The following is a 67,637-nucleotide window of genomic DNA, read 5'->3' as shown; positions in this document are numbered from 1 at the left end:
CCTCTCAATGCAACCCTAGTGCCAAATGTAAGGACAGATTTTTGGGATGGAGAGGCTTGTATCTAGGTTCAGCTCTGGTAGACAAGTAACTTCGCTGCTGGATGACCTTCTCCTGCTCCTTGGGAGCCTGGCCAGTTCCCGGGGAGGAGGATAAAGGAATGTTTCTGATAAACAGGTGGGCATGCTTCGTGTCTCGGCTCTCTGGCCAAGATCCGGGACCGGACGCACTGCTTGCCTAAAATCTTAGCAATGAGCCACCCGTGTCCTTGGGGGCTTTAAGAGGGAGCCGGAGCAAGCCTCTGCTGCTGCTGCTTCATCCCGGGGGAACACGCAGGCAAGCTGAACGTTAAACGTGTCTGTGATGATTACTGATAATGTCTGATTCTCAGTATGGATCCTTTCCCGGTGCTGTGTGAAGATTGCCTAGTGATGCCCACAGTGCTGTAAATTCTACCAAACATAAGTACAACGTGGACATGGATCAATTGGCTACTGTGGCTGAGGTGTTCTGTGACAGTTCCTTTGATGAGGGATTAGCAAAATGGATTCACTTAAAAACAGGACATTCAGGACCTGCCGCTCTACATGGTATGTCATTATAAAAATAATCAAGGAGGGCTATGCCCAAGAAATGAGGCTGCTATAAATGTGGACAGCAAAAACATGTACAAAAAATTGTCCAAAAGTCAAAAATCAAAATAAGGCTCCTCCTGGGATTTGCCCCCGTGCTAAAGGGGAAGGCATTGGGCCAAAAATGTCACTCCAAAACTGATAAAGAAGGTAATTCATTAAAAAACAGAGTTCGGGAAACTGAAGAGGGGCTCGCCCCAGGCCCCGAACCAGAACACCCAACAAATTTTTGGGGCCATGACATTTGTTCCTCAGCAAAACACCCTAAATCCATCAATTCCCTCCAGAGAGCCACAGAGGGAAGTGCAGGACTGGACCTCAGTGCCACCTCCTATACAGTATTAACCCCTGAGATGGGTCCACAAGCCCTTCCTACTGGAATTTATGGTCCTTTGCCAACCGGTTTTTTTTGGCTTTCTACTGGGCAGAAGTAGTACGACTATGAAAGGATTGCAAGTTTTTCCTGGGGTTATAGATGCTGACTTTACTGGTGAAATAAGAGTTATGGCTCAAGCCAATAATGTAGTTGTAACCTTAACTCCAGGACAGCGTATTGCTCAATTGATTTTGCTCCCCTTATCTCCAATTGGTAAATTCTTTTTAAATAAAAGAGGGAATAAAGGTTTTGGATCTTCTGATGCTTATTGGATACAACCTATAACTAAGGACCGACCAGTATTTTCCTTAAAACTAAATGGAAAATTATCTAAGGGCTTTTTGGATACTGGAGCTGATGTCTCCGTTATTTCAGCAGCAAACTGGCCCACGAATTGGAAAAAGGAAATTACCATGACTCAATTACGAGGTATTGGTCAGAGTCAGGGACTAGAAAAAAGTTCAGAGTTGTTACAATGGGAAGATGAAGCAGGCAATACAGGCACATTTCAACCATATATTTTAGAAGGGCTGCCCGTTAACCTTTGGGGGCGAGATGTTTTAACACAAATGGGGGCTTTAATGTGTAGTCCAAATGAAATTGTTACCGCTAATATGCTTCAACAGGGCCACCTGCCGGGCAGAGGTTTAGGCAAACAACAACAAGGCATCACATCTCCAATTACTTTAACTGTTAATCAGGACCGAAGGGGCTTAGGTTTCCCTTGATGGCCACTGATCAGCCTGTGCCCCATGCGAAAAAAATAAAATGGAAATCAGATGCTCCCGTGTGGGTGGATCAGTGGCCTTTACCGCAGGAAAAGATAAATGCTGCACAGATATTGGTGGAAGAACAATTAACGGCAGGACATATAGTTCCTTCTAGTTCCCCTTGGAATAGTCCTATTTTTGTTATCAAAAAGAAATCTGGGAGATGGCGGCTGCTTCAGGACCCTAGGGCAGTTAATGCTACTATGGAAGTTATGGGGGCCTTACAACCGGGTCTACCATTGCCTGCTGCAATTCCAAAAGACTCTTATATTGCAATAATAGATTTAAAAGATTGTTTTTATACTATACCTTTACATCCAGAAGATTGTCCCCGATTTGCTTTCAGTGTTCCATCGTAAATTTTAAAGAGCCCATGAAAAGATATCAATGGAGAGTTCTGCCCCAAGGGATGGCTAATAGCCCTACGCTGTGTCAACAATTCGTTGCTGCCGCTCTCAAAATAATTCGTGAGATATACAGTAGTTTATATATTATACATTATATGGATGATATTTTGATAGCTGGACCTGAGGAATTTTTGGTGATGCAATGTCTGGCAGAAATGAAAGAGCAGTTATCTGCCTTTGGTCTTATTGTAGCCCCTGAAAAAATGCAATTTCAATATCCTTATCAATATCTAGGCTTCCAATTATACCCACGAAAAATACTTCCACAGAAAGAAACTTTGCGATTGGATTCTTTACGGACTTTAAATGATTTTCAAAAACTTCTAGGAGATATTAATTGGCTTCGTCCTCGTCTCCACCTCACAACAGGAGACCTTAAACCTTTATTTGATATTCTAAAGGGAGAGAGTTCCCCCACCTCCCAACAAGTGCTTACTCCCGCAGCACGGCTGGCTTTAGAGAAAGTACAACCGGCCTTATCTCAGAGATTTGTTTCTTAGATTGACTCTCATCAGCCTTTAATTCTTATTATTTTGGTTACAGACTATTTACCCACCGCTTTGTTGTGGCAAGAGGCTCCTTTACTTTGGATATATTTACAAGCTACTCCTAAAAAGAATGTTGTACCATATTACAATGCAAGTTGAGATTATAGCTAGAGGGAGATTAGAATGTAGAAAACTATTTGGAATAGAGCCAACATGCATATGTCAACCATATACTAACAAACAGCTTATGTGGCTTCTATCTTTCACCGAAGATGGGCCTCTTGCATTAGCTTCTTTTTCAGGACAAGTTCATAATAATTATCCAGCAGATAAAGTATTGCAGTTTTTACGACAACATCCCTGTGTGTTCCCGCAAAATACCAGCTTTCAGCCTTTAGAAAAAGCTGCCTTGATATTTACCGACGGTTCCAACACTGGTCAAGCTTCTGTAATTCGTGACGGTCACCGTACAGTTATTAACACCCCTTTCTCTTCTCCACAGCTAGTGGAATTAGCTGCTGTTGCGTTTGCATTACAGTCTACCTTGAATGTAGCGGTTAACATATACACCGATAGCAAATATGTGTCTTATCAGTACCTCAACTAGAAACGTGTTCATTTGTTCCTGAGTCCTCTGCTGCTTCTCCTTTGTTTTCTCGCACATGCACTATCATTCGACAACGTACCTGCCCTTTTGTTATAGGTCATATCCGAGCACATTCTAACCTCCCTGGGCCTTTAGTAGACGGCAATCGTTTAGCGGATGCTGCTTTGCGCGTATATTCTATTGCGACAGCTACAAAAGATCATGCTTCACATCATTTAAATGCTCATACACTGCGTCTGAAACACAGAATTACTCGAGAACAGGCTCGACAAATTGTAAAATCTTGTTCTACGTGCTCCATCCTGTTACCAGTACCTCCTTATGGCATTAACCCTCGTGGTCTGTTTCCCAATCAACTGTGGCAGATGGATATCACCCATTTCCTGGAATTTGGTAAACAAAAATATATACATGTGTCCATTGATACCTGTTCTGGATTTGTTTTTGCCTCCTTACATACAGGTGAAGCTACAAAACATGTCATCACCCACTGCCTGCAAGCTTTTGCTTCCCTAGGAACTCCAAGACAGATTAAAATGGATAATGGACCTGCTTATATTTCTGCTTCTGTTAAAACTTTTTGTGCAACCTTTTCTACATCTCATGTTACTGGCATTCCCTATGATCCCCAAGGCCAAGGCATTGTTGAACGTGCACCCAACACTTTAAAACAATATTTACATAAAATAAAACAGGGGGAGTATGGAGTTTCTGCCATTCTCCTAATAAATGGCTTTCACATGCTTTATTTATTCTAAATTTTCTTACATTGGACAAAGATGGTCGTTCTGCAGCTGATCGACACTGGCATCCACAAACAGGGGCGAAGAGAGCGATGGTGAAATGGAGAGATCCTATCACCAATCAATGGAATGGACCTGAGCCGGTACTGGTATGGGGACGAGGGCATGTTTCTGTTTTTTCCCAAAAGGATGATGCAGTGCGATGGCTTCCGAGCGGTTGGTGCGACAGGTGGATACCCTCCCAGCGATGCCCCCTGACGGTGCTCCTTGGGACGTTACTAACGATCGGAATTTTCCTGAAGACGAATGAATCCTGTCATTTATCCACAAACCAGGCCAATGTTACTGTCTCTGTGGGCGCTCCAGGGATTTTAAATTGTTCTTGTGTGTATCCTAATGGGACTGGCCAAGCAGGGTTTGTGCAGTGGGTACATAACAATCAAACTGTGTTTCGTGTTGGAAAGTACATAACCCGTGGGTGCTCCAATATGACCGATCAATCAAAGAGAAAAAAATACTGATTTTAGTATAACAAAATTGGCCGTTTTATCAGATGCAGGGGTATATTCTTGTCAATTTTGGAAAAAGAACTCCCCTAATGATGTCCTTAATGGAACTGTCAATGTAACTTTGTTTGTTAATGCTTCGTTTTCTATTGAATCTAGCAATTTTTGGTTGCACTTGGCCGCAACAACTAACACTTCTTCTTTTTGTGTTAATACAGCTGATTCTCCTTCCCGTCTTCTTACCAATAATCTTATAGGGATACCCTCCTCTAGGGAGGAGTTTACTAATATAACAGGCCTTAATATAACTTCCCTTGAAATAGACAATGTTACTCGCTTACTATTTACTGTACCATGGCAACTCAACCGCACTAACTACAGGGAATTTCATTTGTTGAATGGGACACGGGCTCCTAAGGGATGGGTTTTTTATGTAGCCAATATGCCTTTACATAGCTAGCCCCTGATGATTTCCGCAACTGTTCCTTGGCCGTGTAGCCCCGATGTTGACATCTGTATTTCCAAAGACACGACAGCGGCGTGCATTACCTGAGAATTGCAATGGCAACGTCATCCTGATAGGAGAAGACACTGCCCTTGCCATGGCTGTATCCGTAGCCGGTGTTCCTGGACTGGCTTTTGGAAATAACCGTGGACTGCGAAGGCTTGCATGCCTAGTGACTAGAACAATTAATCTTACTGCTACTGCACTGTCCAATACAGCTGAAGAATTGGATCAAGTTCGTTCAGGAGTGCTTTTAAACTGTGCAGCTATCAATTACTTGCTGTTAAAAGATCGTATAAGCTGTGAATCTGTACCTGGGGGATGTGGTTTTAACATTACTAACAACGTGCCATATATAGTCTGTCATTGATAAACTTAAGACTGAAATGCAACATATGTTTATTACTAACCCCCTAACATTTGGAGGGTTTCAATGGATTCATTGGTCATTAATGCTGGCTGGACCACTACTGCTCTTCCTACTTTGTATGGGATGTTTTCCGTGTGTTCTGCATTTTATGCTGACTTCGCTACAGTCTGTATGGACTGACATTCATCATTTAAAACTTCGTACCAAACCTCCTTTGTAATCAAAAATAATTGATATTTGGCTGTATGTTTCATCTCTCACCCAACGTTGGGCTGGAATGGTACTCAGAGACGGGTAAGACGCTCAGCACCCTGTACCAACCTAAGACAGGGCTCTAGGCCAAGCTGCCAGAGTTACCGATGATGGGCAAGGACAGAGATGACTGAGGGCAACCTAAGACAGAGGCATTCTCAATTAAATAAAAAAGGGGAGATGTAGGCAGCCCATAAACAAGTCATAGACAAGTCAAGGTCAGTCTTGGCTTGTGGAATTCCTGGGAGGAGCAAAAGGCACCTGTTCCCATGCTCCAGGAGAATGATCAAACAAGAACACTCCGCCAGAATTATCCATGTTATGACGGTGTTGCAGAAGCCTGATAAGTTGCTTGCCTGTGTTGTTCACTTCTGTGTTGCCTTGAGCTGCAGCTGGTTATGTATAAAATATCGCTGAGACGCTGGAATAAACGAGCCTTGATCAGACTTTTGTCTTGGCTCCATTCTCTGCGCCCTTGTCCCTCTTTTCATTCCCACTCCCTCCTTCAGGTTCCGTTCGACAGGTGCGGCTGGCCCGCATCACAGCACTGAGGAGGGAGCTTCCCGGGGCGGGCGGGGCGGGGGGCTGGGACCACCTGGAAGGCTGTCAGGGTCTGGACAGGACTTGGAAGTGTAGCTGCTGGGCTACTTCCAGGGTGGGCAGCTGCTGTTTTCCTCCGGCCCCTCACACACGCATAGGCTGGGTTCTAACTTCCTGCCTCACCGGTCCGCTGCTCAGCGCTGTCAGACAGGGGAGCCCACCTGGCAGAGGAGCCGCCCCCAGGGTGCCTGCCTTGCAGGACGGATGAGCCGGTTTTATTGCTCAGTGTTACCAGGGCAGATACTCATGTGGTGCTGAGGAGCGAGGACTCTCCCGGAGCACTCTCCTCGCGGGGGGGGCTGAGACCACCGGTAAGGTTATCAGGCTCTGGGCAGGACTGAAGTGTAAGATCCTGGGCTGCCTCCAGGAGGAGCTTCTGGGATGCTTCCTCTTCCACAGGCCCCGCTCACACAGACACAGGCTGACGTCTAAATTCCTGCTAACAGGTTCAAGTTCCAGCTCCACCTCCGACTCCAGATTCCTGTAATGTACATCCTGGGAAGCGGTGACGGCTCAAGTGTTTGGGCTCCTGGCTGCAGCCTGGCCCGGCCCTGGCTGTTGCAGGCATTTAGGGAGTGAACCAGCGGATGGAAGACCTCTCGACCTCTCTCGACCTCTCGACCTCTCTCGACCTCTCTCTCTCCCTTTCAAACAAATACATTTGTAAAACAAACAAAAAAAATTATCAGCAAAAAAAAAAAAAGCCCAACTAAATGTGGCCTAGAAGACACCTGCAGGGGCAGTGCTAGAACTGGCGCAGAGGGCAGCTTTGACACGCACACGCGTGGCGTCCCCACGGGCGCACCCCCAGCTGAGACACACACGCATAATCTCCGTCCATGCCACCGGAGACTCTGGCCCAGACAGCCGGGCTGAGTTCCAGAACCCTCACCTGTGGGATGGAGGGAGGACTGGCTCCTGCATCGGGGGTGCTTGTGGGATTATCCTGGGGTTCAGCTCCCGGGCAGCCGGCACATCTGGGGCCTGACCATGCCCTACGGGCCCTGGGTGCTCCCCCAGCTGGGCGTCAGGGGCTGTGGGTCCCAGAGGCAAAGCTCGTAAGTGCTGGCTTCTCAACACCCTGCAAGACACAGGGTCACAGGGTCACAGGGTCACAGGGTCACAGGGTCACAGGGTCACAGGGTGGGGACAAAGCCTGCAGAGACTCCCAGCAGCCAGGGGCACCTGGGGGTTCTCAGTGGGTCTGGGGACGGTCAGTGGGTCTGGGGACGGTCAGTGGGTCTGGGGGCTGGCGGTGGATCTGGGGATTCTCAGTGGGGTCTGGGGGCTGGCGGTGGATCTGGGGATTCTCAGTGGGTCTGGGGGCTGGCGGTGGATCTGGGGACGGTCAGTGGGGTCTGGGGGTTCTCAGTGGGTCTGGGGATTGTCAGTGGGTCTGGGGGCTGTCAGTTGATCTGGGGATCACGAGTGGGTCTCAGGGCTCTCAGTGGGGTCTAGGGGCTGTTGGTAGGTCTGGGGTCTGGGGACTGTTAGTGGATCTTGGGGCTGTCAGTGGGTCTGGGAGTTCTCAGTGGGGTCTAGGGGCTATCGGTGGGTCTGGGGTCTGGGGTCTGTCAATGGGGTCTGGGGGCTATCAGTGGGTCTGGGGCTCTCAGTGGAGTCTAGGGGCTGTCAGTGGGTCTGGGGTCTGTCAATGGGGTCTGGGGCTGTCAGTGGGTCTGGGGCTCTCAGTGGGGTCTGGGGCTGTCAATTGGTCTAGGGGTTCTCAGTGGGGTCTAGGGGCTGTCAGTGGGTCTGGGGTCTGTCATGGGGTCTGGGGGCTATCAGTGGGTCTGGGGCTCTCAGTGGGGTCTGGGGCTGTCAATTGGTCTGGGGTTCTCAGTGGAGTCTAGGGGCTGTCAGTGGGTCTGGGGTCTGTCAATGGGGTCTGGGGGCTGCCAGTGGATCTGGGAGCTGTCAGTGGGTCTCAGGGCCCTCAGTGGGGTCTGGGGGTTCTCAGTGGGTCTGGGGGCTGTCGGTGGATCTGGGACTGTCAGTGGGTCTGGGGCTGTCAGTGGGGTCTGGGGACTTTCGGTGGATCTGGGGATTGTCAGTGGGTCTGGAGGCTCCCAGTGGGCCTGGGGGCCATCAGCAGGTCTCAGGGCTCTCAGTGGGGTCTAGGGGCTGTCAGTGGGTCTGGGGTCTGTCAATGGGGTCTGGGGGCTGCCAGTGGATCTGGGAGCTGTCAGTGGGTCTCAGGGCTCTCAGTGGGGTCTGGGGGCTCTCAGTGGGCCTGGGGGTTCTCAGTGGGTCTGGGGGCTGTCGGTGGATCTGGGGGACTGTCAGTGGATCTGGGCTGTCAGTGGGGTCTGGGGACTTTCGGTGGATCTGGGATTGTCAGTGGGTCTGGGGGCTCCAGTGGGCCTGGGGGCCATCAGCAGGTCTCAGGGCTCTCAGTGGGGTCTGGGGCTATCGCTGGGTCTGGGGGCTGTCAATGGGGTCTGGGGGCTGTCGGTGGAGGCTGGGTGCAGACCAAGTACTCTGAGACAGAAGGCAGGGTTTGGGCCACAGCCCAGCTAGGGCTCTGGGGGGAGGCTGGGGCCACCTTCCTCACGTGAGGACGCTGTCCTGCTCTAGCCCTTGGCCCCTGGTGGTGGGAGCTCGGCGGCTCAGGCAGCACCGGCCTCCCCCAGCCCGTGAGTGCCCATGGCAGGCAGGGCCAGGGGCAGCTCTGCTGTCCACACAGTGCCCGTCCCCGGGGGCTCTGCTTCGGCAGCCCTAGGACCCTTGCAGAGCCCAGAGCCGTTGATTGAGAGGAGCACAGGGGCCCCAAGACTGCCGTGAGGCCTGAGTGGAGCCCAGGCCACCTTCAAAATAAAGCAGGCATGGAAGGGCCGAATCAGCCTGGCTCCTGGGCCTGCTCCCAAGGCCACACCACAGGCTGGGCCTCTCGTGGGGCAGGGCAGCAGGTGGCAGTTGCACTCTGGCCACCAGAGGGCGCCCCAGGAGCAGAGCTGGCCAGGGCAGGGTCCAGGGAAGGGAGCCTGGGGCCTGGAGGAGGAAGCCAAGAGGCAGAGAGGGGTCTGATGGGGGGGGGGGGGGGGGCTTTTCCCACCCAGCCTCCACCTCAGACGCCCTCCTGGGGGGCTTCGGGTGGGTCTTGACAGGCCAGGAGAGGTCACACTCGTTCCCCCGTGCGTGGGCTCCTCTCCGAGCTCAGCCCGGGCCGCTTGCTGTCCCCAGCCCCCAGCACCTGGCAGCATCCCCTTCCCTAGGACACCCCTGTGGCCGCCCCTCAGGGGCCCAACGAGGGGTGGGGGTGGGGCTGGGCCTGCAGTCTCTGCCTGCTCCCCCCTTGCCTTTCCCACGTGAGCAGGTTCTGGCCACTGCAGTGGGCCCCAGGGGAGAGAGGAAGGGCTCAGGGAGTCTGCCCAGACGTGGCGGGGGGAGGGGGCAGCGGCAGGAGCCATGCGGGGTGAAGCTGAGCCCATCCTCCCCGCTGAGACAAACCCCCCAAGGCTCTGGTCACACACCTGGACCCCTTGAGACCACTTCCTGTGATGCAGCAGGCCCCAGGCCCCCAAGAAGCTGGCCTTCAGAGCCGGCCAGCGGAGCCGCCAGCACCTGGCCAAATCCCAGCCACCGGCCACCACACCTGCACAAGCTCTCCCCGCCCCACCCCTGACACCTGTCTGCCGCCCAGACAGGGATTGCTCCAGGTAACCGGCACCCCTGCATCACAGCACAGCACCAGGAAGCCCTCCCACCCCCAACACCTGTCTGCCGCCCAGACAGGGCTTTGCTCCAGGTAACCGGCACCCCTGCGTCACAGCACAGCACCAGGAGCCCCCCCAGCCCCGCCCCTACAGCATCATCAGGCTTCCCTCCCTCCACGCTGGCGAGAGGAACCCGGGGCAAGTCCCGGCGTGGATGACTGTTCACGAGAGTAGGAGACAGAGAAGCGGGGAGCCACGGGGGGGCGGTGGAGAGAGCACGGTGGCCGCCGGGGGCGGTGCTTGTACGCCTTTGAGGTCTCCCGGAGCCGGAGCCGGTGCAGCGGCTACACAATAGCTCCCAGTCTTGAGGGAGCCTTTTCCAACCTGCTGTTGTCAAAACCCAAACCCTGTCCGCTGAAGAGGATCTGTTAGAGCGGCCTCCACCTGCGGTCGCAGCCTGGCTGCTGGCTGTCCCGGGCCCGCGGGCACTGCTCAGCCACAGCTGCCCCAGGGCCGGCGTCTCGCTCCTGGAGCCCTCGTGCCACCTTCCTCACAGTCAGCGCCGTCCGGAGGCGTGAAGGGGAAGCTTCGGGAGGAAACGATTCAGCTTCTGCTCACTTATTTTAAAAGACGTGCCCTTTAAAAGATCGGTTTGTTTATATGAAAGCCAGTTACAGAGTGGAGGCAGAGGTGGAGAGAGAGGTCTTCCATCTGCTGGTTTGCTCCCCAGATGGCCACAACGATCAGGGCTGAGCCGGGCTGGGCCAGGCTGAAGCCAGGCGCTTCTTCCAGGTCTCCCAGGTGAGCTCAGGGGCCCGAGGACGTGGGCCATCCTCCACTGCTTTCCCAGGCCATAGCAGAGAGCTGGATCGGAAGTGGAGCAGCCAGGACTCGAACCGGCGCCCATACAGGATGTCGGCACTGCACTGCAGTTGGCGGCTTCACCCGCAGCGGCAAGACCTGGCCTGTTTTAAATTGCAGCACTCTGAGAAGTCTCCTGTGCCTGCTCCTCCCCCGCCTGGTGGGCAGGGGCACCGCCTGCCAGTTGGTCCCTGGGTAGCTGTGTCCCTGCTCCGGTCCGGGAGAGGGTGTTGCTGGGACCCCCAGGACAAAGCACTTGTGGGAGAGGGAAGAAGGCCGGGGCCAGCGTGTGCAGACGCCACCGCGGACTCCCGGCACGGGCATCTCGGAGCCTGCCGTTCATCCACAACCATGGGAAGCCAGGTCTAGGGCAGGAGACCCAGGCCAGGTGGGGAAAGACCTGGCCGGAGGGGCTTCCGGAAGACTCACCTGTGGCCGGCTCCTCCACTCCAGGAAGTGCTTAATTACACCTCCCAGGGGGAGCGGCTGCTCCGGGGCAGGCAGACTGGGCGGGCTGGGAGGTTGGGATTGGGACAGCATCCCGAGCAGGCGCAGCTACCGCAGGCAGGTCTGCAGGGCGCCCCTGCCCCGCCCATCCGGTCTGGTCCAGCACTTCCTCAGTCTATGCCTGGGGCCGGGGGAGGGAGAGGCAGCCAGGCAGGGTAAAATGGTTCTGTTTCAACCAGCACAGAGGTTCCCAGCACTGAGAGAGGAAGAGGAACAGGTGGGCTGCCCGAGAGGGTGGGGGCCCCACTGACGGGACCAGACCAGACAGCCTGGCGCAAGAGTGAGGCGGGGAATTCCCGCGGTCGGGGCCAGAGACTGAGCAGGTGCAGGCGCGGCCCACCTTCCCCAGGGACCACACCCCGCCCCGGGCAGAAAGAACAGCACCAGGCACGGATTCCGAGGGCGCCCACACGCAGGGCGGCACAAGAGAGGAAGCCGCAGCCGGAGCCCCCTGACTGAGGCCCCGCTCCCCAGCGACCCAGCCCAACCCCACCTCACCTCTGAAGTCCCTCAAGGTGACCAAGACACCATCATCTTTCCAGCCACCGCATCTTCCCTGGAGAGCCAGGCCACCACAACACCCCGCCCCGGGCGTGAACACGCACCCCGGAACTCCATGGGTGAGAGACAGTGCCGGCCAGGGTGCTAGCCCGCGGACAGCTGCCCCAGCTCCCAAGCTGTGTGGCCTGGGGTGAGGCCGGGCAGACCAGGCCACCCGGCAGGAAGTGGGTGGCGAGGGGATGCCATAGGGGGCTGCCCAGATCCCTGGCCCAGCCGCCACTCAGGGCACCGAGCCTCACTGAGGCCTGCCAGTCACATCACCCTCCCCCCGGAGCCGATTTTCCAACTCACAGTGTTAGGTAGGAAGTCAGGTATGAGCTTATGTGTGTGTGACAAAGGCCTGAAGAGAAGACATCTATGTCCAGCATATGCATCTGCATCTCAAAGTCGTCCCGATAATGTTTCAGGGCAGCCCAGCGTTCCCATCCTGCCCTGCCCCTTCTACCCGATAACCTGCCAGGTGGGGGTCCCCGCCCCTTCTGCCTGGCAATCCTCCACAATCTCCCAGGTGCAGCCCAGTATCTGCATCTCAAACACCCAGCTCAAGATCCCCATCTCTAGGGGGTCCTGCTCACCCTTCCTCCTGCCTGATAACATTTGCATCCATAGACTCCTTTGTTTCAGGAGGAAATATACCTACAAGGGAAAACTCAGAGAGAAGTTTTTCTATTTACATCCAAAAAGCCCTTTGTTCCAAGAGGAGTAGAGGTGGGGGAAGCAAGACCCATCTCCTTAAACACCCACCCCACCCCACCCCTCAACCAGACAGCGTGCTCAGCCCTCTGCCTCTCTGCTGAGCCACCCGCCTGCCTGCCCGCCCAGGTATAATCTCCCCACTCAACCTTGAACCTCGCTCCCCCCCACCCCAGTCTGAGCGACGGCACTCTCTCTCCCAGGTCCTGTCTGGAGAGGTGCCCCTCCGTCCTTGTGGTTGTCCCTTCCTAATAAACCTTGCTATTTTACCTCCCTCTACTCTGTCTCACGCCGGAATTCTTTCTTGCGCGAAGCAAGAACCCTGCAATTTCTCCGGTAACAACAGGACCCTGTGTTGCGTGGAGTGCCCCCCCACCGCGCCCCCTATGTCAGAGGTGGAAGTCCCGGCAAGCCCGAGGACAGCTGTCCCTCTACCTGCCAATCAAAACGCCCCTGCCCCAGGGTGCGCCTGCTCCACCAGGGGCCTGCGCATGTGGATCCTGGATGACCGACGTGTGCCGGGAACTCCCAGGTGGCTTCACGCCTGTGGGTGCCAGGAAAGAGCACAGGAGACAGGAGACAGGGCACTCACAGCCAGCTCGGCTTTCTTGGGGGGGGGGGGGGGGGCTTGCGCCAGGTGGAGACCCAGCAGAGAGCCCCCGCCCCGCCCCTCGCGGCCCAACTGGTGGCTCTGTGCTAAGGCTGAGCTGCTGGCACAGTGGGCACAGCCTGGGCTGGTGGCTGGCATGGCTAGGGACGGTGAGGACCGAGGCTGGGGGACTCAGATAGAACTCAGGACAGTGCAAGGCGGGGGCAGCCTGGACGCCCCACCCGGTGCTGTGTCCCGCGGTGCAGGCGGGGCGGGGCGGGGCGGGGCCGAGCCACAGCAGAGGCCACCTAGGAGGCCTGGATGTACCAGGGCTCTTGTGCCTGCTCCATCCGCCCAGGTGTCACCCCCGCCTCAGAAGAGGCCAGCTTTGGAGCGCTCGCTCCCTGCCCCGCTCCCTCCCCCTTTCGCGGGGCCCAGGGCCCCGGGCAGTCCTCAGGCCCTGTCCCGAGGGGCGGCCCACGCTCACGCGTGAACATACGCTCGCTCTCTCGGTGTTGAGTGAACCCTGATCCTATTTGTGCACCCTATACCCGCCTGCACTCAGAAATCTGACCTTTGTGGGACCTGGAATACAGCCCCTTACACCCAGGGCCACGGCGCCCACCCCCCACAGACGCCTCTCCTGGGCACAGAGGCTGCCACCCCGCAGAGCTGAGGCGCCGGCCGGAGGTGCAGCCGCACATAGACCCCTTGGCAGAGCAAGAGGGACACAGGTCCATGGGGATGAGATGCCCCTGACCGCACCTGGCAGGCGGGCGATGGGCTGGGCTCATGAAGAGGCACCAGAGAAATCTCCAAGGCGCAAGGGGCAAGCCAGCTGCGCCCAGGAGGGGCCCAGGAGGACTGCCCACAGCCCCGACACCAGGACAGCCGGCCATGGCCTAGGCACCTCCTGTCCCTGGGAACAGCTAGGCAGCACCCCCAAAGCTGCAGGACCCCCACCCACAGACAGCACCACACCCGGCAGGGGCAGGAGTGTCCCATCCGGTGAGCTGGCATCAAAGTGGGGGCTCAGGGGGACACCAACGGCGAAGCTCTGAAGACACACACACACCACACCACATACAACACGGCACAGCACACACAGACCACATACAGCACACCACATACAACACACCACAGCACTCAGACCACATACAACACACCACAGCACACACAGGCCACATACAACACGGCACAGCATGCACAAACCACATACAGCACACCACATACAATGCACCACAGCACATACAAACCACATACAACATGCCACAGCACGTACAGACCACATACAACACACCACAGCACACACAGACCACATGCAACACACTATACATACCATAGCATGCACACACCACATACCATACAACACACTACACCCACCACAGCCCACACCACACACAAACCACAAACAACACAATACACACATGCCACAGCACACACTACATACAACATGCTACACACAGCACACACACTTCACCGCGACCCCTCTCCTGCACCGGGGCTCTGAGTCCAGCCGCACCCTTCCTGCTCCAGGAAGAAGCCCCTTGCTGGGCCCTGCCCTGGGCGCCCCTGCCACAGACACCTGCCCTTGGGGGTGAGCGCCCCCCAGCAGCTGGACGCGCTCCGCCCTAGGACTGGAGCCGAGGGGCGGCGACCCAGCCAGGGCCTGTCCACCCGCCCCACCGGAGGCCGCCCAGAAAGGCGCTCAGGACGCTGCCCGCGCCAAACCTGCCCAAATCGGGGCCACCGAAGCCCCCGAACCCCCAGTCCCCGCCCTCCGGCGCCCATCCCTGTCCATCTCTCCACCCGCACCGAGGGGCGGCTGGGAACCCCTGGCCCAGAGGCTGATGACCGCGGCCTCGCCACCCCGCCGCTCCACACAGGGGTCCCTGGCACGGGGCCGGGGGCCTCCGCACGCGCACCGCGCCCACGACCAGGTCTGGCGCAGGCGGGTGTCCCCCGGCCTCGGCCGCCTGTCCCGCTGGGGTGGCGTCCCGGCCCCCTGCGCGCTCCAGGCTTCCCGTCGGTCACGTGGAGCCGGGCGGGGCGCGGACCCCTGCCCCCACCCGCGGAGAGCCCCGCCCCGCCCGGAGGCCCCGCCCCGCCCTCAGCCGGCGCGGCGCTCGGCGAGCCTGGCAGTGCGGGGCAGCGGCGGAGCCGGCGCGAGGTGAGCCCGCGGGGCCGGGGCGGCAGGGGCCGGGCCGGGGCGGGAGGACGCCCTGTGGGGTGCGCGGGAGCGGGCCTGGCGGAGGCGGTGCTGCGGGGGATCGCGGGGCCCGAGCCTCTGCTCCCATCCCCCAGCCCTCCTCCCGCGCGTTCGCCGAGATCTGGGGCAGCGCTGGCCGAGACGCTGCCGGCTCCCTCCGCTGCTGGCGGGCAGCGCCGACTCCGGGAACCGGGACCCGCGCGCAGGCCAGGGCAGCCTTCTCGCCTGGCCTGTGGGCGCGGGGGAGCTGGCGCGGTCCCCCGGAGCCGCGCGCGCTCTTTGTTCGGGCTTAGGTTGCGCAGGTGAGGAACCTGGGAGCCCAGGCTCCTGCGGGGCCACGTGGCCCCTCCCCACCGGGAGCCCTGGAGAGGCGCCCGCCTGTCCAGCTGCCCCCAGGTGCCTGGCTTTCCCGGCCCTTGGGGAGCCAGCCCCTCCGCCCCAGGGGTGGCCTGGCTGGGCCCTGGACCGCCCGGTTGGGTGGCCAGGTGGGGAGCCGGGCCTGGCCTGTTTGTGGCCCTGTGACCAGGGCCTCCTTGGAGCTGGCTCAGGGCTCCACACACCACAGCCTCACTTGAGGCAGGAGGAGGAGGGGGCTGGGGCTGGGGCTGGGGCTCCCTCCTCCCTGCCTGCCTGGAAGCAGGGCCAGGCCCCAGCTGGGCTTGGCACTGTTCTTGGCCATCTGGGGTTCTGCTCGCAGCCCAAGAGGACGGCGGGGAAGCGGGGCTGGGCAGGAGGGGCCCAGGGCCCATTCCGAGGGGCCTGGCCAGCTGCCCCCTCCCAGGTCTGTGCCCCTCCTTCCAGCCAGAGCTGCCCAGCCTTTCCCACCAGCCCCAGCAGAAGGCAAGCACCAGCCGCCTCCCACACCAGGCTGTGCCCAAAATAGGAGAGCGCCCAGCTGGGCCTGGCCCACCTGCTTTCCCCGCCGAGGGCCGTGGGCCCCTGCCCTGGCGGAGCAAGCCCCCCCGCCGCCCCACCTGTGCCTGGTGCTTCTCTGAGCGGTTGACACCGCGCAAATGGGCCCCTCCCCCAGTGCTGCAGGGGGCGGGGCTGGGGTTGCCAGCGATCTAGGCAGGAGGAGCTGGCCCAGGGAGTGGTCACCACTGCCCAACCAGAACTGCTGCCAGAGGCCACCCCCAGGCTCAGCCCTCACCTGGCCTCAGTGCCCCCTAGGCTGGGGCGGGGCTGTCAGCCGCGGTGAGGGGGGCAGGGCCAGCAGTGAAGCTTAAGACCCTGTGTGCCCTGCTCGGCTGCTGGACTCGGGCCGGCCGCAGCGGAGAGCAGGGCCCTGCCTGAGCCGGGACCCCTGGCTAAGGAGCCGCATCTCTGCCCCAGGACAGCTGCTTGGTCGTGTGAGCCCTGTGGACACCTGCTCCCTCCAGCATGAAGGTCCTGCTGCCCGTGCTGCTGGCCGCCCTGCTGGGCGCGGAGCCAGGTGAGGCGCCCTGGGCCCCAGACCTGGTCCCGCTGCTGGTTCCTCTCCCCGGCCCAGCCGCCCGGTGGGGTCCAGTCTGCGGTCATTTGTCCCTGCTCAGTGCCCTGCCCAGGGGAGAGACGTCTGGAAGCAGTGGGGTTGGAGTGGCGGCCCCGGGCGTGACAGGTGCCTCCTCCCGCAGCCCAGCCCCTCATGTGCTTCACGTGCGCCAATCAGAAGAGCAACCTCTACTGCTTGAAGCCCACCACCTGCTCCGACTCAGACCAGTACTGCGTGACCGTGTCTGCCGCCGCCGGCATCGGTGAGTGCCGGCCGGGGTGGGGGGCCGCCGCCGCCGCCGCCCTCTTCCCCTCACCAGCTCCTTTTCCCTCGCAGGGAACGTGGACCTGGGCTACACCCTCAACAAGTACTGCTCCCCCCATCTGCCCCGGCCCGAGCATCAACCTCGGGGTGGCCTCCGTGGGCACCCAGTGCTGCCAGAGCTCCCTGTGCAACATCAGCGCCGCGCCCGGCGGGCTGCGGGCCAGCACCCCACTGCTGGGCCTCGGGCTCCTGCTCAGCCTGCTCTCTGCCCTGCTGCGTCTGGGCCCCTGACCCCTCGGCCCACCCCCTCCCCAGCTCAGAAGAAGAACCCAGCCCCACCCCTGCCCCAGGGCCCCACAGGGTCTCCCCTTCCCCTGGGCCCACCCCACCACCAGCAGCATTCCGCCGCCTGCCCCGGCCTCCAGGTGGGTCAGCTGCTGGCCTCTGGCTCAGTGACGGGAGCTTCCCGCAGGACCAAGGAGGGGATGAGGGGCCCCGGGTCGTGACCCTGTTCCCTGGACACACTGGGGGACACGCGTGCCAGGTGTGGGAGAGGCGTGTCTGGCTGTGCCCCAGTGCAGGGCTCCAGCCCCACCCCACCCCACCCCCCAGCCTGCCCTGGAGCCATGCTGCAGCTTCCAAGCCTCAAATAAACCAATGTTCTCACCCCTCCCCTCCCCGGAGTGGCTGCCTCTGTAGGGCCTGGGGCTCTCTGTGCTACAGGCCAGCCTGGGACCCCTGCACCCAGGACGGGTGTGTCGCGCTGCCCTGCCCCGGCCGGCCGCGCCAAGTGAAGGCTGGGCGGTCCGGGGTTCCTGCGGGACAGGGGTGCCGTGGCCAGCAGGGGCGCGGCAGTGGAGTGGGGCGTCCGCCCTCGGGCCTGGACACGGCCAGCACCTTCCCAGCCGTGTCCACACGGGCGGGCACTGCAGTGGGGCAGCTGAGGCCACTTCGTCTGCACACCACGCCCTGCAGCCACTGTCCTCTCCCTGGCCCCAGCTGGGAGCGAGGCAGCTCTGAGCCTGCTGGTACCACTGGCCGGAGCCTCTGGGGTGCATGCTGGGGTCCTCTGCACCGAAGGAGCCGGGCCAGGACTGCGGCCGCCCCACCCCTGTGGTCCCGAGTGGAAATCCTGGAGGCCCGAGAGAGGAGTCTTCTCCCAGACGCCCCCGGGGAAGGCGGGTGGTCAGGCTTCCGAGCGTCTCCACCGCTCTCCCTGAAGTCGTCTACACAGCAAGGTGCAGGCGCCTTGGTGGAGACTGAGCCGCATGAGCCCTGTGCGAGGAGGCTGCACCCAGAGGCCTGGCTCGGAGCGTGGAGTCCCCTCCAGGGACACGAGGTGGGGGGAGGGGGGGCGCGGCGCCTGGCCCAGTGGTGACTCGGGGCATGGTTAGACCAATGGTATATCAGAGGCCTGCGGGGGTGAAGCCATTCTCGCTCCTGGAGTCCCTCTGCCCGGGGTTAGAGGACAAAGTGCCTTTGGGACAGAGATCAGAGGCGGTGCTGACCTCCCTGGGCCCGCAGGAGGTGGGCGGGGCAGAGGTGCCCCAGGAGGGGGAGTGGAGGGGAGGAAGAGGTGGGCCTGGGAGAGGCTGAGTTTTGATTTCCTGAAGCCTGGGGGAGGGGCTTCCCTGCACCAGCGCTGCCTGGGCCCTGGGCCTCCCCCTTGGCTCCCCAGGAACTTCAGAGCTAGGACCTCTGCCCTACCCCTGCCCCGGCTGTGACATCCCGGGTGCCCAGGCCCCTCCCTCAGAGCAGCCCCAACTCCTGGCGTCTTCCCCATCTCTTCCTGGAAGGTGGGAGACCCTTCTCGTCCCTCCTCCCTGCTCAGCCCCCACAGCAAGTGCCCCTGGGAGGGGGTGGAGCCCCGCCCCGTGTGCAGAGACCACGGGAGGGGGCACCCAGGACCCGGTGGCTGAGGCCTCTCCAGGGCCAGCAGGGGACGCAGAGGCTGCTGGGGCGGGTGGTTGGGGGGCACAGCAGCACCGGGGGACTAGCAGATAAGGCTTGGGCAGAAAGCAGCTGCCTGGGGGGGCCACGGGCTGCGTGCTACAGCTGTGCCCACGGTGGCGTGGGGGCCGTGGTGAGCTGGGGGCACCAGCCTGGTGGGAGGCCCACCCTCCCTCTCTGATCTGTGGCCCAGGGAGGGCTGGGGGCACCAGCCTGGGCAGGAGGGGTCCTGAGGCAGGGGAAGGGCCCCCCGGGGAGCGCCTGGAGGGGAGAATTTGCCCCTGACCTGGGGGCCCCTGCAGGGCCATCCCTGGTTTCCTCTTGGAGGAGGACCGGGAGTCTGCAGGAAGTGGGGGGGGTGAGGGGTGAGGGGCCGCGCGCCTGTGGGGGAGGAATTCTCCCGCTGACTCACAGCTGAGGCGCCTGGACTCTGAGTTTCGTTTTCCCGGTGCCCAGGGGTGGAGGAGAGGAATCAGGCAGCCGTGCCTGGGAGGGGCGGTCCCAGTGCCACCGCCGACACACCAGGCGAGCCACGGCTGCTCGGCCCACAGGTGCTGTCGGTGAGTGGGCACCTGGAGCCCCCTAGGCCCCCCATGCAGGACAGAGTCAGAATTGGGCCCCACCCCAGGCAGACTCCGCGGCTTCCAGGCGATGGACCCAGAGGGACGGAGGCCCCAGCAGCTGAGCTGGAGGCTTGGAGCTCAGGAGGCCCCAGGCACCTGCTGGGCGCGGCCAGGGCCTGGATGAGTGTGGCCAGGTTGCAACCACATTCCTCAGGAGTTGGCTGTCTCCACACCTGTCCCACACCCCAGGGATGGCTGCTCCTGCAGCCGAGGCCTTGCCAACCTTTAAACGTGGTTCTGTTGGGCAGGGAGGCAGATGTGAGCTTGTGTGTGTGTGTGACAGGCCTAAGTGTTGGTAGGGAGTCGATGTGAGCTTGTGTGTGTGTGACAGGCCTAAGTGTTGGGTAGGGAGTCGATGTGAGCTTGTGTGTGTGTGACAGGCCTAAGTGTTGGGTAGGGAGTCAGATGTGAGCTTGTGTGTGTGTGTGTGTGACAGGCCTAAGTGTTGGGTAGGGAGTCAGATGTGAGCTTGTGTGTGTGTGACAGGCCTAAGTGTTGGGTAGGGAGTCGATGTGAGCTTGTGTGTGTGTGACAGGCCTAAGTGTTGGGTAGGGAGTCGATGTGAGCTTGTGTGTGTGTGACAGGCCTAAGTGTTGGGTAGGGAGTCAGATGTGAGCTTGCGTGTGTGTGACAGGCCTAAGTGTTGGGTAGGGAGTCAGATGTGAGCTTGTGTGTGTGTGACAGGCCTATGTGTTGGGTAGGGAGTCAGATGTGAGCTTGTGTGTGTGTGTGTGACAGGCCTAAGTGTTGGGTAGGGAGTCGATGTGAGCTTGTGTGTGTGTGTGTGACAGGCCTAAGTGTTGGGTAGGAAGGCAGATGTGAGCTTGTGTGTGTGTGACAGGCCTAAGTGTTGGGTAGGGAGTCGATGTGAGCTTGTGTGTGTGTGACAGGCCTAAGTGTTGGGTAGGGAGGCAGATGTGAGCTTGTGTGTGTGTGTGTGTGACAGGCCTAAGTGTTGGGTAGGGAGTCAGATGTGAGCTTGTGTGTGTGTGACAGGCCTAAGTGTTGGGTAGGGAGTCAGATGTGAGCTTGTGTGTGTGTGACAGGCCTAAGTGTTGGGTAGGGAGTCAGATGTGAGCTTGCGTGTGTGTGACAGGCCTAAGTGTTGGGTAGGGAGTCGATGTGAGCTTGTGTGTGTGTGTGTGACAGGCCTAAGTGTTGGGTAGGGAGTCAGATGTGAGCTTGTGTGTGTGTGTGTGTGACAGGCCTAAGTGTTGGGTAGTGAGTCAGATGTGAGCTTGCGTGTGTGTGACAGGCCTAAGTGTTGGGTAGGGAGTCGATGTGAGCTTGTGTGTGTGTGACAGGCCTAAGTGTTGGGTAGGGAGTCAGATGTGAGCTTGTGTGTGTGTGACAGGCCTAAGAGACACGTCTATGTCCAGCATCTGCGTCTCTGTCATCCCAGTGTTCCCATCCTGCCCTGCCCCTCCTACCCGGTAACCTGCCCTTCGGCCTGCCAATCTCCCAGGTGCAGCCCAGTATCTGCATTTCAAATACCCTGCTTGGATCCTGCTTCCCCAGGTAACAGTTTTACCCAGAGCCCTCAGCACACCCGTCTCCCTGTGTGGCAGCAGGAGCATCCCAAACGGGCGGGCGGCGTGGGCAGAGGGCTGAGCCGCTGCTGCATTCCCGGCATCTCCGGAAGACTGCTGGTGTCAGCCTCTGCTGCTCTTGGAACAAAGGACTTCTTGGATGCAAATAGAGAAACTCCGATCTGAGTTTTCCCCCTGAAGTTACCAGACTGGGGGAAGCCTGGAAGGATGGGCAGGACCCCCTGGAGTCCTCCCGAGCAGGATATTTGAAGTGCAGATAGCAGGCAGAAGGGGCGGGGACCCCCACCTGGCAGGTTACCGGGTAGGAGGGGGCAGGGCAGGATGGGAACACTGGGCTGCCCCCCCCCCAAACGGTACCGGGATGACTTTGAGATGCAGATGCTGGACCCAAAAGTCTCCTTAGGCCTTTGTCACACACACACAACACTACCTAACGGGCCATTTGGGAGTGACCAACAGCTGGAAGATCTCTGTCCCTCTCCCTCTCTCTGTAAGTCTTTCAAATGAATAAATAAATCTTTAAAAAAAAGAAAAGTACACACAGTAGGTCTTTAAAAACAAAACCACTTGGCATCCAGCCACCAGACCCAGAATGTTCTGGATCTGTTCGGGAGGGGTGGGTGTTGGCACAGCTGTCCGGGTGTGGTTAGGACGCTGCGTCCTGTATTCGAGCTCCACTCCCAATTCCAGTTTCCTCTCACTGCGAACCCGGGAACACTGGGAACACTGGCTGTGGTGGCTGAGCCCCTGCCCCCCTGGGGAGACCTGGATGGAGTTCCCGGGTCCTGGCTGTGGCCTGGCCCAGCCCTGGCTGTTGTGGGCACTGGGGAGTCAGCTTATAGGAGAGCTCGCTCGCGCTCTCTCTCTCTCCCCCTCCCCCCCCCCCTCTCTCCTCGTTTCTCTCTCTTTCTGCCAAGCATCTTTAAAGAGACACCCTTTGGGAGAACCCGAGTCTGCCGCGGCGAGCCCCAGGCCTGCCCTCTTGGGCAGAAGAGGGGTCTGTGGAGGTTGGCACTGCGGCTCCTGCCCTCCGGGCCCCAGGCTCAGCTCAGACCCTGGTTCCCGACAGGAGACACCAGGGACACCTGCCATCGGGGCTCCGCCCACAGCTCCACCTGCCGGTGAAACCCTGGTGCTGCAGGAAGACGCTCAGCTTGTCCTCCGAGGAGAAGCTGGGACCCCCGACAGGCAGGAAGCACGGGAGGAGGGGGTGGTGAGGGCTCTGAGGGGCTCGCACCCCGGCAAGACCCAGAGACCCCTTAGACTCTGGTGCCCCGAGCCCGGAGATCCCCATTCCTCGGGAAATCTGTCCACAATTAGGAAAAGAAAGTCCGCTTCCGACCAGCACGGGGGGAGGGGGAGCTGGGCTGAGAAACGGGGGCAGCCAAGCAGCGAGAGCCCGTGAGAACTCCCAGCCACAGGGAAGACCACCCGCGGGCGCCCTGAAGCCCCAGGAGACGCAGCGCGCCCGCAGCTCTAGGTCAAGGACAGCACTTGTCTGCCTAGGTTTCAAAACACCCAACACACGGGGGAGGGCGGTGCAGCCATGAAGACCCCACCCCCACCCCCGGCCTTGGGAAGCCCCCGTCCCACACCGGAGAGCCTGGCTTCAAGTCCTGGCTCTGCTCCCAGTCCCAGTCCCAGGCTAATTGGCACCCTGGGAGGCTGTGGGTGTGACTCAAGTGCTTGGGCCCCTGGCACTCATGTGGGAGACCCGGATGGAGTTCCCAGCTCCTGGCTTCAGCCTAGCTGTTGTGGCCATTGGAGAGTGAACCAACAGACGATCTCTCTCTCTCTCTCTCTCTCTCTCTCTCCATCTCCATCTCCATCTCCATCTCCATCAAAAACAAATATATGAGCAAAGCACAATTTGAGTGAACCAAAAGGAGAAAGTTCCCGGTGGCACCGAGGGCGAGCGTCACCTCCTGTAACAGAACACCAGGACACCAGGCCGAGGGGCAGGAGAGAGGCCGGGAGGCGGGAGCCCAGCCGGCGGAACGGGCAGCCCCCGGGAGCGGCACCCCGACCAGGTCCCGGCCGGGCCCACGTCGCCGCTGAGGAGCGTCTCACACAGAGACGTGGGTCCTGCTGGGGAGGAAGTGCGCTCCTACAGGGCACAGCCCACGGGAGAAAGCGGAAGTGGACATCGGACACGGCCCGGGGCTGCGCAGACTCCTGTGTGTGGACACCAGCAGGGGTCCAGCGGGGCTGAAGGGAGCCCCTCCCCACCTCGGGAAGCTGAAGGGGGCGGTAAAGTGACCCGAGAAAAGCAGAGGCCAGAAGATGACAGCGCGCACGGGCCACATGGAGGTCTTGGCCCCAGGGACAGGTTCCCGAAGCGGCCTCGAGACACAGGGCTGCTCCGTCCCGTCTCGCTCCCTGGGGCTGCAGCTGCGTCCTGCCGAGAGGCCTGGTGGGACCCACAGGATGCCCCGTCCACGCAGCACCCTGCGAACCCTCCCGGTCAGCTCTGCTCGTGCGCGGGGCGTCACGGGAGCAGCAGTCACGTGGTTGTGTCCGTGGACCTGAGGCTGCTCCAGCATCCAGCTGTCAAGGACGACCCCAGCCCCACTGCGTCAGCCTTGCTCTTGTGTGGTTGATCTGATGACCCGGTGTGTAACCCTCCTGTGTGTGCCCATGGTGTGCATGCGTGCCTGTGTACATGTGTGTATCCGGGAGAGCTTCCATGCATGTGTGTGCATGAGTGTGCATGTGTGTGCAGGAGTGTGCATGCATGTGCGTGTGCATGGGTGCTTGCGTGTGCAGGAGTCATGTGTGTATCCAGGAGTCCTTTCATGCATGTGTGTGCAGAATTGCATGTATGACAGGAGTGTGCATGTATGTGTGTGTGCAGGAGTGTATGCATGCCTGTGTGGGTACATGTGCGTGTGCATGTGTGTGCAGGAGTGCATGTGTGTACATGCATGTGTGTGCAGGGTGCATGTGTGTACATGTATTGTGCGTGCAGGGGTGCATGTGTGTGCAGGATTGTGTGTACATGTGTGTGCTTGTGCATGTGTGTGCAGGGTGCGTGTCTGTGCAGGAGTGCATGTGTGTGCATGCATGTGTGTGCAGGGGTGCGTGCATGTGTGTGGACCAGGGGAACACATGACTACAGTGCCTCGTCCTCAGACCAGCAAGGTCCCTGCTCCCCGCCCCCCACCCCAGAGCAGGGTGGCAGAGGAAGGGGATCCCGGTCCCGCCCAGGCCTCTCCCAAGAGCCCTCAGTCAGCCGTCTCCCTCTCTGCCTCCCGGCAGCCACCCTGGTCCTTGTGTGGACGGGGGAGATAAGACAGGGCTGCCAGCCAGGACAGGTCTATTCAGAAGCCTGGGAGGGAGGGGCTGAGAGAGCCCCCTGCGCACAGCAGGGAGCCCCTCCTCCACCAACGGGGCTTACACAGCACAAAGTGGCGTGAGCTTGGGCTGGCCCTGGACTCCTGCACTGGGCAGGGCTGATCCAGTGGATGAAGAACGCGGCGACCTGGGGGCCTGCTCCCAGGCACCAGGGCAGAAGCCAGACTGGACCTAAGGCTCTCAGCCTTGCTGCCTCGGCCTGACCCTGACAGTCACCCCAGCCCTCTGGGGCAAACACACAGGGTAACTGCTGCTCTTGCTGGGGCCTGGTGACCCCCGGGGGCGTGGCCGGAGCCCACCCTCATCTTGCAAAACCCTCTGGGATCCAGCGGCCCGGGAGCCGCCCAGACCCGCTGCCGTGGGGAAGTGCCCACTCCGCCGCCTTGGCCGGAGCCTGGATTTGTCTGCCTCATTCTTCAGTGTCACAGCCGATCCTGCCACCCCCGGCTTTGCCACGACGTCGCCGCGCCCACCCCAGCTCGGCTGCCGGAGCCACCCCAGGGTTAGGAGCTGGGAGGTTCTGCAGCTGGCTGAGGCAAACAGTATTGCAAACGGGAAAGCAGAGAAAAGGGGCAGGGCCCGAGCAGAGGCTCGGCCCGCCAGCGGGCGTGGGCAGCCAGGCCTGTTCCTGCTGTGTTCCGGCTGTGTGTGGGAGGTGGGTGAGGACACGGGCGGGCGGCGGCCCTGCTCTCCCACGCCGGGGCTTGTCAGTTGGTGTGCCCAGGCCCGTGGGCAGCCCGAGACCCAGAGCCAGCAGATTCTTGGGCCAGGAAATGCCGTCCTGAGACCCTCAGGGTCCTTCTCGGAGCCCTAATAGCGGGCTTCGCCCCATGCACATTTTGCTACAACCACCACTGGTGCTGTGCATGGGAACAGAGTCGTCCACGCGAGGATTTCAGGAGCCCTCCGGGGGTGGGCTCTGGAGGGGGAACCTCGCCCTAGCTGATGCTGAGCCCCACGGTCGCGGGGCCTCCACCCGCAGGCCCCTGACACCCCCAGGAGCCCAGGGGACCCTCAGTAGCACAGACCTGAACATCCACACCACTAGTAAGCAAAAGACACACAGTCTGCTGTGTGCGTGCCAGTCTGCTTCTGAGGCCCTATTCCTTCCCGCACTCAGTCACACACAAAACCACTTATGTCGGCCCCTCGTGCACTTGGAAGCTGCCTTAAACAGCCTCAGTGGCACAGTCGCCGAGTGCATGCCCTGTGCACCCACAGCTACAGTCGCCGTGTGCATGCCCTGTGCACCTGCACCCACAGCTACAGTCACCATGTGCACGCCCTGTGTGATCACAGCTACAGTCGCCGTGTGCACGCTCTGTGTGATCACAGCTACAGTCGCCGAGTGCATGCCCTGTGCACCCACAGCTACAGTCACTGTGTGCGTGCCCTGTGCACCCACAGCTACAGTCGCCATGTGCATGCCCTGTGCACCCACAGCTACAGTCGCCGTGTGCATGCCCTGTGTGATCACAGCTACAGTCACCGTGTGCATGCCCAGTGAACCCACAGCTACAGTCGCCGAGTGTATGCCCTGTGCACCCACTGCTACAGTCACCATGTGCACGCCCTGTGTGATCACAGCTACAGTCGCCGTGTGCACGCTCTGTGTGATCACAGCTACAGTCGCCGTGTGCATGCCCTGTGCACCCACTGCTACAGTCGCCGTGTGCATGCCCTGTGCACCTGCACCCACAGCTACAGTCGCCGAGTGCATGCCCTGTGCACCCACAGCTACAGTCGCCGTGTGCATGCCCTGTGCACCTGCACCCACTGCTACAGTCACCATGTGCACGCCCTGTGTGATCACAGCTACAGTCGCCGTGTGCACGCTCTGTGTGATCACAGCTACAGTCGCCGTGTGCATGCCCTGTGCACCCACTGCTACAGTCGCCGTGTGCACGCTCTGTGTGATCACAGCTACAGTCACTGTGTGCGTGCCCTGTGCACCCACAGCTACAGTCACCGTGTGCATGCCCTGTGCACCTGCACCCACAGCTACAGTCACTGTGTGCGTGCCCTGTGCACTCACAGCTACAGTCACCGTGTGCATGCCCAGTGAACCCACAGCTACAGCCGCCGTGTGCATGCCCAGTGAACCCACAGCTACAGTCGCCGTGTGCATGCCCTGTGCACCCACTGCTACAGTCACCGTGTGCACGCCCTGTGCACCTGCACCCACAGCTACAGTCGCCGTGTGCATGCCCTGTGCACCCACAGCTACAGTCGCCGAGTGTATGCCCTGTGCACCCACAGCTACAGTCACCGTGTGCATGCCCTGTGCACCCACAGCTACAGCCGCCGTGTGCACGCTCTGTGTGATCACAGCTACAGTCACTGTGTGCGTGCCCTGTGCACCCACAGCTACAGTCACCGTGTGCATGCCCTGTGCACCTGCACCCACAGCTACAGTCACTGTGTGCGTGCCCTGTGCACTCACAGCTACAGTCACCGTGTGCACGCTCTGTGTGATCACAGCTACAGTCACTGTGTGTGTGCCCTGTGCACCCACAGCTACAGTCACCGTGTGCATGCCCTGTGCACTCACAGCTACAGTCACCGTGTGCATGCCCAGTGAACCCACAGCTACAGCCGCCGTGTGCATGCCCAGTGAACCCACAGCTACAGTCGCCGTGTGCATGCCCTGTGCACCCACTGCTACAGTCACCGTGTGCATGCCCAGTGAACCCACAGCTACAGTCGCTGTGTGCGTGCCCTGTGCACTCACAGCTACAGTCACCGTGTGCGTGCCCTGTGCACCCACAGCTACAGTCGCCATGTGCATGCCCTGTGCACCCACTGCTACAGCCGCCATGTGCATGCCCTGTGCACCCACAGCTACAGTCGCCGTGTGCGTGCCCTGTGCACCCACAGCTACAGCCGCCGTGTGCACGCTCTGTGTGATCACAGCTACAGTCGCCGTGTGCACGCTCTGTGTGATCACAGCTACAGTCACTGTGTGCGTGCCCTGTGCACCCACAGCTACAGTCACCGTGTGCATGCCCTGTGCACCCACAGCTACAGTCGCCATGTGCATGCCCTGTGCACCCACAGCTACAGTCGCCGTGTGCATGCCTTGTGCACCTGCACCCACAGCTACAGTCACCATGTGCACGCCCTGTGTGATCACAGCTTCAGTCGCCGTGTGCACACTCTGTGTGATCACAGCTACAGTCGCCGTGTGCACGCTCTGTGTGATCACAGCTACAGTCACTGTGTGCGTGCCCTGTGCACCCACAGCTACAGTCACCGTGTGCATGCCCAGTGAACCCACAGCTACAGCCGCCGTGTGCATGCCCAGTGAACCCACAGCTACAGTCGCCGTGTGCATGCCCTGTGCACCCACTGCTACAGTCGCCGTGTGCACGCTCTGTGTGATCACAGCTACAGTCACTGTGTGCGTGCCCTGTGCACCCACAGCTACAGTTGCCATGTGCATGCCCTGTGCACCCACAGCTACAGTCGCCATGTGCACGCTCTGTGTGATCACAGCTACAGTCACTGTGTGCATGCCCTGTGCACCCACAGCTACAGCCGCCGTGTGCATGCCCAGTGAACCCATAGCTACAGTCGCCATGTGCGTGCCCTGTGCACCCACAGTTACAGCCGCCGTGTGCGTGCCCTGTGCACCCACAGCTACAGTCACCGTGTGCGTGCCCAGTGAACCCACAGCTACAGCCACCGTGTGCATGCCCTGTGCACCCACAGCTACAGCCGCCGTGTGCGTGCCCTGTGCACCCACAGCTACAGCCGCCGTGTGCGTGCCCTGTGCACCCACAGCTACAGCCGCCGTGTGCGTGCCCTGTGCACCCACAGCTACAGCCGCCGTGTGCGTGCCCTGTGCACCCACAGCTACAGCCGCCGTGTGCGTGCCCTGTGCACCCACAGCTACAGCCGCCGTGTGCGTGCCCTGTGCACCCACAGCTACAGCCGCCGTGTGCGTGCCCTGTGCACCCACAGCTACAGCCGCCGTGTGCGTGCCCTGTGCACCCACAGCTACAGCCGCCGTGTGCGTGCCCTGTGCACCCACAGCTACAGCCGCCGTGTGCGTGCCCTGTGCACCCACAGCTACAGTCGCCATGTGCATGCCCTGTGCACCCACAGCTACAGCTGCCATGTGCATGCCCAGTGAACCCACAGCTACAGCCGCCGTGTGCACACCCTGTGTGCTCACAGCTACAGCCTCCATGTGCATGCCCTGTGCACTCACAGCTACAGTCACCGTGTGCGTGCCCTGTGCACCCACAGCTACAGCCGCCATGTGCGTGCCCAGTGAACCCACGGCTACAGCCACCGTGTGCGTGCCCTGTGCCCACACAGCTACAGCCTCCATGTGCATGCCCTGTGCACTCACAGCTACAGTCACCGTGTGCGTGCCCTGTGCACTCACAGCTACAGTCACCGTGTGCGTGCCCTGTGCACCCACAGCTACAGTCACCGTGTGCGTGCCCTGTGCACTCACAGCTACAGCCGCTGTGTGCGTGCCCAGTGAACCCACGGCTACAGCCACCGTGTGCATGCCCTGTGCACTCACAGCTACAGCCGCCGTGTGCGTGCCCTGTGCACCCACAGCTACAGTCGCCATGTGCATGTCCTGTGCACTCACAGCTACAGTCGCCATGTGCATGCCCTGTGCACCCACAGCTACAGCCTCCATGTGCATGCCCTGTGCACCCACAGCTACAGTCACCGTGTGCATGCCCTGTGCACTCACAGCTACAGTCACTGTGTGCATGCCCTGTGCCCACACAGGAAGCCCTGTGCCCAGGGACACCCCAGACAGGGGAGGAAGACCCCTTGGGCCCATGCCCATGCCAACACCATGCAGGCTGGGCTCCCCGTGCTTTGCCGAGATGCTTTGCCCAGCAGGGAGAGGCTAGGGCTCAACCCTGCATGGGCAGCAGACAGTGGGTCCTCTGCGCAGTTGCTGGGAGGGGAGGGCTGGGCGGCCATCCGGGGCTCGGGCAGCACCACGTCCGACCTCTCCTGGCTGGGAAAGGTTTGCAACTTTGACAGGAGTAATCAGTCCTTGCCCTCTGTTCTTTTAAATCTACGTTTTTGTTGATATTTCTGTATTTATTTATTTATTTGAAAGGCAGAGAGAGAGCGATCTTCCATCCAGTGGTTCACTCTCCAAACGGCCGCACCAGCTGGGGCTGGGCCAGGCCGAAGCCAGGATCCAGGAGCTTCGGCCAGGTCTCCTTCATGGGTGGCAGGGGCCCAAGCCCCTGGGCCATCCATCGCTGCCTCCCAGGGTGCGTGTCAGCAGGGAGCTGGATCGGAACCAGAGCCGCGTGCCCCGACACAGGCCGCAGGCAGCCCCAGCAGAGCCGCCCTTCTGTTTGGAGCTCAAGTGGACGCCCTCAGTGAGGGAAGAGGCTGGGGGGGCCCAGGGAGTCGGGAGAGGGACAGCCCTTGTGGGGCGGGCAGTGGTGTGCACGGTGCTGACCCCCCTTAGCCAGCGAAGCCCTGGAGCCCCTAGCCCCGGCTGCAGTCCTGTCCAGGGACCCTCCCTGGACACAGCAGGGCCCCTTCCCGAGGGGTCCTGCTGAGACACCCCCCCCCCCACAGGCACTGCGCAGTGACGCCTGCTCCTGTGTGCCTTGCACAGTCGTGTGTGTCCACCCGGGTCCGGCTGCTCAGTCCAGGACCGAGACAAGCTCCATGGTGAGCGGGCCTCTGCCCTAGGGTTTCCCACTTTCCTGGCCCCGCTGGCCCGCAGATGCATGTGCGGACCCCTGTGGCGCGCAGGCAGATGGAGACCCAGACGGGCGGCCCGCACCTCAAGTGCGGACTGGGAGCCTCCAGGGCATTGCTGGTCCCCACTTTGAGAGAGGTGTGGCCTGGGCCAGAGCGAGCCGGAGGAGGCTGGCTTCCCGGCTGCAGGCGCCCAGCTCGGGGCAGGCGGCGTGCGGTGCTAGGACAGCAGCTGCGGGGGGGGGGGGGGGGGGCCTGGGCGTGGCAACGCACCTGCCTGCCCAGCCCCAGCGCCCTCCCTTCCCAGGGGGCGGACCTCAGAACCCAGAAACAAAACTGAGCGCCCAGCACTTCAGGAAGCCGGGTTTATTGGCCTTGGGGAGGAGCTGGGGGGAGGGGTGTCCAGGTGTAGACAGAGGTGGCCCACAGCAGGGGAGGAGGGGGTTCTGGCCCACTGTGGGCTGGCTTCCACCCCGCCCCGTGGTCTCACTAGGATCCTGTGGGTGGGAAGGAAGGTCCCCTGGGTGAGAAAGCGGGGGGAGGGGTCTGAGCAGAGACTCCCCAGCCATGCCCCCTCCCCAGGCCCTGGACTGAGCGCCCCCTCCCCAGGCTCAGAGCCCATCCTCTCGTGGCTGCAGGCTAAGGGCAGAGGGCCGAAAGAAGGAAGGGGACAGGCAGGGCCATCAGAACAGGGCCCAGAGGACAGACCCCAGGCTGCACAGGAGCCCCCAGGGCAGGGCCCAGGCGCTGTCCGCGGCCCGGGGCGCTGCGTTGCACAGGTCCCCCTTGCAGCAGGTCAGCCGGGAGGTGAAGCCCAGGATCCGCACAGGGACGCTGCTGTTCCTGGGGCATTGGGGAAGGCAGAACTTGATCTCTTCTCTCACCGGCTGAAGATCTGCAAGACAAGGGTTGGAGGTGGGCACAGGGGAGCTGGGAGCCCCAGGGCAGGGCCTGGACAGTCGAGGGAGAGCCTGGCTGGGGACGCTGAGGGCCCCCAGGAAACCGGCGGCGCAGCAGGAAGGGCAGTCAGGCCCTCGGGCTGAGGTCTCGCCACACAGCCCCAGCCAGCCAGCGAGCCCGGAGGACAGCTGGGACACAGCTTGGGGAAGCATCTGCCGCTCGTGTCCCCAGGCCCTCTCTGTGGCCTGACTGCTAACTGCACCGTGCCGGGGTCTTTCCTTTAGCAGGCAGTTCTGGCCGCCAGAGGCAGTAACGTGGTCGTGGCACACAGCCGGTCCCCTCCATCATCGAGCAGGGAAGACCCTGGGGCTCTGGGACGGGAGCCACGGGGGCTGCCGGGAAGTGGGCACCAGCAAGGCGCTCAGAGGGTTTCCTGCCACAAAGGCCACGCGGGGCACCCAGCGGTCTGCTCTGGACGCTGCAGCCCCCTGCCCCGCCCCACCTGCCGCACTCCAGCCCCCTCCCTGGGACTCGCCAGGCGCACAGCTTCCTCCCAGCCCTGGGCCTGCCCGCGGACTCACCCACAGTGGTGACTACTTCCTGGGTGACGCAGACCCCATCAGGATAGAGGCACAAAGCCGGGCCACAGGAGCTCGAGACAGAGGTCCCCAGGCACTGGTAGCAGCGCAGACCACAAGCTGAGAGAGAGAGGTCAAGGTCTGGTCAGGCCACCAGGCGCCTCGGTTCCACACAGCATGTGCGTGAGCCCAGCATGCCCACAGGTGCGGGGCCCCCACCTGCCCTCCCAGCATCCCCTCCACGGGCCCCAGGAGAGACAGCAGGGGCCCAGCACCCAGGGTCACCCTGTAGCAAGAGCTGGACACTGCCCCCACGGTCCAGTTCAGCCCCAGAGCACCTGCTCACTACCCATGGGCCACAGAGAGGTAACTGAGCGCTTGTCCAGTCGCCAGCTGGGCAGTGGGCACCAAGATGCACTTGTTGAATGGATGAGGAATGTGTGGATGGACGGCGGATGGGTAAATGGATGGAGGGTGGATCATGGGTGGGTGGGTGGATGGATGGATCGATGGGTGGGTAGATGGATGGATAGATGGATGATCATGGATGGGTGGATGGATGGTCGGGTGGCTCATGAGTGGGTGGGTGGATGGCTGCGTGATGGATCGATGGGTGGGTGGATGGATGGATGGACGGTGGATGGGTAAATGGATGGAGGGTGGATCATGGGTGGGTGGGTGGATGGCTGCGTGATGGATCGATGGGTGGGTGGATGGATGGATGGACGGTGGATGGGTAAATGGATGGAGGGTGGATCATGGGTGGGTAGGCGGATGGCTGCGTGATGGATCGATGGGTGGGTGGATGGATGGATGGACGGTGGATGGGTAAATGGATGGAGGGTGGATCATGGGTGGGTGGGTGGATGGATGGATCGATGGGTGGGTAGATGGATGGATAGATGGATGATCATGGATGGGTGGATGGATGGTCGGGTGGATCATGAGTGGGTGGGTGGATGGCTGCGTGATGGATCGATGGGTGGGTGGATGGATGGATGGACGGTGGATGGGTAAATGGATGGAGGGTGGATCATGGGTGGGTGGGTGGATGGCTGCGTGATGGATCGATGGGTGGGTGGATGGATGGATGGACGGTGGATGGGTAAATGGATGGAGGGTGGATCATGGGTGGGTGGGTGGATGGCTGCGTGATGGATCGATGGGTGGGTGGATGGATGGATGGACGGTGGATGGGTAAATGGATGGAGGGTGGATCATGGGTGGGTGGGTGGATGGATGGATGGATGATCATGGATGGACGGTGGATGGGTGGATGGAGGGTGGATGGATGGATAGATGGGTGATCATGGTCGGGTGGCTCATGAGTGGGTGGGTAGATGGCTGCGTGATGGATCGATGGGTGGGTGGATGGATGGATGGACGGTGGATGGGTAAATGGATGGAGGGTGGATCATGGGGTGGGTGGGTGGATGGCTGCGTGATGGATCGATGGGTGGGTGGATGGATGGATGGACGGTGGATGGGTAAATGGATGGAGGGTGGATCATGGGTGGGTGGGTGGATGGCTGCGTGATGGATCGATGGGTGGGTGGATGGATGGATGGACGGTGGATGGGTAAATGGATGGAGGGTGGATCATGGGTGGGTGGGTGGATGGATGGATGGATGGATGATCATGGATGGACGGTGGATGGGTGGATGGAGGGTGGATGGATGGATAGATGGGTGATCATGGACGGGTGGATCATGGGTGGATGGGTGGATGGCTGCGTGATGGATCGATGGGTGGGTGGGATGGATGGATGGACGGTGGATGGGTAAATGGATGGAGGGTGGATCATGGGTGGGGTGGGTGGATGGATGGATGGATGATCATGGATGGACGGTGGATGGGTGGATGGAGGGTGGATGGATGGATAGATGGGTGATCATGGACGGGTGGATCATGGGTGGATGGGTGGATGGCTGCGTGATGGATCAATGGGTGGGTAGATGGATGGATAGATGGATGATCATGGATGGGTAAATGGATGGAGGGTGGATCACGGGTGGGTGGGTGGATGGATGGATCGATGGGTAATCATGGACGGGTGGATCACGGGTGGGTGGGTGGATGGCTGCGTGATGGATCGATGGGTGGGTGGATGGATGGATGGACGGTGGATGGGTAAATGGATGGAGGGTGGATCATGGGTGGGTGGGTGGATGGCTGTGTGATGGATCGATAGGTGGGTGGATGGATGGATGGGTGGATGGATGGACGGGTGGATCATGGGTGGATGGGTGGATGGCTGCGTGATGGATCGATGGGTGGGTGGATGGATGGATGGACGGTGGATGGGTAAATGGATGGAGGGTGGATCATGGGTGGGTGGGTGGATGGCTGTGTGATGGATCGATAGGTGGGTGGATGGATGGGTGGATGGATGGACGGGTGGATCATGGGTGGATGGGTGGATGGCTGCGTGATGGATCGATGGGTGGGTAGATGGATGGATGGGTGGGTGGATAGATGATGGGTGGATGGATGGGTGACAGATGACTGGGTGAGTGAATGAGTGTGGGGGGTAGGGAGGGCCTCTGTGAGGCACGACCCTCTAGAACAGAATAGACGCTGTGACCCTCCCGCCATGCCCTGCCTCCCTAAGTGGAGCCCGCCCAGGGGCTTTGTCTCAACTCCTCTGGCCTCTGGTTGTAGCAGGACAGCCAGTCTGACTCAGTGCGTGCCCAGAGAGAGCTGGAGCAGGTGGGCTTCCGGTGCCACTGGGGAAGGGGCTCCGTGGCACGGGCAGTTGCGTATTTGGGTCCTCAGGGCAAGGGAGGGTGTGAGGCCGAGGCAGCTGTGCTGTGCACAGACAGCATGGGGGCTGAGCCGGGCAGCCAGGGGAGACCAGAAGACAACGAAGGCCCAAGGAGGAGGGTGGGCAGACCGTCCAGAGAGAAGGGGGGGGTGGGCAGAGTGCCCAGAGAGGAGGGGGAGGTGGGCAGACCGACCAGAGAGGAGAGGGGGGTGGGCAGAGTGTCCAGAGAGAAGGGGGGTGGGCAGAGTGTCCAGAGAGGAGGGGGGGTGGGCAGAGTGCCTAGAGGGGGGGTGGGCAGAGTGTCCACAGAGGAGGGGGGGGGTGGGCAGAGTGTCCAGAGAGGAGAGGGGGGTGGGCAGAGTGCCTAGAGGGGGGGTGGGCAGAGTGTCCAGAGAGGAGGGGGGTGGGCAGAGTGTCCAGAGAGGAGGGGGGTGGGCAGAGTGTCCACAGAGGAGGGGGGGTGGGCAGAGTGTCCATAGAGGAGGGGGGGTGGGCAGAGTGTACACAGAGGAGGGGGGTGGGCAGAGTGTCCAGAGAGGAGAGGGGGGTGGGCAGAGTGCCTAGAGGGAGGGTGGGCAGAGTGTCCAGAGAGGAGGGGGGTGGGCAGAGTGTCCAGAGAGGAGGGGGGTGGGCAGAGTGTCCACAGAGGAGGGGGGGTGGGCAGAGTGTCCATAGAGGAGGGGGGGTGGGCAGAGTGTACACAGAGGAGGGGGTGGGCAGAGTGTCCACAGAGGAGGGGGGGTGGGCAGAGTGTCCATAGAGGAGGGGGGGTGGGCAGAGTGTCCAGAGAGGAGGGGGGAGGGCAGAGTGTCCACAGAGGAGGGGGGTGGGCAGAGTGTCCAGAGAGAAGGGGTGGGCAGAGTGTCCAGAGAGGAGGGGGGTGGGCAGAGTGCCTAGAGGGGGGGTGGGCAGAGTGTCCACAGAGGAGGGGGGGGTGGGCAGAGTGTCCACAGAGGAGAGGGGGGGTGGGCAGAGTGCCTAGAGGGGGGGTGGGCAAAGTGTCCACAGAGGAGAGGGGGTGGGCAGAGTGTCCACAGAGGAGGGGGGTGGGCAGAGTGTCCAGAGAGGAGGGGGGGTGGGCAGAGTGTCCAGAGAGAGGGGGGTGGGCAGAGTGTCCACAGAGGAGGGGGGGTGGGCAGAGTGTCCACAGAGGAGGGGGGTGGGCAGAGTATCCAGAGAGGAGGGGGGTGGGCAGAGTGTCCAGAGAGGAGGGGGGTGGGCAGAGTGTCCACAGAGGAGGGGGGAGGGCAGAGTGTCCAGAGAGGAGGGGGGTGGGCAGAGTGTCCACAGAGGAGGGGGGGGTGGGCAGAGTGTCCTGAGAGGAGGGGGGTGGGCAGAGTGTCCAGAGAGGAGGGGGGGTGGGCAGAGTGTCCAGAGAGGAGGGGGGTGGGCAGAGTGTCCACAGAGGAGGGGGGTGGGCAGAGTGTCCACAGAGGAGGGGGGTGGGCAGAGTGTCCAGAGAGGAGGGGGGTGGGCAGAGTGTCCACAGAGGAGGGGGGTGGGCAGAGTGTCCACAGAGGAGGGGGGGGTGGGCAGAGTGTCCAGAGAGGAGGCGGGGGTGGGCAGAGTGTCGGAGAGGAGGGGGGTGGGCAGAGTGTCCAGAGAGGAGGGGGGTGGGCAGAGTGTCCGGAGAGGAGAGGGGTGGGCAGAGTGTCCACAGAGGAGAGGGGGGTGGGCAGAGTGTCCACAGAGGAGGGGGGGGTGGGCAGAGTGTCCACAGAGGAGGGGGGGTGGGCAGAGTGTCCACAAAGGGGGGGTGTGGGCAGAATGTCCAGAGAGAGGGGGGGTGGGCAGAGTGTCCAGAGAGGAGAGGGGGGTGGGCAGAGTGTCCGGAGAGGAGGGGGGGTGGGCAGAGTGTCCAGAGAGGAGGGGGGTGGGCAGAGTGTCCAGAGAGGAGAGGGGGGTGGGCAGAGTGTCCAGAGAGGAGAGGGGGGTGGGCAGAGTGTCCGGAGAGGAGGGGGGTGGGCAGAGTGTCCATAGTGGGGAGGGTGGGCAGAGTGTCCACAGAGGAGAGGGGGGTGGGCAGAGTGTCCAGAGAGGAGGGGGGTGGGCAGAGTGTCCAGAGAGGAGGGGGGTGGGCAGAGTGTCCACAGAGGAGGGGGGTGGGCAGAGTGTCTAGGGGAGGGGTGGGCAGAGGTCCAGAGGGGGGGTGGGCAGAGTGTCCACAGAGGAGGGGGGGTGGGCAGAGTGTCCACAGAGGAGGGGGGTGGGCAGAGTGTCCACAGAGGAGGGGGGGGTGGGCAGAGTGTCCATAGAGGAGGGGGGGTGGGCAGAGTGTCCAGAGAGGAGGGGGGTGGGCAGAGTGTCCACAGAGGGGGGGCGGTGGGCAGAGTGTCCGGAGAGGAGGGGGGTGGGCAGAGTGTCCACAGAGGAGGGGGGTGGGCAGAGTGTCCACAGAGGAGGGGGGGGTGGGCAGAGTGTCCAGAGAGGAGGGGGGTGGGCAGAGTGTCCACAGAGGAGGGGGGGTGGGCAGAGTGTCCACAGAGGAGGGGGGAGGGCAGAGTATCCAGAGAGGAGGGGGGTGGGCAGAGTGTCCAGAGAGGAGGGGGGTGGGCAGAGTGTCCACAGAGGGGGGGGGGTGGGGCAGAGTGTCCAGAGAGGAGGGGGGTGGGCAGAGTGTCCACAGAGGAGGGGGGGTGGGCAGAGTGTCCAGAGAGGAGGGGGGTGGGCAGAGTGTCCACAGAGGAGGGGGGGTGGGCAGAGTGTCCACAGAGGAGGGGGGAGGGCAGAGTATCCAGAGAGGAGGGGGGTGGGCAGAGTGTCCAGAGAGGAGGGGGGTGGGCAGAGTGTCCACAGAGGGGGGGGGGTGGGCAGAGTGTCCGGAGAGGAGGGGGGTGGGCAGAGTGTCCACAGAGGAGGGGGGTGGGCAGAGTGTCCACAGAGGAGGGGGGGTGGGCAGAGTGTCCATAGAGGAGGGGGGGTGGGCAGAGTGTCCAGAGAGGAGGGGGGTGGGCAGAGTGTCCACAGAGGAGGGGGGGTGGGCAGAGTGTCCAGAGAGGAGGGGGTGGCAGAGTGTCCACAGAGGAGGGGGGGTGGGCAGAGTGTCCACAGAGGAGGGGGGAGGGCAGAGTATCCAGAGAGGAGGGGGGTGGGCAGAGTGTCCAGAGAGGAGGGGGGTGGGCAGAGTGTCCACAGAGGAGGGGGGTGGGCAGAGTGTCCACAGAGGAGGGGGGGTGGGCAGAGTGTCCAGAGAGGAGGGGGGTGGGCAGCGTGTCCACAGAGGAGGGGGGGTGGGCAGAGTGTCCGGAGAGGAGGGGGGTGGGCAGAGTGTCAGAGAGGAGGGGGGTGGGCAGAGTGTCCGGAGAGGAGAGGGGTGGGCAGAGTGTCCACAGAGGAGAGGGGGGTGGGCAGAGTGTCCACAGAGGAGGGGGGGGTGGGCAGAGTGTCCACAGAGGAGGGGGGGTGGGCAGAGTGTCCACAAAGGGGGGGGTGTGGGCAGAATGTCCAGAGAGGAGGGGGGTGGGCAGAGTGTCCAGAGAGGAGAGGGGGGTGGGCAGAGTGTCCGGAGAGGAGGGGGGTGGGCAGAGTGTCCAGAGAGGAGGGGGGTGGGCAGAGTGTCTAGGGGAGGGGTGGGCAGAGGTCCAGAGGGGGGGTGGGCAGAGTGTCCACAGAGGAGGGGGGTGGGCAGAGTGTCCACAGAGGAGAGGGGGGGTGGGCAGAGTGTCCAGAAAGGAGAGGGGGGTGGGCAGAGTGTCCAGAGAGGAGAGGGGGGTGGGCAGAGTGTCCGGAGAGGAGGGGGGTGGGCAGAGTGTCCATAGTGGGGAGGGTGGGCAGAGTGTCCACAGAGGAGAGGGGGGTGGGCAGAGTGTCCACAGAGGAGGGGGGTGGGCAGAGTGTCCAGAGAGGAGGGGGGTGGGCAGAGTGTCCACAGAGGAGGGGGGTGGGCAGAGTGTCTAGGGGAGGGGTGGGCATAGGTCCAGAGGGGGGGTGGGCAGAGTGTCCACAGAGGAGGGGGGTGGGCAGAGTGTCCACAGAGGAGAGGGGGGGTGGGCAGAGTGTCCACAGAGGAGGGGGGTGGGCAGAGTGTCCAGAGAGGAGAGGGGGGTGGGCAGAGTGTCCATAGTGGGGAGGGTGGGCAGAGTGTCCACAGAGGAGAGGGGGGTGGGCAGAGTGTCCACAGAGGAGGGGGGCTGGGCAGAGTGTCCAGAGAGTAGAGGGGGGTGGGCAGAGTGTCCAGAGAGGAGAGGGGGGTGGGCAGAGTGTCCATAGTGGGGAGGGTGGGCAGAGTGTCCACAGAGGAGAGGGGGGTGGGCAGAGTGTCCACAGAGGAGGGGGGTGGGCAGAGTGTCCACAGAGGAGGGGGGTGGGCAGAGTGTCCAGAGAGGAGGGGGGTGGGCAGAGTGTCCACAGAGGAGGGGGGTGGGCAGAGTGTCCAGAGAGGAGGGGGGTGGGCAGAGTGTCCAGAGAGGAGGGGGGTGGGCAGAGTGTCCATAGTGGGGAGGGTGGGCAGAGTGTCCAGAGAGGAGGGGGGTGGGCAGAGTGTCCACAGAGGAGGGGGGTGGGCAGAGTGTCCATAGTGGGGAGGGTGGGCAGAGTGTCCAGAGAGGAGGGGGGTGGGCAGAGTGTCCGGAGAGGAGGGGGGTGGGCAGAGTGTCTGGAGGGGACGCAGAAGTGCAGGGGGAGGCCAGGGCCACTGGAAAGGGCTCAGGGCTGCAGGGCAGGTGAAAGCTCTGGAAGTTCCTGTGCCCACTGCGCACAGCCCAGCAAACCCAGGCTGGCGGAGAGGCCGGCACAGCTGATCTCACAACTGCCGCAGCCCAGGTGCCTCCTTCCTGCCCTCGTGGCTCGGGACGCAGCGGCACGTGGCCGCGGTCACACACACAGCGGCACAGCCGACGCAGATGAGCACCACGTGCAACCCAAGCCCGGGAGGCGGCCCCGGCCCAGCCCTCCATGGGGCCGCAGCACCAGCGAGCCCCGGGAGCTACAATTTCCCAGAAGCCTCTCCCTCAGGCAGACCCCTCACCTCTCTGCACGCACAGCAGGGCCAGCAGCAGGACCACAGCAGACGGCTTCATGGCGGACTGCTCCTTCTAGGGGGCGGGGGGCACACACCCCTGAGGCCCGCAGCAGCCCCCAGCCCACCCCTCCCTTCTGGGGGCTCCGTGGGTCCCAGACACAAGAACCCAGGCGTCTAGCTCCCTCCTCCAGCGCCACCCCTCGGGCCCTTCCCCACCCCCACCCTGGTCCTGCGTCCCTCCCTGGGCACCCTTCCCCCAGCCACCCGCTCTCACATCCTCTCTCCAGCCGCGTTGCCGGGTGAGTGGCCCAGAAGAAACACCTACAGGAAGCAAGTGTGGGCGTGGGAAGACGGCCCCACCCCTGACCCCTCGTTGGCACCCACACAGCCCTGGCTGCTAAGTTCTCATTTCCCAGAAGTGACCTCTCTTCCCTCCACACAGGGGCTGGCCGTGTTTCCTGCCCTGTTGTCAGCCAAGACCAGCCATGCACTCACTTCTGGTTCTCTCCTCACAGCTGGGCACGGAGGCTGAGAGGCAGCAGGTGCCAGTGCCGGGGGGGAGGGCGGGATGCCTCTCCGGTCATCCAGAAAGCAAGATTTGAGACAGAGAGCGCCAGGTTGTCCATGTGCTGCTGCACTCCACACATGGCCACAACGGCCAGCGCTGGGCCGGGCTGCAGCCAGGAGCCAGGAGCCTCATCAGGGTCTCCCACGTGGGTGCAGTGGCCCAAGCACTCGAGCCATCTTCCGCAGCTTTCCTGGGCCATGAGCAGGGAGCTGGAGAGCAGGGAGCTGGACCAGATGTGGCGCGGTGGGGCACCAGCCGGTACCCACATGGGATGCTCAATTCCCTCGCCACAGTGAGCCCCCAGCTTCTCAGCTGGTGCCACAGGGATGTGAAGCCAGCAGTTGCAGCCCCTCCCCCGGCCCTGGAGTCCCCGGAGACCTGGTGACAAGGAAAGCTGGAGGAGCAACAGCTGAGACACCCTCCCCCGCCGCCCTGCGACTGTGTCCCTGGGATTTCTGCCCCTTGCAGAGCAGGGATTCTGAGCTAGGGCAGGGCAGGCTCACAGCTGGCGCCGGGGACAGAGCATGGTCCCCCGGCCCCGGGCTACAGACCAGCTGCAGGAGCCCCTCTGGGGCAGGGCAGAGTTACCCTCCCTTGGCCTCAGCAGGGGACACTGGACTGGGTCAAGGACTTGGACGCTGCAGGCCCAGGTGCCAGCCAGCGACAGAGTGTCCCCAGCCCTCCTGTCATCACAGGATGACGCGGTACTTTTACATTGACCAAAACAGGGGGTCAGCGGGAACCCGGCAGTGCAGTGGTGTGAGGCGGGGGCACCCCAGGGGACGAGTTTGTGCCCCCACCTGCCTCTCCAATGAACGGAAGGAAAGAGGGCCCCGGGGGGCTGGCCAGCGAGGTCAGGAAGCCAAAGGCAGGGCAGCACTGGCCCCTCCGCCGCCAGCTGCCCAGGGCCAGCCCCTGCTTGCGGCCCTGGACGGACTCAGTCCTCTCCCAGACCTGCGCAGGTCAGGGGCAAAAGCGCCGGGCAGCAAACTTCTCAGCAAGAACCCCGCAGGGAGGGGGCGACGCCCCGGGTGCTAAGGGGGAAAACTTCCGGCCGGGGCTGCCCAGAAGTGAGGCCGAGCAAGGGCGAAGGCTGGGGGACTTGGTCACCGGTCACCACAGACCCACCAGACCCACCCTCCAAGACGCAAGACCGGCTGAAGCAGCGCCCGGCTGGAGGTGAGAGGGTGGCGACCCGCCCGGCGGCCAGGAACCGCGCGCTGCCTGCATCTGCGCTTGGGACGTTGGGAAACTCACACGTGAACTAAGGGGCCTGGAGAGGAGAAGTCTAGAATATTCTTACGTAACCAAGGGTAAGTGGGAGCCGCTCGTGACGGTCTGTTGCAACTCAAAGACTGTGTGTGTGAGCCCCAGGGTAACCAGAACGGAAGAAATCACAGTGCAAACTAGAGGGGGGAGAAAGTCGAGCACCCAGGGCGCACAGAGGGGTGGGCAGAGGTAAACAGGGGGGGGCGGCCGGGACCACGAGCTGAGCAGGCCCAGGAGCCCCAGGAGCGAGTCCCCGCCTGTCGGCCTTGTGCTGCCTGGGGCCGGTGGACCGAGAGCGAGCCTGCTGCCCGCCGGCACCCGCGCGGAGCCCGAGCTGGGGGTGCAGAGAGGCGTCCCCAAGGCGGCTGGCCTTGTAGACAGTCGTGGCTTCTACAGGTGTCAATCTCACTTCTGCAGGTCACCTTTAGGAGCTCTGTGAGTGACGCAGGTCAGGGGGAGACGTGGCGTTTGTCCCTTCGGCACCGGCTTGTTTCTCCCAGGTTTTCCAGCTTCCTCCATGTTGTTGCCCATGACCGGATTTCGTGGTGTACATATCCCATCGTCTCGTTATCCAGTCTTCAGCTGAGTTAACCGTGTATGTATAAAGTTAATTGAAAATTGACCTTAGTAAGAATAAGAAAGGGCGGGGGGGGGGAGTGCGGGTGGGAGGCGGGCACGGTGGGAAGTCACCAAGATGCCAAAGTTGTGACTGTGGAATGTAGCAAGTTTGTAACTGCAAAGCTGTGCAGTTCTGCATGTATTCCTATAGACTTCCTTCTAAGGGCACAGTTTAAAAACTTGCCATGGAACCCCAAATCCTCTTAAACTGAAGTGGTAAAAATAGCAGCTCAAGTGTTATAGAGATCATATGGATAGGATTAAGGGTCTGCTAATAACAATAGATAGAATTAAGAAGGAGGGAATGTCCAACACCGGGAGCAGGCCACACAGCCGACTCATAGAATGACAATCACTTTAACACTCTGACCTCAGAATCAGCCGTTAAGGCTTCCTGGTCTGGCTGAAAACCCATGAGAGCATTTCAGCCATGGAAAGCCAAGACACTGTGAGTGAGACCCCAGCAGAATGAAGTGGCCATCAAAGAAAGAGGTACCTTCCTCTGATGCCCGAACTGCCCTGCTAGGCAGGGTGGCCATCACCCTGAGCTGCCTTGCTGGGCAGGGTGGCCGTCGCCAGCTGGGCTAGGAGAGGGGAGTGATGGTGCCCCACAGAGAGCCGTGGGCCTTGGAGGAGAGGGCCATGCTAATGACCCTGCCCCAGGAGTTCCATAACGCATCCCGGCATCCCTGTATTGAACTGTACACAGCGATCCTGTACCAGCTGGAAAGTAGAGGGGAATATTAAAGACAGAGCCACTTACCTTATTCCCAAGAGGAACAGAACATTTTTAAAGGATTATTTATTTATTTATCTATTTATTTAAAAGGGAGAGTTATGGGGCAGGAGAAGGGGGGGGGAGAGAGCGAGCGAGAGGGAAGGAGAGAGGAGGACGGGAGGGGAGGGGAAGATGGAGAGTGAGGGAGAGAGGGAGAGAGAGAGGGAGAGAGGGAAGGGGAAAGGGAGGGGGAGAGGGAGAGAATCTTCATTTGCTGGTGGATTCTAATGGCCACAACAGCCAGGGTTAGGTCGGCCTGAATCCAGTAAAGGAGACATTTCTGTGTTTTAAGCTGTTATTAAAAAGAGCCCAAAAAGTTATTAAAAATTAAAAATTTGGCTACACCAGGAGGTGGCCGAAGTTTGCAGGAGCAGAGCCGGCTCAGCCAGGAGAGCGCAGAGCCCGCGCCGCCGGCAGGGGGCGCGCGGCGACCGCGGCCGGGGAGCCGGGGAAGACAACGCGTGGGGATTTCCGCGCAGAACACGCCGCGCCCGGAAGCGTCCTCGAGGAAACGTGGACACGGGGCTCACTGGAAAGCGGTCCTCAACATGTTCGAAGATCTGGCCGGCTGTCTGCGCCCGTTGGCAAAACAGACGCCCGCGGCTGGCGCTTAATACAGAGGAGGGGTCCTGGGCTCTGCCTTGGGCTTCCTGGAGGCGAGAGCACCTGCGAGGGGGGTCACAGGTCAGGGCAGGGTCCAGGCCCACTGTCCCATAACACCCGCTCTCATGGGAACCACCCGGGTTCTGCCAGGGTACCTTAACCCGGCTCAGGGCCCTTGCCCTCAGCCCCGCCTCTTCCAGGGGCCACCACCTCCCCCCACGGCGCTGCCACCAGGCTCCCAGCACCTGGACCATAGCGGAAATCATGGACGCTAACTAAAGGAAGACTGAAGGGTCAGCGCTGGCATGGCAGGCAAAACCACCGCTTGCAACGCCAGCTTTCCATATGGGCGCTGGTTCGAGTCCCGGCTGCTCCACCTCCCATCCAGCTCCCTGCTAATGGCCTGGGAGAGCAGTGGGGGATGGACCAAGTGCTAGGGCCCCTGCACCCGTGTAGGAGACCCGGAAGAAGCTCCTGACTCCTGGTTTCAGCCTGGCCCAGCCCTGGCCATTGCAGTCATCTGGGGAGTGAACCAGCAAAATGGAAGATTCTCTCTCTCTCTCTCCCTTTCAAGTAAATAAAAAGTAAATCTTTTACAAAGGGAATCTTGAAGACGGGAGGGCATCCCCATGCCCCAGGCTGGCTGGGACAGTGCCGGGCACCCTGGTCTTCCGGGGCCGGGAGACCAGGACCCAGCCTCTGGGGGCTGCCACCCCCCTCCCCCATCTTGATGTCCCTGTTGCAGTGACCTAGACAACACGGTGCCCGCCTGTGGGACGGTTTCTGGGGACTTGGGACGGGCAGTCCTCGGAGACGCCTTCCCTTTGTCCACAGACAGGGCTCCCTGCGGCCAGCACACAGCAGGGAGGGCGGGCGGCCTGGGCGCCACCTGGGAGTGAACCAGGGCGGCCCGGGTGCTGCGTGTGCAGCTCAGGGCTGGTGGGGGAGTGAGCTCAATGCTGTGCACGTGGAAGAGGGCAGGCGTGCCTCCCCCAGAGCCAGGGTTTGCAGTGATTCGTGGAGGGGCAGGCGCCACATTGTCAGGGAGCCGGTGGTGTCGCCACGTGGTGTGGCTGCATCCCATGGCAGGCGGGAGGTCAAATGGTGGCCCGTGGCGCAGACCAAAGAGATACAGCTACTGCCGGCTGGCATTGCAGGGAGGAGCTGAGGCGTCACACCAGGCTGAGCAGGCCACACCCCTTCCCTGCACCCCTAACTCCATCCCCTTCCGGGGTGGGAACTGAAGCTTCAGCCACGTCGCCCAGGAAGAACCAGCGCCAGCAGGGAATGCCAGCATCGCCACAGCTGCCTCCCCTCCCCTCCCCCGGCACTCCAGGTCACTATGATAAAGTTTCCGTTTCGATAATCAAATTGCCCCATCTGGCACCTGAAGGAGAGCGAGGAGATGGGCGGCACCCCAGCCCTGTGAGCGCTCAGCAAAGCCCTGCCCGGACACCGCCCCACGCCTGCAGGTGCTGGAGCAGCCCTGGGCCCCAGCGACGGCAGCGCACTCCCCGCTGGCTTTGCTCTGCACGGATCTCGCTTCTCTGCTACGTCCTTGAGTGCTTTCGCACACGCACACAAGCACTCGGACCCAGCCCAGCCGGCCAGCCCACGGCACCCGCTACAAGCGAGAAAGGAGCAAAACCAGATTCTGAAGCAGGACCCGCAGGAGGGGGAAGCTGGACGTTCCAGGCCTGGGATTCAGAGCAGCCGTGACGACCACGGAGGGAGCAGGCGCCAGGGCTCTGCAGCGAGAAGGGACCCAGGGCAGAAATGAAGGCCACCTTGAAACTTATTTATTTATTTGGAAGGGAGAGTGACAGATAGACGTGGAAGAGAGAGAGAGAGAGAGAGAGAGAGAGAGAGAGAGGTCGCCCGTCCCCGGGTCCACTCCCTAAATAACTACAACAGCCGGTCGGAGCCAGGCCGAAGCCAGGAGCCAGGGGCCTCCCCCAGGTCTCCCCCGCGGGCAGAGGGCCCCAGCACTTGGAGCATCTTCCACTGCCTTCCCAGGCCACAGCAGGGAATGGATCAGAGGCAAATCAACCTGACTCGAACCAGCACGCTGCTGCGGGGTGCTGGTGTCAGAGCGATCGCTTAACCAGCAGGACCACAAAGGGCGCCTTGGAGTGCACACAGGCGCTGGGCGCTGGGTGTGGACAGGGAAGAGCAAATCAGCGGAGATTCGCTCACAGGAGCTTCCCAGGCACACGGCACACAGACACAGGCGTGAAAGAAAGGGACGGACGTGCAACTGCTGTGCGCCGAGCTCCCGTGGTACCCGTGTGCTGTGTGCCGAGCTCCCGCGGTACCTGTGTGCTGAGCTCCCGTGGTACCCGTGTGCCGAGCTCCCGTGGTACCCGTGTGCTGTGTGCCGAGCTCCCGTGGTACCCGTGTGCCGTGTGCCGAGCTCCCGTGGTACCCGTGTGCCGTGTGCCGAGCTCCCGTGGTACCCGTGTGCCGTGTGCCGAGCTCCTGTGGTACCCGTGTGCCGTGTGCCGAGCTCCCGTGGTACCCGTGTGCCGTGTGCCGAGCTCCCGTGGTACCCGTGTGCCGTGTGCCGAGCTCCCATGGTACCCGTGTGCTGTGTGCCGAGCTCCCGTGGTACCCGTGTGCTGTGTGCCGAGCTCCCGTGGTACCCGTGTGCTGTGTGCCGAGCTCCCGTGGTACCCGTGTGCTGTGGGCTGAGCTCCCGTGGTACCTGTGTGCCGTGGGCTGAGCTCCCGTGGTACCCGTGTGCTGTGTGCTGAGCTCCCATGGTACCTGTGTGCTGTGCGCTGAGCTCCTGTGATACCCGTGTGCTGTGTGCCGAGCTCCGTGGTACCTGTGCGCTGAGCTCCTGTGATACCCGTGTGCTGTGTGCCGAGCTCCCGTGGTACCTGTGTGCCGTGCGCTGAGCTCCTGTGATACCCGTGTGCTGTGTGCCGAGCTCCCGTGGTACCCGTGTGCTGTGGGCTGAGCTCCCGTGGTACCCGTGTGCTGTATACTGTAGTACCCATGTTCTGTGAGCTCCCATGGTACCCGTGTGCTGTATACTGAGCTCCCGTGGTACCTGTGTGCTACGTGCCGAGCTCCTGTGGTTCCTGTGTGCTGTGTGCTGAGTTCCCGTAGTACCCATGTGCCAATGTGCCAAGCTCCTGTGGTACCCGTGTGCTGTGTGCTGAGCTCCCATGGTACCCGTGTGCCGTGGGCTGAGCTCCCGTGGTACCTGTGTGCTATGGGCTGAGCTCCTGTGGACAACAGGCTGATGGAGCTGTGGCCAGCAGACAGCCGCACCACACAGCTCAAAAGAAGGCCTCCAGGGCCCCCGCTGTGGCGGGTTGAGCCTCTGCCTGCGGCGCCAGCATCCCACAGGGGCGCTGGTTCAAGTCCCGGCTGCCCTACTTCCGGTCCATCTCCCTGCTGATGGCCTAGGGGGGCAGCCTAGGGAAGATGGCCCAGGTGTTTGGGCCCCCGCCACCCACGTGGGAGACCCCAGTTGAATTCCAGGCTCCCAGCTTTGGCCTGGCCCAGTCCCAGCCGTTGCATCCATTTGGGGAATGAACCAGGATGGAAGATCTGTCTGTCTCTTCCTCTCTGCGTAACTCTGCCTTTCCAATAAACACTTAGGTCTTGCTGGGGCCAGGCTCCCCAGACCAGAGCGGGCACAGCTGCGGCGGATGCCGGTCGCCGACCAGGAGTCTCCAGCAGATGGCGCAGGACCACTGGACAGAGGGCAGTCACAGCTGGATGCCTCGCGGAATTACGGCCACACGGGCCACACCGCGCAGGACCGCGGGAGAAGACGCGGACCAGCCTGGTTCTCTCCCTGTGCGGGCGGCCGGCGCCCGGCCGAGCCCGCTGTGGACCCCGCGTCTGGCCGCCCACACCGCCGCGGGAAGCCTGCGTGACTCCTGTGTGGCTCCTGCTTCCCTCGGTCCCCGGAAAGGAGCCGCGAGGAGGCGGCCCTCGGACGGCTGCGGGCCCCGCCGCCCCGACACCGGAGCCGTCCGCCCGCTCCGGGTCCGGTGCTCGGGCTCCCAGGCCCGGCGTGCTGCGCCGTGGCCTTAGCATGGCCGCTGAGCTGAAGGAGGCCGAGGGGCTTCCTCGGAGGGCTTCCGGCTGGGCACTCCCAGGGCCCCCTCTCCACCAAGCCGTGGGGAGCTGGCTCCCAGCCCCGCCCCCCAGGGAAAGAGCACGCCGCCTCCGGTTTGCTTTAAGATTTATTTTTGTTTATTTGAAAGGCAGAGGGCAAGAGAGGTCATCATCCGCTGGTCCACTTCCCAAAGACCAGGGCTGGGCCTGGGCCCCCTCTGCTGCCGCCCCCACCCCTTCATAACGCAGACACTGCCCCACGGGAGGTGGGAGTCACAAGCCAAACGCCCACCGGGTGAAGTGCCCGAGGATCGACTACCCCCAAGCATCAGAGTCCACCGGAGTCCAGAGTCGAAGCAAATTGCAGGGGTCATTTGTTGCGAGTTCGAACTCGGACTCTCCTCGCTTTCCCAGGAACGGCGGTGCGGCAAAGGAGAGCCCCCAGCCCAGTTCACGCAGAGCTGCTAGAATCCAGTACAAACAGTGCGTGCCTGAGCACTTCCTTTCCCTCTACGGCTGTCTTTAGGAACCTGTGCATTTCAGTGGTGCCTGTGAATGCAAAGGCTACCGTCCAAGAAGGGGCAAGGGAAGAAATGGCTTCAAACAACAGCAACAACACTGTGGTATGCAAGTGCGGCCCCTGATTCACAGCTCCAGGAATTGTTTGCCGCTTCTCGGTTCTGGGAACTCGGCCTGCTCTGTTCCTCTGAGGTGAAACAGGGGGCAAGCAAACAAGCAGTGTGCAGAAGCCGAAACCCCAACGAGCACAGGTGCAGGCTGAGGGTGAGGGCCTCGTCTCATTCCCCCCTTCCACTGAGGCTTGGGTAGAGCCAATCTTGGGTCACTAATAGGCTTACAATTCCCGCTCATCCATGAGCCGGTGTTGGGTCTGTAATGCCAGGAGTTGAGTAGTGCTGACTCTCTTCTTAACAAATGCAATGAGTCTATTAACTACGCAGGGGCCTATGGTCAAGACTAATAGCAGAAGTAGGGGGCCTGCCAGAGCCGACAATAGGGCCGTCAGCCAGGGAGAGACATTACACCGGGATTCAAACCACCCCTTTTTTGCTCCCGGTCCCTTTTTCGCTTTTCTAAGCCTTCTCGGACTTTGGCCATAGAGTCTTTTGCTACTCCTGTGTGATCAGTGTAAAAACAACATTCCTCTTTTAAGGCCGCACACAGGCCCCCATGTTGTAAAAACAACAGGTCCAGTCCCAGCCTGTTGTGGAGAACAACCTCCGAAAGTGAGTTGAGAGGTTTTGTTAGACTAGAGATGGATCGGTCAGTCCGATCCAGGTCTTCGTCTATAGCGACCCGGAGAGCTGAGGAGTGGCTACCCTGCTGTGCTACTGCGGTCACCCAGCCCGGTCCCTGCTAGTCCTGCTAGTCCTAGCTACCGTTAACAAAGCGGCAGCTGCTTCCCGGGGCCTCCTAACAGGCGAGGTCGTGGGCCCTAGGCTAGTCAGGAGCTCGTCATAGGGGGGATGCATGGTTCGGGGTTCAGCCTTCTAGCATACACCATTCTCTGTTATGCTGCAACACCATCCCTGAGACGCATGGGGCTACTCCCGAGGCGGTACAGGCCCAAGTGTCTCCTGGCGCTGCGTAGAAGTGGGGGGCATTGTTATTAATGGTGTGGTTACACATTGGTTTGGCAAGTCTTGTGGTGATGCATGTCCCGAACCCTTGCACAGCCTGTAGGGTGGTGCCAAACTCTGTCTTCGCCACTGACAGCCTCCGTGGGATGTGCCCGAGGGTAAAGCTAATCACTGCCGTAGCCTCAGAGCAGGGCGGGGAAGCATGTAACATAACCAGCAGGCCGTGGTCATTGGGGAAAGAAGCGTTTAAGGCTGTAAAGGTGCTAGTTAGGATCCCCACAGGGGGCCGGGAGACGTCACCTTAGTCCTCACGGGGATCTGCGTGCTCGGAGGCGGCAGTTGGAAGCAGTAACTCTTTGGGCGCTGAGGCCACAGTCGGAGGTCCAAGGAAGTGATTTGGTCCTACCCCCGTCGAGGGGCCCTGGAGAGCCCCCCACTGAATGGTAAACAGGACACCAGGGTCAGTCCCCGAGACATACAGCCTCAATCCCCACGTTTTTCCTCTGACCCATTGGGAATTTTGCACCACTTGCCAGGTTTTGACTTTAATCTGAATTTTGCCCCCCCTAGTCCTACCTCCCTTCCCTGGGCTGTTAACTCTGGTTATCTCTAGTTCTGTATCTCTGGTAGTCCAAGGCGCTATTGTCTCACATCCCCATCGACCGCAATAGTAGTCTTCGGCCCCCCCACAATCCGGAGAAGCCTCGGCGGGGCAGACGTACCATCCGGTCTGGTATAAGTTGGCCTCTATACCGGGTTGCCCGCATCCCACCATCCTTACCCCGGGAGTCCAATGCCAAGTAGCCTGAGAGATAAACGTCTGAACTCCATACGTCCCAAGTCCCGTGTCCGCCTCTCGTAACATGTCGCAGAAGTCGACAGTGAACACCGGCTGTCCTGTGCCGTTATAGTGGCTAATTATCCCGCCTTGCACCCGCAGTGTCCAGTATCCGGGCGGGGGTTGATGAGGGAGGGTGCTCGAAGCCACCGCTCTTCCGACAGCTAGGATGAAGAGGATTGCAAGGTTTTGCTTCATTTTCCGGACGATCTGCAGCCTGAGGGCTGCGATGCAGTCTAAGCTTAAAGGGGTTGTTCTCGTTTGGGGTTCTGTCGACCCTCCAGCCTGACTTGGCCGCAAGAGGCTCTATGATGTCCGGGAACGGGCCCACCAGTTTGGCGTGGGTGTGATGGACCCAGGAGGACACTCCGTCTACCTTGAGAGCGGTGGGGGTCGTCAAGATGACCTGGAAAGGTCCTTTCCACCTGGGTTCCAAGTTTTCCCGTCGGTGGCGTTTTACGAGCACCCAGTCGCCTGGCCGGTAGCCGTGGGGCACGGGAGGTGGCCCTGTCTCGTACAGGTCTCTCAGTTTTGGCCACACCTCTTCATGGATCCTCTGCAGGGTTTGGAGCAAAAACAGAAGTTCAAAATTGTCATTGCTTTTCTGAATTAAATTTTCTTTAAGATCAGGTATTATGGGAGGTGGTCTGCCAAACAGGATTTCATAGGGAGTGAGCCTCAACTTAAATGGGGAATTGCGGACCCTGTACAGAGCGTAGGGAAGGACGGCTACCCAGTTTGCGCCAGTCTCCATGGTCAATTTGGTGAAGGTCTCCTTTAATGTTCTATTCATTCTTTCTACCTGTCCTGAACTTTGGGGCCTGTATGCACAATGTAATTTTCAATTTGCCCCGAGAATGGAAGCCACCCTCTGACTTACCTTAGAGACAAACGCTGGTCCATTATCCGAGCCTAGCATCACTGGGAATCCATACCTGGTAAGATGTCCTCCAGGATCTCCTTAGCCACCACCTGGGCCATTTCACTCTTAGTGGGAACGGCTTCTACCCGTCCTGAGAAGGTCTCTACAAAAGCTAATAAGTATTTATACCCGTACTTTGCTGGCTTCACCTCAGTGAAATCGACCTCCCAGTAAGTTCCCGGTTTTTCTCCTCGCTGTCTTGTTGCAGAACTTTGGGAATTTCTTCCCGCGTTGGTGAGCTGGCAGACCTTGCGTCCGGCTACTATTAGCTCGTTCTCGCTGGCAGCCTCTTTTATCCTCAGTGCAGCCTGCCGTGTTAAGTCCTGCAGCCTTCTGGCGCCTGGGTGAGTGCCACCGTGGACTCTTTGCAACACCTCCTCTCCTAGTTTCTCCGGGAGTACTATTCGGCACTTGGAGTCTCTCCACCATTCCTCGAGGAGTTGCGCCATAGGGAGTTTCTCCACCCACTGCAAGTCTTCCTCTGCATACTCCGCTACCGGAGGTAGGTCCCTGGGTCCCGGGTCGGGGAGCTGTACAGCCATAGCCTGGACCGGGGACAACGCTATCCTCTTAGCAGTCTGGTCGGCAAAGTGATTGCCTCTCGACACAGGGTCCACCGGTTTTTGATGGCCTGGGCAGTGCACTATTGCCAGTCTTTTTGGTTTCCACAAGGCAGCTAGAAGTGCCAAAATCTCTTCCTTATTTTTAATAGTCTTTCCCTCTGCTATGAGGAGGCCTCTTTCCCGGTATATAGCACCGTGTATATGGGCGGTGGCAAAAGCTTACCGGCTATCCGTGTAGACAGTTAACTTCTTCCCCCTCCCAGCCTTAGGGCCTGAGTTAAGGCTATTAACTCGGCCTTCTGCGCCGACGTGTCTACCGGCGAAGACTCGGCCCACATTATCTCAGTCTCATACCGCATACCTCTGTCCTTGGTGTACGAAGCTGCTCCCGTCGGTATACTGTGTGACCTCAGCGCTGGGTAGTGGCTGGTCTTGTAGGTCTTCCCTTACCCCGTGTTCTTGGGCCAGTACCTCGGCACAGTCATGGAGCGGGGCCTCCAAGTCCGGGTCAGGCAGCAGGGAGGCAGGGTAGAGAGTGGTTGGTGGCTGGAAGAAAATCCTGAGACGGGTTAGCGACAGCGCTTGGGAGTGGGTTAGCCGTGCGCTGCTGACGCTGCCGAGCCGTCAGTCCGGAGGCTGCTTCAGGAGGCCTTCAGTCGCGGGGGTGGGTGACCTGCAGTTCTTGCCCCATGGTTAGTTTGTCTGCGTCTTTCGCCATCAGGGCTGTGGCTGCTGTCATCCTGAGGCAGGGGGCCAGCCGGCGGCCACAGAGGCGAGTTTCTGTGATAAGCACGCCACAGGCCTGTGCGTGGAGTCAGGACTCCCTTAGCTTTCACCCACAAATGGCTGAAAAGTCTTGGAGGCATCGGGAGCCCCAGTGCCGGGCCAAGAGCAGCGCTGCTTTTATCTGCTGCAAGGCGTGCTCAGCCTCCTCTGTCCACTGGCAGGGCTGCTGGTCTTTTGTCGCCAGGTACAGGGGTTCGGCCCGTTCAGCGAACCCAGGAATCCCCAATCGGCAGAACCCGGCTGACCCTAAGAACTCCCGTCCTTGCTGGTGCGACTGCGGCCGTGGGATTCGAGGCACAGTCTCCTTGCGCTCCGGGGTCAGCCACCGTTGCCCCCTTCCATTAGGTACCCCAGATAGGTTACCTCAGCCTTGCAGAATTGGGCCTTTTTGGCTGCCGCTCTGTAGCCCAGGCCCCCCAGGGTGTGCAAGAGGTCCTCCGCTCCCCGGGTGCATTCCCCAGGGGTCTGTGCCGCAACTGGCAGCACGTACTGCGAGAGGGTCAGATCTGGGTGAGCCCGTCTGTGCTCACTCGGGTCTCCATGGAGAGCCTCATCGAATAATGTGGGCGAGTTCTTGAATCCTTGTGGTAGCCGGGTCCAAGTTGATAGTCCGTTGGTGCCCCTCTCCGGGTCCGCCCACTCAAAGACGAAAAGTTCTTGGCTCTTAGGTGTTAGGGGTAAACTGAAAAAAGTGTCTTTTAGACCTAGGACGGTGTACCAGTGTCTCCCAGGGCTGAGAGTGCTGAGCAGGGTCTAGGGGTTGGCACCATTGGATGAAGATCCGCGACTCTTTTATTTACTTCCCTTAGGTCCTGCACAGGCCGAAAACCTCCTGTACTGGGCTTACGTACCGGCAATAGGGGTGTGTTCCGGGCTGGCCGGCACGGTCGCAGGACCCCTTGGTCCAACAGGTGCCGAATATGGGGCGTGACTCCCACCCTCGCCTCTAGGGACATAAGGTACTGCCGAACTCTGACTGGGTCCGCCCCTGGTTTAGTTTCTATGTATATGGCCAGTGGATGGGCGGCCAGACCCCCACCCCACCCCACCCCCCAGTTTCTGCCCAAGCTTTTGGGAAACGTTCAAGCCGTCGGTCGGCCGATTCCTGTTCGGGTGTCTCGGGTTGCTGATAAAGTCGCTATTCATCTTCCAGAGTCAGAGTCAAAATGGATATGGGCCCACCTGGAGAGTCTGTCACTTTGACCCTCCTGGTAGAAAGCAGATGTTGGCCCCGATCTTAGTCAATAAGGCTCTTCCCAGGAGGGGGATGGGCTCTCGGGGATGACTAGCAAACAATGAGATGCTCTGCCGGTCCCCCGGTCCACAGTTCTTTTAGTCGCTCACGGGTGTTTCTTGATTCCTGTAGCCCCTTGTACCCATGAAGAATTGACTGCTAGTTTCCCTTGGGGTTTAGTGAGAACCGAGTGTGGGGCTCCCGTGTCCACCAGAACTGGACCGGGCTCCCCTGCACTTGCAGGGTTGCCCTGGGTTCGGGGAGGGGACCCGAACCCCGTCTCCCCTAATCCTCAGAATCTTGGGTTACCAGCATGGCAGATGTGTTCTGCCATTGGCCTGTCTTGTCCCTTCTTTTCTAGGGCATTCCTTGGCCCAGTGGCCAATCTCCTTGCAGTAGGCACACTGGTCTTCGCCTAGCTTCCTGCCAGGTGCCCTGGGCGCGGCGCCCTTTCCTGCGGTTGTCTTCCCTGTGGAACTGCAGCCGCCAGCACCCTTGTCATCGTTCCTGTTGCCCTCAGCTGTCTTCCTTCGGGAGCATCCCTGTTGTTAAAGCCTTTCTAAGAGGTCCTAAGTAGGTCCTGGATGTTTTTTCCTTCTAAGTCCTCCAATTTCTGCAGGTTTTTTTTTTCTTAATATCGGAGGCTGCCTGGTTTACAAATGACATGACTACAGCTGCCTGGTTCTCAGGGGCTTCTGGGTCCACGGGCGTGAGCTGCCTAAAGGCTTCCATTAACCCCTCTAAATACCCCGAAGGGACTCTGCTTTCCCTTGAGTAACTGCGTATGCCTTGGCCACATTGGTGGGCTTGCGTGCCGCCGCCCAGAGACCCGCCATTAGAGTCTGGCGATAAACCCGTAGCCGTCCCCTACCTTCCAGCGTGCTGTAGTCCCAGTCCTCCTGTGGGGGCCTGGTCAAGGGAAAGCATCATTAATCAGATCCGGGTTGACGGTGGGCTGGCCGTCGTCACCAGGAACCAGTTTCCTGGCTTCCATTTGGATCCGTCCTCGTTCCTCCGTGGTGAACAGGATGCGGAGGAGCTGTTGGCAATCATCCCAGGTGGGCTGGTGGGTCAACATAACACTGTCTAAAAGAGAAATGAGGTCTTTGGGATTGTCAGAAAAGCGGGCATTTGAGCTTTCCAGTTACAGAGATCTCTAGTGGAGAAGGGCCAGTATTGGAGCCTAGGATTTCCGGTGTCATCGGGAGCTCCGATTTCCCGCAGTGGCAGGGCCACCGTGGTGTCAGGGCGAGTTGGACTCGCCGCGCGCTTGTGCGACCCCTTGTCCTTCCTGCTGGCCCCCCAGAGTCGGTTTCAGTTTCCCTCTCCCTCGGTGCTGTTTGAGCCTCTCTGTCCACAGGTTCTGCCGGCCTAGGGTTTAGGGGAGGGGGTAAGTATGGAGGGGGGTCGAGGGATAGGAGGGCCAAAGACTCAGGCAGGACTGGGTAGAGGGGCCGAGAATTTGGTCGGTTCACCAGCGTCTGTGCGGCACAGGGCTAGGATTTTAGTAGGAAGGAAGGCAGTCAGCCAGGCCGGCGGGTTCTCCATCAGGTCCTGCCAGACAAGAATATAGGGGATCTGATCTGGGTGTCCCACCTGTCCTGGGAGAAAGGTCTTTCCCTTGACTTTCTGCAGACAGAATGGTCACAGGTTCCCTCTGGTGGCCATCCAGCATCGAAGGCTGGCCACGCCGACCTGCAAAAAGGGATGCGTCTGCCCTTTCGGACTTCCACACGCAGATTGGAGCGCCTAGTCTTCAGATCCTTGAAGTGGCCCAGTAGGATGGTGAGGGGTGGCCTGTGTCTATCCCATATGGCCAGAAAGAGTTATTAACGGAAGAAGTCCCGTCAAATAGAGAGATGAAACGGGACGATGGGACGGGAGTTCCCTTCCCGTAGTTAGCAGCCTTGCAGCCTCTAACCGAAAGCTTCAGTGAAACGTGTAAATACACTCACATACACAAATACGAATCGCACGCGCTGTTGGGCTATTCCGGCCCGAGCAGACGGACTGTAATGTATACAGACAGTCCCAGATGGGGTCCAAGCAACGTCTACCCATGGCCCCGACGACAGTCCTATAGCGCGTCCGCCAGGACCATTCGTCGGCCCAGATACAGAACCTATAAGTAATTCAAACGAAACGGCAGACAACACAGAGACAAGGCCGGCAGACTTACCCAGCCCAGTCCTTCTGTTCGGTAGGAAGTCAGGTACGAGCTTATGTGAGTGTGACACAAAGGCCTAAAGAGAAGACATCTGTGTCCAGCATATGCTGCATCTCAAGGTCATCCCGATAATGTTTCAGGGGCAGCCTGGCCCTCACATCCTGCCCTGCCCCTTCTACCCGATAACCTGCCAGGTGGGGGTCCCCGCCCCTTCTGCCTGCCAATCTTCCACAATCTCCCAGGTGCAGCCTAGTATCTGCATCTCAAACACCCTGCTCCCTTCCTCTAGTCTGATCACATTTGCATCCATAAAGTCCTTTGTGTCAGACCTTAAAGAGAAGTTTTTCTATTTACATCCAAAAAGCCCTTTGTTCCAAGAGGAGCAGAGGTGGGGAAGCAAGACCCATCTCCTTAAAGACCCCCAAGCCTCAACTGGACTGCGCGCTCAGCTCTCTGCCTCTATGCTGAGCCGCCCGCGTGGTCTGGCCAGGTGTACTCTCCACTCAACATGTAACCTCACTCCTGCCCCCTCCCCAGTCTGAGCGACTGGGCACTGTCTCCCGGGTCCTGTCTGGAGAGGTGCCCCTCCGTCCTTACGGATGTCCCTGCCCTAATAAACCTTGCTGTTTTACCTCCCACTACTCTGTCTCACGCCGGAATTCTTTCTTGCGCAAAGAAAAGAACCCTGCAATTTCTCCGGTAACACTTCCGCGACCCCTCGACACGGAGTCTTGGTGGGCTCTGGGGGCAATCCTGGACTAGCTCCCAAATGAAGTGCCCGAGGATCGACTACCCCAAGCATCAGAGACCACCAGAGTCCAGAGTCAAAGCAAATTGCAGGGATCATTTGTTGCAAGTTCGAACTCGGACTCTCCTCGCTTTCCCAGGAACGGCAGTGCGGCAAAGGAGAGTCCCCAGCCCAGTTCACGCAGAGCTGATAGAATCCAGTACAAACAGTGCGTGCCTGAGCACTTCCTTTCCCTCTACGGCTGTCTTTAGGAACCTGTGCATTTCAGTGGTGCCTGTGAATGCAAAGGCTACCGTCCAAGAAGGGGCAAGGGAAGAAATGGCTTCAAACAGCAACAACACTGTGGTATGCAAGTGCGGTCCCTGATTCACAGCTCCAGGAATTGTTTGCCGCTTCTCGGTTCTGGGAACTCGGCCTGCTCTGTTCCTCTGAGGTGAAACAGGGGGCAAGCAAACAAGCAGTGTGCAGAAGCCGAAACCCCAACGAGCACAGGTGCAGGCTGAGGGTGAGGGCCCCTTCTCACTGGCACCAGCGTCCTCTGGGTGGGCACCGAGTCACTGCCCACCCCTGGGCCCCTCCTGCTTCAGAGAGGAGTGGGCACCCCCACGGGGCAGCTGGTTCTGGCCACCGGGGAGGCGGGGCCCAGCGCTGTGTCTGGGCAGGAACCCTGGACGCTCAGCCCTGCCGCGCAGGACAGGGCCCTTCCTGGGGACGAAGGGACAGGGACTGCAGCGGGGGCAGGGCGGCTCCCACAGCAGCAGCCCGGGCCTCCCAGTGTGCCCTCGATGCCGGCCCCTCTCTCTGGGTCCTCGCACGCCCCCCACGCCGTGTGCCTGAGTCTCAGTGGCCCCTGGGGACACACGGACACACTGGGGCAGACACACGTGTGTGTCCCTTCCCCTTCATTGTGTCTCTGCAGACCCGCCCCCCCACACACACAGCCAAGTTCCGGGGTGCACGGACGCTCACAGGTAGCCCTGGGGCCCCGCCCATCGCCATTGTCCGCCTGTGCCATTCACCTGCTCCCTCCCCACCCCCACCCTTACTTACTCCTGCCCTCCAGGACTGATGCTGGACACATGTGGGCCTCAGGGGCGGGCTGGGTCCCGGGCTGCTGGCGAGAGGGACTGACGGCCAATGAGGGACCTGTGTCAGCGACCGTGTCCTCGCTGCTAGTCCCTTCAGCCCCGCCTGACGCCAGGACACAGGCACGGCGGAGGGGCGGGGCAGGGGCGGGGCAGGGGGCGTAGCCAAGGTCTGGGCCTCTGCCAGCACTGGGCTGTCCCGGAGAGCGAAGCCCGTTAATAAAACACACAAATGAGCAAAGGCTTTCCTGGCAGCGCTGGAGCCCCAGGGTCCCCGCACGGCCCAGGGCCCTCAGCAGCGCAGGGGCCCCTGGCACTCTGGGGGAGACCTGGGTGTGGTCCCGCGGTGGTGCCACTGGGGCTGGCGTTTCTGGTGGCTTCTGCCGCTCCTGTGTGACGGCATTCCTGCCCCACTTTGGTTCTCCTCGCTGGCGGCTGAGCGGACATTGTTGGTGGGGCCTGAATGCTGAGGGCAGAGGGGGTGCTGGGATAGAGGGGTGCAGGGCAGAGGGGGTGCTGGGATAGAGGGGTGCAGGGCAGAGGGGGTGCTGGGATAGAGGGGTGCCGGGCAGAGGGGATGCTGGGACAGAGGGGTGCCGGGGGCAGAGGGGGTGCTGGGGCAGAGGGGTGCCGGGGCAGAGAGGGTGCTGGGTAGAGGGGTGCTGGGGCAGAGGGGGTGCTGGGGCAGAGGGGTGCCGGGGCAGAGAGGGTGCTGGGATAGAGGGGTGCTGGGGCAGAGGGGGTGCTGGGATAGAGGGGTGCGGGGCAGAGGGGGTGCTGGGATAGAGGGGTGCGGGGCAGAGGGGATGCTGGGATAGAGGGGTGCCGGGCAGAGGGGATGCTGGGACAGAGGGGTGCTGGGGCAGAGGGGGTGCTGGGATAGAGGGGTGCGGGGCAGAGGGGGTGCTGGGATAGAGGGGTGCGGGGCAGAGGGGATGCTGGGATAGAGGGGTGCCGGGCAGAGGGGATGCTGGGATAGAGGGGTGCCGGGCAGAGGGGATGCTGGGACAGAGGGGTGCTGGGGCAGAGGGGATGCTGGGATAGAGGGGTGCCGGGCAGAGGGGGTGCTGGGGCAGAGGGGGTGCTGGGGCAGAGAGGGTGCTGGGATAGAGGGGTGCTGGGGCAGAGGGGGTGCTGGGATAGAGGGGTGCGGGGCAGAGGGGGTGCTGGGATAGAGGGGTGCTGGGATAGAGGGGTGCGGGGCAGAGGGGGTGCTGGGATAGAGGGGTGCGGGGCAGAGGGGATGCTGGGATAGAGGGGTGCTGGGGCATAGGGGTGCCAGGCAGAGGGGGTGCTGGGATAGAGGGGTGCCGGGCAGAGGGGATGCTGGGACAGAGGGGTGCTGGGGCAGAGGGGATGCTGGGATAGAGGGGTGCCGGGCAGAGGGGGTGCTGGGGTAGAGGGGTGCCGGGGCAGAGAGGGTGCTGGGATAGAGGGGTGCTGGGGCAGAGGGGGTGCTGGGATAGAGGGGTGCGGGGCAGAGGGGGTGCTGGGATAGAGGGGTGCGGGGCAGAGGGGATGCTGGGATAGAGGGGTGCCGGGCAGAGGGGATGCTGGGACAGAGGGGTGCTGGGGCAGAGGGGGTGCTGGGATAGAGGGGTGCAGGGCAGAGAGGGTGCTGGGATAGAGGGGTGCGGGGCAGAGGGGGTGCTGGGGCAGAGGGGTGCCGGGGCAGAGAGGGTGCTGGGATAGAGGGGTGCTGGGGCAGAGGGGGTGCTGGGATAGAGGGGTGCGGGGCAGAGAGGGTGCTGGGATAGAGGGGTGCGGGGCAGAGGGGGTGCTGGGATAGAGGGGGTGCTGGGATAGAGGGGTGCGGGGCAGAGGGGGTGCTGGGATAGAGGGGTGCGGGGCAGAGGGGATGCTGGGATAGAGGGGTGCTGGGGCATAGGGGTGCCAGGCAGAGGGGGTGCTGGGATAGAGGGGTGCCGGGCAGAGGGGATGCTGGGACAGAGGGGTGCTGGGGCAGAGGGGTGCCGGGGGCAGAGGGGGTGCTGAGATAGAGGGGTGCCGGGCAGAGGGGGTGCTGGGATAGAGGGGGTGCTGGGATAGAGGGGTGCCGGGCAGAGGGGGTGCTGGGATAGAGGGGTGCCGGGCAGAGGGGATGCTGGGACAGAGGGGTGCTGGGGCAGAGGGGTGCCGGGGGCAGAGGGGGTGCTGGGATAGAGGGGTGCCGGGGCAGAGGGGGTGCTGGGATAGAGGGATGCAGGGGGCACAGGGGGTGTCAGGACAGGGGGGCTGCTGGGGCAGGGGGTGCCGGGACAGAGGGGTTGCCGGGGTTGGGGGGGTTGCAGGGGCAAGGGGCATGATGGGGCAGAGGGGGTGCCGGGGCGGGGGGTGCCGGGGCAGAGGGGCTGCTGGGATAGAGGGGTGCTGGGGCACAGCGTTCCAAGCCTCCTTGGCGTGGAAGGCTCTGACGGATGATGGGGAGAGAGGGGGACAGGGCCGAAGGCTGCAGCTGCCCCAACATCGAAGCTAAGCCAGACCCCAGCTCCGTTCACCTGCCAGCCTCAGTGCCCAAGCCGTGGGGACCGGGGACCCAGGAGCAGCCCCTCCATGAGTGCCCCCTCCTGGCTGCAGTCCCATCCCTTCTGGGACCCTGGTCAGCAGCAGCAGCAGAGGTCCTCGGACACAGGAGGGAAGGGGCAGGGCCTCTTCCCAGGCAGGGCCAGGACCCAAAGTGCGCAGGAAGCCAAGTTGGCAAGTCCATGCACCCAGGGTCTACCCAGGGCTAGAGAACACCCCGGAACCCAAGCAACAGAGATGCGGAGCACTCCGCGGCTGACCTTGTTATGCCCACAGTCCGTGGTCCCCCGAAAATCACAGCACCAGAGACGGAAGTTGAAGCCAAATAGCAGGGAGAGGATGCCCCGAGGAGCCCGAGCCTGGTTCTTACCAAGCTTTTATTAGCATGTACAGCAGGCTTTAAGGGAATGCTATCGATCAAGTTGACACTTCTGATAAGTCCCGACATCGCGACTCGGGGTAGTGGCTGGTTGTTATCTAAAGCTTTGAACCTTATAGGCATAGGTAATTACTTTACATTCCTGGACCTGGGTCAGGGTAGGGTCACATCTGGCCAGATGGAGGGAAGGGGAGTGTACGATAGCGAGTGCCAGGAACGGGCAGTGGTGCGGGTCGTACAATAATCAACTTAATGTAGTCACTGGATTACTTAGCTCAACATCTAACATGATACATGTATAAAGTCAAAGACACTTAGCATTGCTTATTATTACTACTAGTTGCCTAACAAGCTAATGTGGCTACACTTTAGGTTACATTGAAATAATGATAATATTTTCTAGCACAATTAACATGGATAATAAGGGCATAGTAAAAGCTGGTTGTGCAGGGCCTTCTCAACCTGACCCAGCCTGCAGGGCACCGGGTGTGCCCGGGGCGGTGGTTAGGGGCTGAGAGGTCCTCCACGCTCAGCAGGAGCACCAGGCTCCTCTGCAGCTCAGCAGTGCCAGAGGTCCTGCAGCCGACCTGGGGATGCTGCAGGGCAAAGCCAGTGTGGGCGGGGCTGGGCGTAGCAGGCGGAGCCTCCACCTGCAGCGCCAGCAGCCCACACAGGTGCTGCAGGTCCAGGTGTGACGGGAAAACGGTAATTACTGTTACCCTGGCTCTTTGTGGCACGTGGAAGAATTTCCCAGCGGACAGCAGAGAGATTTGCATAGGTTTATTAGAGTCAAGGACCCCCAGCATGCAGGGGGAGGGGCTTCCAAGAGAAGAAAAACCAAAAGTAAAGGAAAAAAAAAACTTGACAATGAGATTGGCAATCAGCTACCAGGCCAGGACAAAGCATCAAAAGGCCTGATGTAGATTCTCCGTCCTGCCGGCCTGGTGGGACGGGGCTCCCTTGCTATTCTCATGGTAAATTTGGAGGAAGGAGGGCAGTCTGTCTGTTCTTGCTAAAGATACTCTTTGTGGGGACCTGCGCTGTGGTGCTGTGGCACAGTGGGTTATCGCCCTGGCCTGAAGCGCCGGCATCCATATGGGCACCGGTTCAAGACCCGACTGCTCCACTTCCGATCCAGCTCTCTGCTATGGCCTGGGAAAGCAGCAGAAGATGGTCCAAGTCCTTGGACGCCTGCACCCACATGGGAGACCCAGAGGAAGCTCCTGGCTCCTGGTGTCAGATTGGCGCAGCACCAGCCGTTGTGGCCAACTGGGGAGTGAACCAGTGGATGGAAGACCTCCCTCTCTCTGTCTCTCCTCCCTCTGTGTAACTCTTTAAAATAAATAAGCCGGTGCCGTGGCTCAACAGGCTAATCCTCCGCCTTGCGGCGCCGGCACACCAGGTTCTAGTCCGGTCGGGGCGCCGGATTCTGTCCTGGTTGCCCCTCTTCCAGGCCAGCTCTCTGCTGTGGCCAGGGAGTGCAGTGGAGGATGGCCCAAGTGCTTGGGCCCTGCACCCCATGGGAGACCAGGAGAAGCACCTGGCTCCTGCCATCGGATCAGCACGGTGCACTGGCTGCAGCGCGCCAGCTGCGGCGGCCATTGGAGGGTGAACCAATGGCAAAAGGAAGACCTTTCTCTCTGTCTCTCTGTCTCACCGTCCACTCTGCCTGTCAAAAAAATTAAATAAATAAATAAATCTTTTTTTAAAATATACGCTTTTTTTGGGGGGAAGCAAATATTTTACACCCCAAAATCCATTAAGACCGCCCTGAACACCTATTAATCCATCTGACTCCTCACACCCACCGGCCGCTCCTCTTCCGATCCAGCTCCCTGCTAATGCACCTGGGAAAGCAGTGTAAGACCCCTTAAGCAGGCGTCCCACAAATTGACCGGACCCCAGAAACACAGACTCCACTCCAATCGATGCAAAGGCAAGAGGAAAGTTTATTTCATTTGCAAATGGGCCGTCTCAGCAGCACCCTCTAGTGTAGTGCAGAGAGAGCGACCCCGAACATCAGCTTTACAGGGCATTTAAAGCTTAAAACCACAACATTAGCATATCTAGTCGTGTTACAATTCCATTGGATATGTTAATGGTTACTGGGTAAGGGGCTAGGGAAGGGGGTAGTGTGGGCAGTTTCTTAAGCAAGCAGGACGGGGGATACAGAAGTGAGAAGGCACCTGCACAACCAGCTTTTACTATGCCTTTATTATCCATTGTACTAGTGCTATCATTATTTCAATGTAACCTAAAGTGTAACCACGTTAGCTTGTTAGGCAACCATTAGTAAAAAGAAGCAATGCTAGACTTTATAATATGTATTATGTTAGGTGATGAGCTAAGTAATCCAGTAACTATATTAAGTTGATTATTGTACGACCTGAACCGCTGCCCATTCCTGGCACTCGTTATTGTACACTCCCCTTCCCTCCATCTGGCCAGATGTGACCCTACCCTGACCCAGGCCCAGGAATGTAAAGTAATTATCTATACCTATAAGATTCAAAGCTTTAGATAACAACCAGCCACTACCCCAGAGTCAGCAGCTGCAATGCCGGGACTTATCAGAAGTATCAACTTGATCTACAGCATCCCTTTAACACTTGCTTGTAAGGGATAATAAAAACTCTGTAACAATTAGGCTCGGGGCTTCTGGGGGGGGGGGGGCTTCCTCTCCTGGAGGCACTGAGAGGCCCGAGTTCGAACTCGAAATAAAAACGACCCTGCTTATTAGCTTCAACTTTGGTCTCTGGTGGTGTGACTTTCGGGGGACCACGGACTTGGGGGCATAACAGAAGCAGAAAAAAAAGCGTGGTTACAGGGTTTCAATAAGACAATGGGGTGGGGGCATGCAGAAAATACCTTGCATACTTTTGCCGTCTGCGGGACCCACAGATAAGGGGCGGTTGGGTGCTTCCCATGCCTTTATCTGGCGCCGTTATCTCAAACCGCAGCTGCCTGCCCGTGACTTATGGTTTCGGCCCAATTTCCAGGAACTGTTTTAGTGCTGGGGTAGTTAAAATGGCGTGACCATTGTCAGGGTTGTTCACTTCCTAGTTTTTTAGCAGGTTAATTTTCAGAAGTCCTTCAGCAGCAGAGGATGACCCACGTGCTTGGGCCCCTGCACCTACGTGGGAGACCCAAAGAAGCTCCTGGCTCTGGCTTCGGCCTGGCCCAGTCCTGGCTGTTGGCAGCCATTAGAGGAGTGAAACAGTGGTTAGAAGACCTGTCTATCTGTTTGTCTGTCTCTCTCCTGAAGTGTTGAATTCTGGGATCCGAGACCTTTCCCAATTAACCCACGAAAGACAGTCACAATGCACGGCCAAGAGGATTGATTGTTTTATTGCCGGCTGGCTGGGGCTCCCACCGACACACACAACACAGTGCAGTGCGGGGGTGAGAAGCCCCGCCTCTCTCCTTCTCAGCGTTTTTATAGCTTGAGTAAATAAGTCTATTCGCCATTACGCACGTATGCTAGTTCCTTACTCTTTCTATGTCAATTACCTAAATCTGAGCATTTTATTGGTGCATCGCAGCAGTCCGGGACTACGCGTCTCAGAAGGAAGTGGTCACACAAGGAAGTAGGAGGCCATTAATTTCAGGAAGTATTTACTAAGTTTCGTTTCTGAGAATTGGGCCTTCTCGTCTTCCTGGAGTTTGTGAAGCCTGTCAAGGCGGTACTGTTAGGTAGGAAGTCAGATGTGAGCTTCTGTGTGTGTAACAGGCCATATGTCCAGCATATGCATCTGCATCTCAGAGTCGTCCCGATAATGTTTCAGGGGCAGCCCAGTGTTCCCATCCTGCCCTGCCCCCTTCTACCCGATAACCTGCCAGGTGGGGGTCCCCGCCCCTTCTGCCTGACAAGTCTTCCACAATCTCCCAGGTGCAGCCCAGTATCTGCATCTCAAACACCCAGCTCCGGATCCCCATTCTCTAGGGGGTCCTGCTCACCCTTCCTCTGAACCCAGGATGGAGCCAGCTAGGCTTCCTCCTGTCTGATACCTTCAGGGGAAAACTCAGATAGGAGCTTCTTAATACTTACATCCATAAAATCCTTTGTTTCAGGAGATGTGTGAAAACAAGGACCCATCCTCTTAACACCCCCCACCCCCCACACCTCACCATCCTGCACCTCAACCAGACTGCGCGCTCAGCCCTCTGCCTCTCTGCTGAGCCGCCCGCCTGCCTGCCCAGGTGTAATCTCCCCACTCAACCATGGAACCTCGCTCCCCCCCACCCCCGTCCGAGCGACTGGGCACTCTCTCTCAGGTCCTGTCTGGAGAGGTGCCCATCCGTCCTTACGGTTGTCCCTGCCCTAATAAACCTTGTTGTTTTACCTCCCACTACTCTGTCTCACGCCGGAATTCTTTCTGGCGCGAAGACAAGAACCCTGCCATTCTCGGGTAACAGTACAACTACCCCCCCCTTTTCTTACGCTGCACATCTCCATCCAGTCATTGAGCCAGCAGCGCAGCACGGAAGCAAAAAGCAATGGATATTCAGCATCCACTAGTTCTAGATATATATATATACACACATATATATATATTCATTTCAACAGAAGTAACACCTTGACAGTAGGGACTCCATTTTGGAGCACCTGAGACTCCATTCTGGGGCGGCACGCCCTCCCCCCACCGCCGTGAGACGCTGGTTGAAGCTGTGATCTAAGACACTAGGACAATAGCAGGCTGCTACGCCACACCTGGCAAAGCACAGAACCCCCAGCATGAGCGCTCAAGCTTGGGAGCCGCCAGGCTGCACCCGGGGTAGTGATGAAAAGATTTGTCTATGTCCTACATGTGATTCAGGCGGGACCTGGAGCAACGTCAAGATCATAATTGATCCAGGCCAGCTCTCTGCTGTGGCCCGGGAGGGCAGTGGAGGATGGCCCAAGTGCTTGGGCCCTGCACCCCATGGGAGACCAGGAGAAGCACCTGGCTCCTGGCTTCGGATCAGCGAGATGCGCTGGCCGCAGCGGCCATTGGAGGGTGAACCAACGGCAAAAAGGAAGACCTTTCTCTCTGTCTCTCTCTCTCTCTCTCTCTCTCTCCACTCTGTCAAAAAAAAAAAAAATCATAATTGAAACTGTTAAGATTGTAGCTGATATTGTCAACATTATATTTGCGATTCGTTTTGCATAGGTTTTAGGTCAGTTTGACCCCAGTAACCACGTAGTCCCCTCCCCGTGGTGTGGTTTTTGCCTTTAAAAGCCCTGCAGTTGCGGTGACTCTCCCTCGTCACCGCCCGCCCCGCCGGAGAACGAGGCAGGCTGCCCGCAGCTTGCCTAGACTGAGGAGGGGAAGTGCGCCCCCCGCCACTCAGCCTTCCGAGAACCCCGGGGACAATCAGACCCAGTGGGGAGCCCAGTATAAGCTGGATCTCACTTTAGTGTAAAAGGGAGGTGTGTATAGCTGAGGTACAGAGCGGATGGGGTAAGGGGTGGGGTGCTGTGATGCAAAGGGGTCTTAGCCACTCCTTATACCACCTCAAAGATCCTTAGGCAAAAGCGCCCTGGGGCTGGGGTGTTTGCCACCAGGGATTTGAAACTTAAAGACAGGTTTTCAAATTCCAGGCAGGCTCGGGAAGTGCCTCTGGGCCTCTCGCTTCAGCCTCCCCCACATGCTGTGTTGGGCTTGGGGTGGAGTGTTCTGTGGGGCACAAGCCCACTCTCAGCCGCCAGCAATCAAGGACTCTAAACGCATGAGTGTGCCCCCCCCCACACACACACACCCTAACCCTGCCTTTCAAAGAACAAAGACGCGAGGCAGGCAGTACAGCAGCTTCCGGCAGGCAGGGCTCAGCAGGACTTGGAGGTCCATGGGGCCTGGGACGGTGAGAGGGCCAGCGTGCCCTTCCGTGTCGGCAGGGGTGGGCTCTGGGCTGCGCCTGTGGGTGCACTGGGATTTCCTGACCCATGGAAGAGGAAGTGAGGCCTCCACCGGAGACAGGGGAGCCATGGGAGCCCAGAGAAGGCAGACGTCCTGCCCTGTTCCCTGTGACCCACGTCCCAGTTCCCCACGGGTGCCCGCGTCTCTGCTCCCCACGGCGCCCACGCGTCCGGGCAGGCGCCCTCTCGGTTCCAGCCTCCCCTTAGCGTGTCCCGAGCCCCTCCTGGGTGTCCCGAGCCCAGCAGCTCTGTAGCTGTGCCTACAGGTGCTGTAAGGAACCTAGCGCTGCTCCCCCACCGACCGCCCAGCTCTCCGTAGCACACTCAGCCCTTGGCGAGCTAGGGGCGGGGCCTGAGGGCCTCAGCTCAGAGCCCCGTCCTAGTTTTGTTACCGGAGAAATTGCAGGGTTCTTGTCTTCGTGCAAGAAAGAATTCAGGCGTGAGACAGAGAGTAGTGGGAGGTAAAACAGCAAGGTTTATTAGGAAGGAACCTCTGTAAGGACGGATGGGCACCTCTCCAGACAGAGCCAGAGAGACTGGGGCGGGGGGGGGGGGGGAAGGAAGGAGGTTACAGGTTACATGTTGAGTGGAGAGATTACACCTGACCAGGCCAGGCGGGCGGCTCAGCAAAGATGCAGAGCTGAGCGCACAGTCCAGTTGAGGCTGGGGGTTTTTAAGGAGATGGGTCTTGCTTCCCCACCTCTGCTCCTCTTGGAACCAAGGGCTTTTTGGATGTAAATAGAAAAACTTCTCTTGAAGGTCTGAAACAAAGGACTTCATGGATGCAAATGTTATCAAACCAGAGGAAGCGAGCAGGGTGTTTGAGATGCAGATACTGGGCTGCACCTGGGAGATTGTGGAAGGCAGAAGGGGGCAGGGCAGGATGTGAGGGCCAGGCTGCCCCTGAAACATTATGGGGATGACTTTGAGATGCAGATGCATATGCTGGACATAGATGTCTTCTCTCTAGGCCTGTTACACACACATAAGCTCATAACTGACTTCCTACCTAACAGTTTTTCTTATTTTCTGTAGTGAACTTCCAGGTCCAGGCTGTCACTGACGTCTGTCGCCTGTCGCCTGTCGAGTATCAAGTGAGCCCTCCCGAACCCTGGCTTCCTCTGGGCCAAGGCAGCGGGGGAGGGGTTAGGGAGGCTGAGCCTGGACAGCTGGGGTCAAAGGGCACAGCCGACCTGCACCAGGGAGCCCAGCATGGAGCCTGCGCCTGCTGGTAGCCTGGGTCGATCAGAGCAGAAATGACCCCAACCAGCTGCACCCTTGCTCAAGGCCAGCGCCCCCACCCCCACGAGGAGAGGGGCTGAGCCTGCAAGGAGTGGGGGTGGGGCAGCAGACCCTGCGGGAGGCTCCTGGGGGGGCTGAGGCAGGAGGTCACCCCGCCCCCCCCAGCAGATGTGGACAATAGGTTCTCAGGGTAAGCTAAGGACTAGTTTACCCAGCACAGTGTGCCCCCCTGCTCCCGGGGGAGGCGGGCTGTGGTCATGTGACCGGAGGTCTGGTTAGCTCTGCCCTAGACAATGCT

At 60.3% G+C, this 67,637-nt stretch overlaps 3 protein-coding genes and 1 long non-coding RNA gene across 5 annotated transcripts in view; 2 read left to right on the top strand and 2 right to left on the bottom strand.

Moving 5' to 3' along the window:
• Positions 1 to 15,207: 15,207 nt before the first annotated feature.
• On the top strand, positions 15,208 to 17,395 carry LY6E (lymphocyte antigen 6 family member E). Its single transcript, XM_062187931.1, is given in 5 exon segments — positions 15,208 to 15,291; positions 16,663 to 16,762; positions 16,944 to 17,063; positions 17,138 to 17,198; positions 17,200 to 17,395. Coding segments are annotated over 4 exon segments (390 nt in total). The 5' UTR covers positions 15,208 to 15,291; positions 16,663 to 16,710; the 3' UTR covers positions 17,357 to 17,395.
• A 13,200-nt stretch (positions 17,396 to 30,595) lies between these two features.
• On the bottom strand, positions 30,596 to 39,754 carry LY6S (lymphocyte antigen 6 family member S). Its single transcript, XM_062187934.1, has 4 exons — positions 39,720 to 39,754; positions 39,452 to 39,518; positions 31,724 to 31,840; positions 30,596 to 31,137 (listed from the first exon to the last, which is right to left on the bottom strand). Exons 2-4 carry the CDS (start codon positions 39,501 to 39,503, stop codon positions 30,926 to 30,928), a joined length of 381 nt encoding a protein of 126 aa, XP_062043918.1. The 5' UTR covers positions 39,504 to 39,518; positions 39,720 to 39,754; the 3' UTR covers positions 30,596 to 30,925.
• An 8,621-nt stretch (positions 39,755 to 48,375) lies between these two features.
• Positions 48,376 to 57,434, bottom strand: LOC133757501 (uncharacterized). 2 transcript variants are annotated; one of them, XR_009865659.1, is made up of 6 exons: positions 57,265 to 57,434; positions 55,479 to 55,542; positions 54,896 to 54,994; positions 54,171 to 54,385; positions 50,675 to 53,273; positions 48,376 to 50,350 (listed from the first exon to the last, which is right to left on the bottom strand). It is a non-coding gene; the product is annotated as an uncharacterized LOC133757501 (long non-coding RNA). The 2 variants fall into 2 exon arrangements; XR_009865658.1 differs by lacking the exon at positions 54,896 to 54,994.
• Positions 57,435 to 67,336: 9,902 nt separating this feature from the next.
• The window catches only part of LOC133757491 (endogenous retrovirus group K member 8 Gag polyprotein-like), a 3,563-nt gene continuing 3,262 nt past the window's right edge, over positions 67,337 to 67,637 (top strand). The window contains exon 1 of the mRNA XM_062187922.1: positions 67,337 to 67,637. This exon is cut by the window's right edge and continues 1,620 nt beyond it. The gene's annotated coding sequence lies outside the window, so the exon portion shown is untranslated.

Source organism: Lepus europaeus, chromosome 4 (genome assembly GCF_033115175.1).
Source record: "Lepus europaeus isolate LE1 chromosome 4, mLepTim1.pri, whole genome shotgun sequence".
NCBI lineage: Eukaryota > Metazoa > Chordata > Mammalia > Lagomorpha > Leporidae > Lepus > Lepus europaeus.
This window is presented reverse-complemented; position numbering and strand designations above follow the sequence as displayed.

Excerpts from the sequence above, each read along its gene's own strand:
- LY6S (XM_062187934.1), bottom strand. The coding sequence starts at position 39,503 with ATGAAGCCGTCTGCTGTGGTCCTGCTGCTGGCCCTGCTGTGCGTGCAG. Across the intron at positions 31,841-39,451 it reads CCTGCTGTGCGTGCAGAGAG|CTTGTGGTCTGCGCTGCTAC; the intron begins GTGAGGGGTCTG and ends TCTCTCTCTCAG. Across the intron at positions 31,138-31,723 it reads GGAAGTAGTCACCACTGTGG|ATCTTCAGCCGGTGAGAGAA; the intron begins GTGAGTCCGCGG and ends CTTGTCTTGCAG.